General features: G+C 41.2%; 3 protein-coding genes across 3 annotated transcripts; all 3 read left to right on the forward strand.

The window, feature by feature from the left end:
- Positions 1-20,304: 20,304 nt before the first annotated feature.
- Positions 20,305-41,143, forward strand: nat16 (N-acetyltransferase 16). The gene is made up of 4 exons (XM_012822157.3): positions 20,305-20,458; positions 27,994-28,209; positions 37,034-37,258; positions 37,451-41,143. Exons 2-4 carry the CDS (start codon positions 27,994-27,996, stop codon positions 38,015-38,017), a joined length of 1,008 nt encoding a protein of 335 aa, XP_012677611.1. The 5' UTR covers positions 20,305-20,458; the 3' UTR covers positions 38,018-41,143.
- A 10,695-nt stretch (positions 41,144-51,838) lies between these two features.
- si:ch211-196f2.6 (immunoglobulin domain-containing protein) lies at positions 51,839-58,500 on the forward strand. The gene is made up of 4 exons (XM_031585454.1): positions 51,839-52,948; positions 57,133-57,473; positions 57,509-57,723; positions 58,446-58,500. Exons 1-4 carry the CDS (start codon positions 52,879-52,881, stop codon positions 58,498-58,500), a joined length of 681 nt encoding a protein of 226 aa, XP_031441314.1. The 5' UTR covers positions 51,839-52,878.
- Positions 58,501-63,135: 4,635 nt separating this feature from the next.
- On the forward strand, positions 63,136-66,977 carry nat16l (N-acetyltransferase 16, like). Its single transcript, XM_012822156.3, is given in 4 exon segments — positions 63,136-63,685; positions 64,289-64,513; positions 65,785-66,292; positions 66,295-66,977. Coding segments are annotated over 4 exon segments (978 nt in total). The 5' UTR covers positions 63,136-63,496; the 3' UTR covers positions 66,351-66,977.
- Positions 66,978-71,575: the final 4,598 nt, after the last annotated feature.

Genomic DNA, 71,575 nt, shown 5'->3' on the forward strand with positions numbered 1-71,575 from the left:
GCCGAATGAAGCTCTTAGTTATCACAAGCATCATATACAAGGCGTGATTCAGCACAGACATGGGTGTCGCATCGCCCTCACGTTTGTTTGGAGCGCTCTCCCGAGTTTTTCGTTCTCGATGTATTTTACCCATAGATATATATATATACATACATATGTATGTGATTTTACCAGCCTGAAATACGCCATGGATTAAGGCATGACTATATGATCGTCCTGTGTATCGATTGGACTGCGTGTCAACAAATGCCACTAGATGTCAGAAGTGCAACGTCACCAAGAGCAGCAGATGTGTTTTTGATATTTTGAATAGTGCATGTTGGTGCTTACACACAGTGAATGTGACACATGCAGCTAAAGCTGCCGTTCTGAAGAGCCATATTATGGTCTGAAACTTGCAGGCTAGGTAACTAGCTCACAGCCAGCAGCAGAAGTGCAAACCAGCAACAGCACAGTTGCCAGCTACGAATCGACGTATTTCACTAATATATTTGCCCAGTAAACTAATGGTATACTCATTAAAACTTCACAGTGGAAAGCCTGCTTGTGGTGTGTTTGTCTCCTTTATATGTTTTATAGCCCATTGCTAAAGTAATTAAATGCTTGGTGTTGCCATTCACTACTATGCTTCCTTTCCCAAATCCAGCTTGAATACATTTATATTCCTCACTGACTTTTGGTGTTTTTGCAGTCATGTGAGGCAGAACATAAAATCACCACAACTGACTTTGTTGCCTTGCGTTTAAGAATGGATACACTTTGATTTCCCATTTAACTCCTTCTAAAAGAGGCCTGGAAATGATCCAAAAGAACAACAATGCATACACGTAAAGATTTATATGTAAAGATACGCATAATATAGAATGATACAGTTGAACCCCCTAGAGCAAGCACTAAGGCGATTGTGGCAAAAAAAAAAATCCCTTTTACCAAGAAGAAACCTTGAGCAGAACCCAGTTCATAAGGGGGGACCCATGTGACAGAAAAGGGGGTGGGGGGTGCTGGAGAGAAAGGACTGGGTATATAAGAGAAACAAGCAGATACATTCATCAGTCAGGATAACAGCGTTCTTGCGGCATATACTCAAGGATATGTAAAGGTAGCCGGCGGGTACAGTGTTGTGCAGTGTAAACCTAACTCCCCAACACCTTAAGAGACATGCTAGTGACAGATGCTAACACCCATGGTGTTTTAGCCTCCTTGCTAGCACGACCTCCTCCCATGCTCGAGTTGCAAGTCAGTGTGGGACTGGACTGCTCACAATGCAGGTTCCAGATACATACACGATTGATACTGGAGGAAAATGAAAAGAATAGGCAGCATTCAGAATATTGGGTGTAGAACAGCTTGGTGGGTATACAGTGTGCATAAGGTCACTAGTATAAGGGTAAGCAGAGTTATGGTGCTGAAAACTAGGCCAATAATGGCATTAGTTTATATCACAGGTAAATAGACTGATACAAAATATGTATATAAGATGTATCATGGGTCACGAGCAGAGGCACAAGTATAAATTATGCATAACGGTGTGGTGTGAATGCAGGAATGGATTACCGAACGGGCCTACCGGGCCCAGGCCCAGGGGCCCATGAGCTCAGGGGGCCCCTAAGCCAGAGCCTCTGCGTGAAGTTGCTGTTATGTATCTCTTATTTGCTGTTGGCTTTAATTGAGTGTACCTGCGCTGTGTAAGAAAATGTGCATGTGCGCCAGACAATGGAGCCAGCGCGGAGGGTTCGTAGCTAAAGGAGGCCCTGCCTTATTGCTTTTCAGAGTGTAGCTAGTTTAGTGCGACTGTGATCAACGATGAATTTGTTCTGGTCTTTTTATGACACCTTTCCATCCTTTTTGGGGAAAAATCAGTGGCAATCTATAACACAATTATAAGCGTATCCTACATAAACTATAGAAACTATAAAAAAAACGATTCAATCTTTATTTATCAATATTTTCTTTTTGTTATTTTTGTCATATACAGATATGCAATGATGATTGCTGGGTAATATGTATATTGTTGTCCAATGTCAAGTCTCTATTTGATCATGTGACGAGACGATACGATATAGCTAGTTTAGGCGCAAAATCTGAACGTCAAGACCGACAAGCTGACTGAGCACAGCCAGAGGCACAGCACACCTGCAAGCCGAACTACGCCTTTCAAACATAAAAGAGGTGATGCATGATTTGCTTTTTCAATGGACAGGGTAGCCAGCCCATTCAGCCTCTCCTGCCCCATGCTGCCCCTCAGGTAGGTCTTAATGAGTTTCAATTTAGAAAAGGATCACTCGTCTGTTGCCCTGTAACATGTAATGTCAGAAACAATAGCAGGGCAGTGCACACCTCAACAAAGGTGGATGTTACGGAGTAGACTTTGACCTGTCTACTTTCCCAATATAATAGCCGAAGTATCTAATTCGACCGTAGAATCCAACACATTGTTGGTAAAATATATATATATACACCTAATGGTGTTTGTGTGTGCGTGTGCGTGCGTGTTTTGCGAGCGCACAATAATTGGGGGGGGGGGGGCTTTGACATGTCCAGGCCCAGGGGCCCATGGTTTCATAATCCGTCCATGTGTGAATGGGCCTCTGTAGGCTTCTGCAAATGGATTAGGTGGAAAAGCTGCAGCAGCATCCCACAATAGTGAAACTAGCTGGCAAATGTGCTGATGTTGGTTTGCACGTCTGTAGGCTGTTAACTAGTAGACATCCTAGGGTATTTTAGACAACTTAAAAGGCAGTTTTAACCATTTGAATACACTTTCTGCTGCTCCTAGTGATGTTGCACTTCTGACATCTAGAGGCATTCATTGACACAGAGTGCAATCGATACACAGGACGATCGTCTAGTCATGCCTTAATCCATGGCATATTACTATGAGAGTTATTGTAGCAGAATGATTTGCAAATGTGTGTAGAGAGTTGTGTAACTGTATCTCAATCCATATGTGCTCAGTTAGATTTGTAAATGTGTAAAATAATCTCTAAATGCATACTGATATTTCCAAGTGTATTTAGATTTGTACATATGTACACAAATATGTAAATACGTGCATAGATCTGTGAATGTGTAGACAAATTATTAAATGATACACAGATATTAATAGCGTAAAAGCTAGGTATTTTGCTTCAAGAGCTGGAAATACAAGTAATCAGTTACAACTCAGACGGGCCTAGCAAATTGGCTATCGTTTTAAACGTGATTTTTGCCACACATCCATGCCATATGCCAATTGTCTGATATTAATAGCGTAAAAGCTAGGTATTTTGCTCCAAGAGCTGGAAATACAAGTAATCAGTTACAACTCAGACGGGCCTAGCAAATTGGCTATCGTTTTAAACGTGATTGTTGCTACACATCCATGCCATATGCCAATGTCTGTGGAGATTTGTCTGTACTGACGTGGTTTTGTTTGCCCTGAGCTGAGCTATTGCAAGCCGAAGCGGCCCATTTTCGTCCCTTTTCTCACACACATTTTGTTTAAACAAAACAACGTAAAAGGCAGCGTTTAAACTGCTGCAAAACGATTCCAAAGTCTGTTCCCCCATCAGACACCAGCGGTCGCACCCATTCACATTGAGAAGTCTGTTCCCCCATCAGACACCAGCGGTCGCACCCATTCACATTGATAAGTCTGTTCCCCCATCAGACACCAGCGGTCGCACCCAGTCACATTGATAAGTCTGTTCCCCCATCAGACACCAGCGGTCGCACCCAGTCACATTGATAAGTCTGTTCCCCCATCAGACACCAGCGGTCGCACCCAGTCACATTGATAAGTCTGTTCCCCCATCAGACACCAGCGGTCGCACCCATTCACATTGATAAGTCTGTTCCCCCATCAGACACCAGCGGTCGCACCCATTCACATTGATCGGCTGGGTTCTTGTGGGTGCAGATGCGCCGATGCAAGGCAGGCTTGGATGGAATATCGATGGCTTGCTGTAAGTACATGTTTATGGTTTTGCAGACATTTTGATTTTAATGCTGTGTTACTTAGTTAGGACCTGAAAAAAGATAAAAATGTTACAGTAATTGTGGCATGTGCATTTGTTTGTGCACCCTACTGAGTCAGCTCTTAGTAACACTCCTTTGGCAGTTATCACAGCTTGCAAATGATGGACTGCAGGACATTCCAAAAGCTACTGTTTGCATTTCTTGAAGTAATTCATAGTGTATATTGAGGTATACTTTGGATCATTCTCCTGTTGTAGGCCAACATCTTGTAGGCCTCAGTTTCTTGACTGACGGCGTGACATTTAGAGGAATCCATTCTTCCCTTCACTCGTATGATGTTTCCTGTGCCACTGGCTGCTAGAAAACCCCCAGAGAGAATAGATCCGCCCACACGCTTAACAGTTGTCAAGGGGTTCTTTTCCTGAAATGCTGCTTCTTTTTTCCCCAAAGACACCTTTGGTGTGATAATAACCAATTAAATAAATTATAATTTCATCTGCTCATGGCACTTACAAAGTTGCCAACTTTCAAGGCTGACTTGGCATGAGAATCGGTGAGATTAACCAAAACAGGTGCATTTTTTGGCATGAGATGCATTGAGGTCAATAGAATGTTTTTTCATGCTGGTATGAGACAGGAAATAAAAGCATGTGCTTCACGACAAAAGAAGAGGCGTGAATTGTACAGGGTTGTCTATATGTCAATATGTCAGAATGGTAATGCAATTTATGTATCGCTGTCTACAAATGTTAGAAATGTAACAGTAATTGATAACATGAGCCTTCGGCTTGACTACGTTATAAAACATACAATACACTAATAATGTGCTGCTAATGTTAGATAAACATTGATGCAGAAACATTTGAATAAATACTCATTTATATATAATGTTCCTTTGCTGCAGGGGTTGTATTCACTTCTTTTCACTTCAAAAATCAACAGAATACGGATTTTGCTCAGCGGTGCCCAAACTTTTGCATACAACTGTAGCAGCCAAATGCATAGATACATTCAGACTTATACATACACACGTATACATACATATAGAGACATATACATACACACGTATACATACGTATAGAGACATACATTGCATAAGCATTACAGCACATCAAACACAACACCATAAAATATTCTGAACTGCTCATTAGCAGTACAAAGACATCCACATTATCTACATCACGTGCGGCATGTTTACGTCCGGAGGTCAATAAGTCCAAGCAGACAAGGGAACAAAAGGATCTCTGTGCCCGGTGGAGGGCACCTAGCCTGGTATTAACAGACCCAAATTCACTTGGTGAATAGATAGGGTCTGCCCACGCTGCATTAAGGATTGTTTCCAGTTGTTGCATTTTAATGGGCATAGTTTTAAGATTCATTTTGAAACCATTAAACCAGCCTTTAACCAATTGGCATTGACCACTATGAGATTGCTATACTTCCTGCTTTGCCAGTAACGATCCAAGCTGATGTATTAGCCTTTTCCCAACCCCCGTTGGCGGTAAATAAACAATGTCTATGCCCTCGATGAATACATTTACACATTATTCTTAGTCTGGCTCCAATTCTTTGACGTATGCTAGCATTGCTACACCTGTTTTTATCGCTTTGTTTAGCTCTAGCACTGCCGCCATTGTTGTAACTATATTTCAAACAAACACCCCTAACCACTAGCAAGAATTTTACATTATCCGGTGTGTTGCTGAAACTGAAAATTCATAATATGCACCAGTGTCTGTCTCAGTCATCCCGAACTCACAAAAGTGTCATTTTCCAAAGCATCACAGCACACATCAATATGTTCACTTGTACGCTCAGAGGACACAAACTCAAGGACACAACCAGTGTCAGCTCCTGACCACAAGCATCAGTGGGGCACCCCTCCAATCTGGCTTACATACCAGTTCTAGTCTGCATTTGAAATGAATGTCTAATATTTGAATAAGGGTAAATTAACACAAAATAAGTCAAAATGCTGTAATTGATATGTGGAGAGAATGTGGAAATGATGTCTTGATTCACAATAAGTATAGCCTAGTAACCGTGGTGTGATTATAGCCTTACAATGAAGTAAAAGTCAGTAGCAGAACATGTAGTCCTCTGTGCATTGTGGCCGAACAGCATGTAGTAAATGGCAGATGCATTTTGGACATGAACCTGAAGTCAAAGGCATGTGAGGCAAACCTGCTAACAAGGAGGTTTAAAATGATGGGCACTAGCATACCACTTTATGCATCAGGTAATAGCATTACTAATGCTTTTAGTCTGTCTTCTAGCATTTCGCGAAAAAGGTTTTAATTTGATTAAAGGTGTAGTCTGTGACTCTAATCCAATACAGTCAATACATTCAAATTCAGTCCGTTCAGTGTGTGCGCTCAAAAAAACTTCAGGGTTCGTACACAGTTTTGGCTCTATAAATGGGCAACAAACACAGTAGTAATAGTAAGTAATTCCAGCTTATCAACACGTTGCTTCAGGATCACAGAAGCGCATTTGTTGGGCTGTTGAGCTCAAATATCAACAACCTTTCGCCCGAATCGCAGACAGCCTCTTTACAGATGGACAAACGTCTCTCAGACTCATCAGTTGTCAGTAGTGTGTTGAGGAGAAATCAAAGTAATTCATTGAAACATAAAAACATGTTCATCAGTGATACTCGCCATGCCAGTGATCGAACATGGAATGTAATACGTCCTGATTGAATATGTGACATCCCAGTGATATCCTACTGTGCACATATGTTCTGTAGAAATACCAGCAGCTCAATGTTTCTTATAGGAGTCCCAGTGAACATTTTCACATATATGTCACAAACTACTGATTTGGACCACCCTTACAAGTGTTTTACTAATGGCTGTTGGTGAGGAGTTCTTAAGCATGCAGTTGGTTGAACGTTTCGATGACAGGACAGGGATACCTGTACCTGCCACTCATCTGTACCTGCCACTCATCTGTACCTGCCACTCATTTCCCACTACGAGCATGCTCACCTTGAGGACACAGAGCGCTTTGCAAATTATTGATTTGATCGGTTTATAATTCTGTCACTTTTTATAGACTTATATTAGCAAACTCTCCAAAATTCTTCAAAATACTAAAATGAAAAAGTCACTAACCTGCACTGCTGGGTCACAGCTTGGGGCAAGATGATAAAGACAAACCATTGTGCTGTGAGTCTAAATATGATAAAGCATTAACGTTTCCTTGTCACTTCGATGTGGCTCATGTTCGGAAAGTTACCAACCGTCTTCCACTGCTCACTGGAGCTCTATGGGTGATGAATCCAACTGTCCACAGCTATGGTGCAAACCCTTCTCATACCACTAGAGACTATTACTTACCCCCATTCATTTTCAATGGGAAAATAAGTGATTCAAAATGGAAACAAGCTGGGCTGCGGGCGGATAGTCTGTCCTATAGTCTTTTCCTAACCGCTTTTCCACCTTTATGGAAAACGTCATGAGGAAAGAAAAGATATTAAGTACAATTCATAAGGACTTATTTTTATTTATTTTGTTTCTGTCATTACTTTTTGGTCAACAATATCATATACTTCATCCATCCACATGAAACAAGCTGTTAAAAAGACAGAAGCCCCGCAAAGCAGCTGGACCAGATGCTGTCTCTCCCTCCACACTAAGGTACTGTGTGGACTAGCTGTCTCCAGTGTTCACGGACATCTTTAACACCTCACTGGCCGAATGCTTTAAAACATCCACCATCATCCCCATTCCCAAAAAGCAGAGGATCACAGGCCCTAATGACTATAGACCAGTCGCCCTGACCTCTGTGGTAATGAAGACCTTTGAGCGCCTCGTGCTGACCCACCTCAAGGCAGAGGCTGTCTTAACATAGAGGCATAGGTAGGCGGCTGCTTGGGGCCCCCTACCAGTGGTCGTAGTAGGGGGGCCCCCAACCAACCTCAAAAAGAAAAAGAAAAGAAAAAGCCCCTTATCATCATAAAAGCTTCAAAAGCATGGTAAATTGTATTAATATTCTTAAAAAAGACGTTGAAACGTTGAAGTAGTAGTTAAAATGTCCAGTTCATGGTTATCTGTTATCTGTATCTGTATCCTACTTTCACAATGAAATGGACAAGTCTGTAACGGTGCGTGGCGCGAAAGATAAACACACAGTGACAGGAGGACTGGAAATTACACAGAGACGATTCAGAAGCAAGACAAGAATAAAAGCAAAAATGAAACGAACTTATCCAAGCGGCTCAATTAAAAGAAAAAAAAGAAAAGACGCCGATAAATATTTAGAAACGCTGCCAAAGATGACACACTTTTTTACGGCTACTGGGGACGCAGACAGGAACGTCCAAAGCGTTGAACATGCCGCTAGCAGCAGCAACTAGCTGTGAAGTGGCGCTAGGTGAGGATAACGACGCTAACCAAGACAATGAAGAGGACATCATGTTGTTGTCGCCCACCGTCACCGACAGTGTTATTGACGACGTTGACAACGATGATGACGATGATGGGCTTTTGGTGGGCTTTGGTGAGTCAACTGCCTAGTTCTGCTAATAGCCCTAGCCCTAGCTGTGGTAATCCTGCTGCCACCGACCAAAGCACTGTTGGCTTGCTGACAGATGACCCGGCTCTCTGGCCTAAGAAGCTCACTGCCGAGGAGCGATGTGCGATCGTCCGAAAAGGTCCCATACAAATTAGTGTGCTAGAATTCCCCAAAAATCAAGAGGGGCGGAGATTTACCAGTAATAATTACTGCTTCGAAATGAAAAACGGGGAGAAGATTAATAGGACGTGGCTTATCTACAGTGAATCAGGGGACTGTGTTATGTGCTGTTGTTGCCGACTTTTTGGAGAGGGGAACACACATTTAAGTTCAGATGGTTTTAACAACTGGATATCTCTCTTTTCTCTCTCATAGACACACTCTCTCTCTCTCTCTCGCTCACACACTCACACTCACACACAATAAACAGTGCTGGTTTTCCTGGCATTTTGGCAAAGACAGGTGTTATCTGAAACTTAATTCTCTGTTCGGTTCCATCGTGACTATTAGTTTGTGTAGTGCTACACTTTGTGTGTTCTCTGCTTTCCATCTTCATTTTGGAGTAAAGAAGTGTATGCAGGGTTTAAAGGGGAAGGTTTTTTTTTCTCCTCTCCAACCTTTCCCTCGGGATTAATAAAGTATCCATCTATCTATCTATCAATCTTCTTTACTTCCCTGTAGATTAGCTTTACCTGCCTATCCACTATGGAGGACCACACCTGCCATATTTATAAATGAATGAATGAATAAATAAATGTCCACTTCCATGCATTTAGACAGAAATAAATGAATAAATGTATTAATTAACGCACAATTGTCAATCAATAGTTACTTATAATTTACATTTCTGTATGTATTTATTTCTGTATTCATTTATTTATTTATTCATTCTTTCATTCATTCATTTATTCATTCATTCATTCATTCGTGCATTTATTTATTTATTCATTCATTTATTCATTGTTCCCAATATGATAATGAGAGGAGGCCAGTAGGCGTGGAAACTGACGTTCACACATTTTGCAATCAATCCAGAGCCTTAGATTCAATCTAGCTAACTAGTGCAAGCACTTCCGCATTTTTCCGTAAGATCTGCATATACTATTTCAAGCTATCTAATAACCTATAAAGATTCTTTATTATTGTTATTTATTCAGTCTAGGGCGAGAGACTGTGGAGATGTATCTATCTAGCTAGCTAGGTTGATGACAATCTAGAGAACAGTACAGTAACGTAGCAGTGTGGAGCAAGATAGCTGCTAGTGACGTTATTGTTCAAGGGATGTGTGTGCATGTTGCTGAAAGTATTTCACAGTCACTATAGCGATAACTTGCTTGTAAAATGATGATCCTGATGTAATGCTATGGCTTTGTATCAGATCGCCAGGTTATTGCTCAGGTTGTGCCTTATGCATACCTTGGGATACTCAGGAGTAGGTTGCCCATTCACAAAATGCTACAAAGATTTAAATAAAAAAAGTTCATAATGGCCTTTTGGGACGTTTTGTTCAACATTGATACAGTATGTCAAGCTCCTTGCAACTAGCTGGCGTTTGCTATCGCTAGCTAGGATAGCTCAATGCGCAATTTTACAGACTGTAACATTAGCATTTTGTCGGTAACATTAACATTTTGATTTTAACATTAACACATTTGTTGGAGAGACTAGTTATGTACTTATGATGGTAATAATACTAGTTGCCATGAACCATAACTGTTTGGGGATGTTCTCTCAACTAGATAGTTAGTCATCATACCTAGCGATAGCGCAGTTCGCCAGATAGATAGCTAGCTAACTGCAAGCAGCTTAATTTATTTTGGAGCAGACATATGTGTATTTTGCGATATATTGAGTTGGGAGTGGGGTCTCCCACACTGTTTAATCCACAGCTGGCACCTTTCCTCCTGTGTTTTGGGCTTTGGAAATGCGAGACAAAAACGACGTGTCCCTCTAATCTTGCAGGGTACCTTGTGTCAGATCTACAAGTCCCGTAGGCACACTGTTTCACCATGCTGCTCAGACCTCAAAGTTGTCGGACCTTCTTCTCTCAGTACCGGTTGCTAAGGTATGATTGGATATACATTTTCATTTTCAACGAGATCGGCCAGTCTGGCCAAGCCTCTGGCAATTGCCCTTTTTCCATGACAGCAAGGTAAGGCTAACCTAATCGAATACAACGCGTTGAAAACGATTAGCCAATGGTGTGTCAAATACCGCCTACCTATTTTTGATTGACACATCTCATTAACATATTGAGATGAAGAAATACAGGAATGAATGAATAAATAAATGAATGAATGAATGAATAAATAAATAAATGAATACAGACATAAATGAATGAATGAATAAATAAATAAATACAGAAATAAATAAAGTAACTATTGATTGACAATTGTGCATTAATTAATACATGTATTCATTTATTTCTGTCTAAATGCATGGATGTGGACATTTATTTATTCATTCATTCATTTGTAAATATGGCAGGTTTGGTCCTCCATAATCCACCATTCAGTCGGTCAAATCTTTTTTGGTTCTCTTTTAAAGATCGGATGGGGGGGCCCCATACATACCTTCGCCTTGGGCCCACGATTTGCTAAATCCGCCACTTCATCCTCCAGCACCTTGATTCCCCCGGCACCTACGCCAGGATCCTGTTTGTGGATTTCAGCTCTGCATTCAACACTATCTCCCCAGCTCTCCTCTAAGACAAGCTAACACAGCTGAGCGTGCCTGAGCCCACCTGCAGGTGGATCACTGACTTCCTGTCAGACAGGAAGCAGCGCGTGGGCAAGCTTGTCTCGGAGCCCCGGACCATCAGCACTGGAGCCCCACAAGGCTGTGTGCTCTCTCCTTTACTCTTCTCCCTCTACACCAACAACTGCACCTCCAGCCACCCCTCTCTAGAACTCGTTAAATTTGCGGATGACACAACCCTCATTGGACTAATCTCCAATGGGGACGAGGCCGCCTACAGAAAAGAAGTTGACAGCCTGGCTTTCTGGTGCAGCCAGAACCACCTGGAGCTGAACGCCTGTAAAACAGTAGAGATGGTAGCAGACTTCAGGAGGAGCCCAGGCCCAACCATCCCCCTCATCATGTGTGACTCCCCAGTTAACACTGTGGAGTCTTTCAGATTCCTGGGAACAATTATGGCACAGGACCTAAGGTGGGCGGAGAACATCACCTCCACAATCAAGAAGGCCCAGCAGAGGATGTTCTTCCTTCGGCAGCTAAAGAAATTCAACATGACGCAGAAAGTGAAGGTCGAGTTCTACACAGCCATCATTGAGTCCATCCTCACCTCATCAATCACCATCTGGTTCGCTGCCTCTGCTGCCAAGGACAAAGGCAGACTGCAGCGGATCATTCGGTCAGCCGAGAAGGTCATCGGCCCCGACCTGCCGTCTCTCCTAGACCTGTTCCTCTCCAGGACCAGCAAGAGAGCATGCAAGATCATCGCTGATCCTTCCCATCCCGGTCACCATCTATTTCAGAGACTCCCATCCGGCAGAAGGTTCCGGGCTATAAAGACCGAAACCTCGCGCCAACTGAACAGTTTTTTCCCCACGGCAGTGGGGCTCACAAACAAGCCCCCTGCATCACAATGACTCTGGGTCCACCCCCCCGCCCACACACACACACATATATACACATTCACAAAAATGCACTACAGCGTAAATTATTCATATACTGCACTTTGCTAATTCCAATTCACTGCATCTTAGCTCTGCACGTGCCCAAATTATTTATTATCATTTAATATTCTATCTTGTAAAACATTTGTCTTTTTTTTTCTTGTATTTGCTTTTTTGTTGGGTATGTTATGTGTTTTATGTCCTATGCACCAGCCACACCAAGTTAATTTCCTCTATGTGTAAATATATCTGATTCTGAAACTTGGCATGATTGCAGCTCCACATGGCTGATAAGGAGTATAAGGTCTGTGTCCCTAGGTGGACATGTCCCTTCATGCTAGCGCCCCCTGAAGTGAGGTAGGCTCAAAGCCCTTTTTCAGCAATAGCCAAAAATCGACAACCGTTTTGTCAAAAATTACAATTTTTTTTTATCTAAGTTGGCCTCTTAGCTCATTATGACTCATTTGTAGGGTAAGGCCACCTGGTGAATAATGCTAAAATCTAGCGCTTCACTAGCCAATTTGGACAGATATTGCACATGAAATTTCGTAATGAAATATTTCATAGCACTAACATGTAGCTGCAGAGGCCCTGTGCAAAAGCAGATTTAAAATCTTAGACAATGTCAGACCCAAAGTTCCAAATATTTTTCTGGAATATGTGGCAAATGTTCAGATAGTTCTGAACTGATTTACATTTTCAAAGACACCACTGCATCAATCCTTCACAGTTATGCTAAGTAATTGTGCCACATTATTGAAGGTCACCGTCTATGCTGTCAGATGATTTGCGATGGCGGTTGCCTGATATCCAATATCGAAGTAAAATGGCCTGGCTCTGTCCTTGATTCAATCATTGTGTGAGCATCATCACTGTCACAGAGATTTGCACAAGGCAAGGCAACCGTGTTCCACGCAAGGTTTACTTAATCACTTTAACCTTAATCTCATGTATGTTTAACCTATACTTTTGTTCTGTAGGGGAGTTTAATGGAATTCTGCGTGGGGACGGAGGCTATCCCTGTATTGCCGTACTTGCTGACACCTTACCCAGAACTGGACAGACGCAGAGAGGTCCTTCAACCATGACCATGGGGGGCGACAGTGGTACAGTGGTAGAGAAGTCGTTTAGTAATCAGAAGGTTGCTAGTTCGATTCCCTGTCGAAGCGTCCTTGAGCAAGACACTGAACCCCTAATTGCTCCTGATGTAAAATGTAAAATGTGTATACATTGTAAGTCGCACATATGTAAGTCGCTTTGGATAAAAGCGTCTGCTAAATGACTAAATGTAAATGTAACACACAAAACCAGGGCATGAATTGAGATGGATTCAGTGCCTACAAAGCCTTAGACAGGGCCTGTGATATCACCATAGCCTGTGCAGTATTGCGCAACATTGCCCCCCCCTGCGCTGGGAGAAAATGCCCAGTATGTGGCTGGAGGAGCAATGGGAAGATCTGATTGGTTCAGACCTGCAGGAACCCATAGATGGCAGAACTCTGAGGGACCTTTACAAAAATACCTATTTCAGTTAATCTCCATTTTATTCATAGTCACCTTTGCTTAGAGTGAACCCTATTATTTAAAATACCCTATTATATAAAATAAATAAATAAATGACCATGACCTTCTGCTGTGCTAAAATGTATACTCCAGTTTCCTTATCTCTAGCTGTCACTTCTTAATCTTTAATTTGCGGAACTCTATGTCCAGTTTCTGACTTTTAATGCCAGTAAGCTGAGGCATTTCTGTGACTGTGAATTGCATCAAATGCACAGTTTTTTTACCAAATAAGGACTACTCACACATGGGTCACATAAGGACTACTCACACATAATTCACATAAGGACTACTCACACATAAGGACTACTCACACATGGGTCACATAAGGACTACTCACACATAAGGACTACTCACACATGGGTCACATAAGGACTACTCACACATGGGTCACATAAGGACTACTCACACATAAGGACTACTCACACATGGGTCACATAAGGACTACTCACACATGGGTCACATAAGGACTACTCACACATAAGGACTACTCACACATGGGTCACATAAGGACTACTCACACATGGGTCACATAAGGACTACTCACATATAAGGACTACTCACACATGGGTCACATAAGGACTACTCACACATGGGTCACATAAGGACTACTCACACATAAGGACTACTCACACATGGGTCACATAAGGACTACTCAGGTCAAGAAAGACTGTCTTTATTTTATTTTAGAAAAACAAGTATTTAGGTTAAGTGAATTCAAGAAAGACTGTCTTTATTTTATTTTTATAAAACATGTATGTTTTCAGGAAATAGTTTTTAAGTTCAACTTAAAATGTCAGGAGATACATTGTACATTGTTGTTGTGTACTTTACTGTTAAAAATGCACTTCTAAAAAAGGGAGTGTTGGCAAAACCGGTTGTTATTTTTATGTTGAGGCGGTGGGGGGCGTTGTCGACAGCTGCTGAATGTAACTAATAAAGTAACTTGTAATCTAACTTAGTTACTTTTAAAATCAAGTAATCTGTAAAGTAACTAAGTTACTTTTTAAAGGAGCATTCAGTAATCAGTAATCCGATTACTTTTTCAAAGTAACTCTGGCAACTATGCACATGGGTCACATAAGGACTACTCACACATGGGTCACATAAGGACTACTCACACATAGTTCACATAAGGACTACTCACACATCACACATAAGGACTACTCACACATAAGGACTACTCACACATCACACATAAGGACTACTCACACATAAGGACTACTCACACATGGGTAACATAAGGACTACTCACACATAAGGACTACTCACACATACGGACTACTCACACATGACTACTCACACATGGTTCAGGTAAGGACTACTCACACATCACACATGGGTCACATAAGGACTACTCACACATAAGGACTACTCACACATCAGGACTACTCACACATGGGTCACATAAGGACAACTCACACATGGGTCACATAAGGACTACTCACACATAAGGACTACTCACACATAGTTCACATAAGGACTACTCACACATAAGGACTACTCACACATGGGTCACATAAGGACTACTCACACATGGGTCAGGTAGGCCTCTGGCATCTTCAGTTGGGGGATCTAGCAGGCATAGAGTGTCTCCCCTCATTTTAAACATATACCTGATATTATCTAGCCTACTGATAATATAGCCAGTGTATTTAGTGATCCGAATGTTAAAACAAAAAGTAGTATAGAATATTGTACGCATTTAATGTCACGACTTCGGGCAACCGTTTGGCACATTGGCGGCCTCTGGTGGCCAAAGGACATCATGAACTAATTTGTGTCCACATGTGCCTTTGTTGTCTTTGTGTGCCCTCACCTGTTCCCCATTGTGATTTGTGTTCTCACCTGTCCCCCATTGTGTGCTCTCACCTGTCTTGCGTTTTTGTGATTGTCACTTCCCTCTATTAGCCAGGGTATAAGTACCTGGCTAATCTCTGTGGCCCTTATCGGGTCGTTAGATTGTTTTTGTTCCTAGACTGTTGTTGGTAGTGCTCTCACGCACTTTAGTCAGCAGTGCTCTCAAGCACTTAGTCTTTGTGCAAAGACACGAAGTGCCTAACCACACAGCTAGTGCTCTCACGCACTTTTTGGGCTTGGCCTTCTCCCAGGGAGACAAGTGTGTGGTTAAGGTACGTGTCGCATCTCGGTTCTCAAGCCGCCTCAGGTAGCTCTGTATTCAGGTCCGCCTGAAAGCTACATTTTGTACCTCTTTAGTTTTTGGCCTTTTGCCTGCACCTGATCTTTTGTGTTTTGGAATATCGCTGCTTGGAGTACATCTTTTGCGAATAATAAAGAAACCAGGTTTTGAACATCATCCTGCCATTGGGTCCTCTCATTAGCACACTAATGCACATTCAATCCCCGAGAAAAGCCTGACATTTAATCTGTCAGCAATTTCATGCCATGCCATCTCCCTCACCTTGTTAATAGAGGCAGTGTTGACACCTTTATATTCCTTGTATACTGTAAATCCATTAGCAGTGTTTGTTCCGCTGCTGAGAAGAAGACTGATCTCGATTTCTCTTCTTTTAGTCAATCTCCTGCTCTGGGTTACTTATGTACTCCGGGTGCAGGCACAATACAAAATTGTTCAAGCCTAGATTGGGTTGACGTTGACAAGACACGGCTAAATTGTGTTAATGGAATGGCTTGAGCCTCAGGTGAAAGTCAACGTTAATTCATTTTTCATTTAAACACAGATTTCATTAGCGGTGTTGACAGAATGCCCTGGTCTCATAGCAGTCACAACTATACACTGTGGATCTCAGCCATCTCCAATCCTGCGCTTTGTCCCATTTGCCAGTTCTGTTTGTACATGCCTGGTGTCCACATCTCTGCCCCTCTTGCACAACATAAAGCCCCTGCCATTAACCGGCAAAGATTGTCTCCATCAGTTAGCCTGAGGCTAACCCCCGAGTCTGTTCTCAGTCTGAGCCTGTTCCCTCTTGCAAAACATAAAGTCCCTGTCATTAACCGGCAAAGAGTGAACCTCAACTTTATTCTCAAACAAACGCGCAAATTATTTAAAAACCTAATTATGTGTCCATGTGGAGCCACCCTGGGTCAGGCTAGCTTTACATCCAGACAAAATATGTTTTAATGAGCCAACACTGAGGTTCTGCAGAGTTGGGAGGACATCATAAGTGGCTCCAACGATGAATTTAGCGTCCATAGCCCAAAGGTATGAGCTCACCCAAACATAGACAAGAGGCTCCCTCACTTACGCATGTAGGTCTTACACAAATGCAGACTAGAGGTTGGATACCCGACGGGACCCGACAGGCCGGGCCGGGTTCTGACAAATATTTAGAAATTAAATTATACTCGGGCTCGGACACATTAGCACGATAAGGCATTGAACATTCCATATTTAAAATATCTTAATAAGTAGTGAAGTCAACGTGTCTGCTTCACATGATGCAGAAGTTCGTTTTTCAGAATAAAATAAATCACATTTAGGATAACAGCCTTCTTCCTGTGGCGGGAATTTGTTCATGTCCTAGATGTGACAACGCGATTACAGGCGGCAAACTGGCATCATGGAGGAAGTTAAAAAGAAACTGTCATCTGGTTACTAAACTTACGATACTAAACGAAGGGAAATCTACTGTATGGAGATATTTCTGCTTAGTAGTCGATGCAGATTCTAATGAGGCTGTTGGATTTGTCCAATGTAAGAAGTGTGAAGTTTTAATGAAATATGATTGATGCCATCCTCTTTCTCCACAACAACATGGATTAAAACTTGATGGTTGGACTATGAAGATAGTTTTATAACGAACGTTGCCGTGCACTTAAAGTTTTCAAGAAAAACAAAGATCTTCAATGGTAAGACTTGTTTGTTGTGCCTCCTCTGGTGTAGCATATAACGTGAGTCTTATTTAGGCCAAGCGTGTGTAATGTGTAGGCTATTTCATTCCGTTCTTGCAATGCGAATAATTGCACAGGGTTTATATACTTAAGATTGATCTAATTTATCTAACTCTTTATATACCTCTGACGCCATAAATGTTTCTAACGTCAACAAGAATAGCCACACTCGACTAAAAGTCCCTTTGTGTCATCCCAACTGCGCTTTCTGAGATGCAAATATGTCAGTTTTACACAGGGTTGAACAAGCACAGTTCGACCCTTCTTATCACTTGTCATGTGAAGGCACTGACTGCTACGTGTGGTGAGAGAATGGAGCAAGGAGTGATTGTTATGTTAGGTGAAAATTCACTCAAGTTATCTCAGGATTCCGGGGCTGTAGATCAGTATATTTATTACAAACAACAATTGCAATCGGGCTCACTCACAGCACAAGGATGAAAGTGGAGCAATTTCACTAACATCGCACAGGGTTTATATACTTAAGATTTATCTAATTTATCTAACTCTTTATATACCTCTGACGCCATAAATGTTTCTAACGTCAAGAATAGCCACGCTCAATTAAAAGTCCCTTTGTGTCATCCCAACTGCGCTTTCTGAGATGCAAATATGTCAGTTTTACACAGGGCTGAACAAGCACAGTTCGACACTTCTTATCACCTCTGAGTTCACCCAAACATAGACAAGAGGTTCCCTCACTTACACATGTAGGTCTTACACATATGCAGACTAAGTGGCGTCAGCACCTAATAATCTAAGTTACACACACACAGAAACACAGAAAAACCATGTTCCTACTTACATAAGCACATGATTCATACAAGGTCATTATTAATACAAGGCACTTGATTAATATCTTCTAAAGTGTTTTGAAATTATCTCCATCAGTGATGCTGGGACATTGAGGAGGCATTGCAACCTTTGAAGACAAGGCCAACACAGAAGAGACACTACACTATAGACCATATCTCCTAACCATCCCTCCTTCTCTCTCTCCATCGTAGCATGTTGTGTGTGCTTCAGGTCTGATGCATAGAATATGCAGAATAAACTGACACCCTACCCATCAGACTGGCATTACAAGCACTTAGTAAGGAGTTTTGTCTAAAACTAGTGAGCAAACACCTTGCAGACACCACCAAGATCCCAATTGACACTTATAAATGCTTGCCAATATGCTAGCGGGGGTCTTTTATCAATATAATTGGTGATATCGTGCTGTGAGATCTTTTCTTCCATCTTTGCAGGGTGTTCCATCCAGGACCGCAGAACTACATAGTACATAGTCTGAATGACTAGTGGCACCAACAGGCATGTTTAGCTGTCCTTCACATTATCACATACCATGAAAATGAATTTAAAGATCAAGTTTAAGATTAGATTTAATGATACCAAATCTAGTTACCTGCAAAAACATACCTCAAAAAGCGGTATGTTATTGCAAAAGTATGCTTTTAGAAGCAAATCTATAGTAGAGTTAAGTAGACTACAGTAAAACAAATGATGTTATCTTAAATGTATTGTCATACTCTATACTTTAAAATAGTATACTTGATATGGCATTGCAAATAAGCAGCCTGTACATTAGCTACAACATATTACTGAAATGGTTCCCCTGAGGTCTGCTGCAGTACACCTGAAATCTAGCATGTTACTTAAAAACACTATTCTTGAAAAACAAAAACGCATTTGTATTTCACATGAAATAAGACATGTATCACACCACCACCACCATCATTATCAGGGGGGAATAGGTGTTCTTTGCTCAGAATACTGCCATTCCTGATTTCTGCTTTTAATCCACTTTGTAGTTTCCTCCTTTCATGCTCATATTACAGGAGTTTATAATTCCACGTAGACAAACTCTAATAACAACAATATCTGGCAGTATAACTGCAAATATATCTGATTTTAGCCAATATTAAGAATATGCTTTCTGTTTTTTTAACAATATATTTAAGAATCATGACAGAACTCAAAACTTATAAAAAAAATATATAAAAAAATAATCGTTTCCGGTGCTTTAAGAACACAGCAGTGATAGTTTGTCTCGTGAGCAACCCATATAACCAATTGCGTACATTTGAATGCGGCTATGTCAGTATCCTTCCGGGTAGATCGGGAAAAACATTAAGTAGCAAATGTAACAGTTTGGGCTACATTAATGTGTTCAAGGTTCTACAGTATGTGTGCGGATGTGGAATGTTTATGGCCCTGTAACATTTTTTGAATCCGACTTCAGCAGACCTCTCTGCAATGGTAGCGCTGAAATAGTGTTTGCTAAGAAATTAGTCGCATCAGTCGATTCAGTTTATTTTATGTGTGCATTTTCCTAAACAACCCGTTTATGAATTAGAATTAGCGTCAGACTATAATGTCGGAATCTCGTTACCGATGTAGGCCCATAACATGAATTACACTTACATCTATAAACCAGTTGATACAAATAATGAAGCGGCTATCATACTATATTATCCATAATGTTAATGGTGATTAATATATTGACAGCAAAATATGTCTCTGGCTGGTCGTTTCATTTTTGTCATGCTAATGAGAAATGTGGGAATATCTTTCAATAATGTCAGTACACGTAGGCCTAGGCATTAATTTATTTACTGCTTCACTGTGATCGTATGGAGGTCAATTCATCTTTTTTCAGGTCGTGAAAGGTTGCGTAATGATTCTGGGTGGGTATAACAAAGAGAGAGAGAAAGAGAGAGGGCGCTTATAGGCTACGGGCTTACATACTATTAAGGGGAGGTGTTTCAGGGAGGGGCCAAATTGTAGTCTTATATTGGGATGCGGAGTCGAAACCGGTATCTGCAATAGCCGACACTCATCGCAGACATTTGCGTTTTTGTGAGGCACCTGTCCAAAAATCCCCGCACAAGAGACATCTGGCCTGAAAGGTACGTGCTGGAGTTTTCTTACACAGTCACTTTGCTGACAGTATATATAGAATGCATTTTCATATTTGTGGATATTTAGGAAATCCAGCAATGCCTTATGGTGCCAAACAATAGGGTGAAGCGAGATGCTGAAAACGATGCACTTGACTTGCGCTAATATTTTAATGTGAAATGTCTATTATCGTGTGACATTATGCTACTCTAGACTATTGGAAAGAAGTGACGGAATGTTTTATTGTCAATACGTCAGTCAGGCTATCTAAACATTTATTTGATATTCTCAGCCCCCACCCCCACCCATCTTATACGGCCATTTTGTCAAGATTTGGTGCTTGTCTATATATTTGCAGGCTATTCACATCACATCTTACATTATGTTAAGTCAATAGCCTGCTTAAATTCAAGGGATCCATAGACGCATCTGTCTCTATCTTAAAATAGACGTGGTGTGTGATTGAAGTAGCCCACCACATTCAATTGGAATAGGGCACCACACCACGATTAACCAATTGTCAAACGTTCGCCTTGTCGCAAAGATAAATTAGCTGTTGCACTACACTTAAGGATTCTTACCTAAAATGACCGGGCTCTACTACACGAATCCGACTTTATGCTGACGTTCTGTGTTAAATGCCTTTTACTCAACTACCGGTCTGAGAATGGCGAGAACGTTATTTCTAGCACGAGCATAATGCGCAGTGGGGGTGGGGGGTTTGGGGGGGGGAGCGGAAGGTTCTCCAGTCTGAGATAGCAGCTGACCCTCTAATGGATCCGGTCCGGATCCGTTCCGGAATCAGTTGCTGTCATTTGGAGGTTCCCATAAGCTACTGACCACACCGACGTTGACAACAGATTTTTTTTGTGCTGTCTGTTTTATCACATAAGCGTTGGCTCTTAGAAAGTAAACTGTAGTATAATAGATCAGCATTAAAGCAAGTGCCTGCAGGACGAAGCCAGCGCGCATTGTTGAAATTGCTAATGCCAGCTGCACATCTTAAGACATGCGATACTTACTGCGCACGCTCCTGCCGCTTTTGCGGTATGGCCACACTGTGTGCGCTCAAACTGACGTACGATGCTCAATAAGTAGGGTATCCTTCAGAAGAAGGACATTCCGCATGATGACGCAAAAGATGTTCTGTTGCCCTCTATACGACTTTGACACAAGCTAAATTGCATTTATTTTGCATCGCTTTCAGTTATTCTCAATTTCGTGTCGAATTTTAGCTTGTGGCCGATGGATGGGAAATTCGTCTCTCTCGGTTAATGAACCAAAGGCTGCCACAAGATCTAAGGTCATAAGCTCACGCTGTCCATCTGAAAATGCCGTGTCACGTGACCTGGAATGAGACCGTAGACCATAAAAAACAATTGACCTAAGCTTTAGAGAACTAGGGGGCCATGTTTCGGAGAGGTCACGGGGAAAACGATGTGTTATCTAAACAGACCTGTGTACAGTGGCTCCTCTGACTGGATTGGTTGCGGCTCTATCTCGAGTCGTGTGAACTAGAAGAATAATGTTGGAACTGAAGTAGCTGGACCAGAACACTCACGTGCATTCAAACCAACACCGCACACACATCTGCGAATACTGAATGATGTGTGTGCGGTGTGCACGTGCGCATACAGAAGTGCGTGCGAGCGAATGAATACAAGTGTGTAGCCTCTGTCCCCTGTCGTTGAAATTCACCTCAGCATTCTTGTTACTAGAGAAAAGCAAAGCCTTCATTGATTTAAGTCAGAATATCTGTTAGTCATTCAGTTAAGAAGACCTTTGTGCTATGTTCTCTTTTCATTCCTTGTGTGGTGGAGAACTCTGCATCATTCACTTTTCAATTAAATTAAATTGTATTTATGTAGCATCAATAACAATTGAAATTGTTTCAAGGTGCTTTACAGAGCCCAAGGTCTAAACCCCTTAGAGCCAGCGTTAAGGTGACTGTGGCAAGGCAAAACTCCCTTTTAACAGGAAGAAATCTTGAGCAGAACCCAGCTTACAAGGGGAACACCTCAGGAGGACGAACCCGGGTTAGGGTAAGGGTAAGGGTAGGAATGAAATACTTGAAGTCAGTTCCTGACAGTATGGGATGAAACATTGTGTCTAATGGATCTAATTTCATTAAACTGAATTCACTAAACTGTGCCAACACCAGCATCTCATATCACATGCAGTGAAAGCACACACATCATTACTTGGGATGGAATTTTGGAGCTGGGGTATGGACTTTAAAACACACACAGTATACACTAAATGATTAGCTTGAATAGATATGTGATATTGTAAAATAAGAGGTATCACAACATAGCAAAAGGTAAACAGGACAGTGGCAGGTCACAGGTCAACAGGAAACACAGAACAGGATGGGGAGGTAAGGCATCATCAAGGTCAACATGGCCTGGAGTTGACGAGAGCTGCAGAGGACAAGGTTGTGTAGACCAATGAGAAGACTCGGAAGCAGGTAAAGGGGACGATGAGGCAATACATCAGCCAATCATGCTGGGGAGGTGATAAAAGTGATATGACATCCATACAGGTTGCACAGTAGCATTGCTTTGCTTCAGATGGCTGATTTTTAAAAAGGTAATATCTATTGAACCTGATGTTCAACCGGAACAGGTGTGGGGGATGCCTTCAATGTATGTTTGTAGGAGCTAAATAAAGACCTTATTTGGGGGACAGCATTAACATTGGAGGAACCTTTCAGCAGGTTATTGCTTTCAGGTGGACTGTCAGTAAGGGCCTTTAGCCAATCACATGTCCTTGATTGCCATCCTTGTTATAGTGCTCTTGTATATTAGCTCAAATCAACGTAAAAAAGTTGATGAAAACATGATCTACTAAGGTCTGTGTGTGGGAAAATACAGGACTGGAATTAAAAATGCTTTAAATTGATTGGTCAGAAATGAATCAGTCAAAACTGTATGAGACATTTTTGAAAACACTGTGTGCATAAATGCCTTCTCCCCCAGTGTATCTATGATTTATCTAAAAATGTTTATACAGACAAGAGTCTTCAATTTAGCCTTTATTTGGTAGTCATAGCTTAAACTAACTTTAATATTAAGAAATATTTTTTGATAAATCTGTTAAAACCTCAACTGAAAGCTTTACTGGTGGCTTTTTTTTTAAAGGAAACAATGTGGTGTTTTCTTCCTGCTGGATTCAGTCGTATTGACGTGGTAGGACTTCATTAGGCCTGGTATAACTACACCCAAATTCACTTTGTGTAAAGGGTCTGTCCTCGCTCCATTGGGGATTGTTTCCAGTGGTTGCATCCTAATGGCTGTAGACTTCGGGTTCATTTTGAAACCAATGGACCAACCTTTAACCAATCAGCACTGACCACTATGTGATTGACGATCAATTTCAAACATCAATCATTGACCTTTAACCAATCAGCACTGACCACTATGTGATTGCTATACTATACCTACTTTTCCATTAACGGTGCAAGCTGAAATATTAGGCTTTTCCACAAACCCTTTTGCCAGGAAGGCAACAATGTCTTTGGCCTCAATTAATTGTGCACATTCTTTCTCAATGTTTTCTTGCGTTGCTACTACTGTTTGTATGGCTTTGTGTAGCCCTAGCACCGCTGCCATTGTTGTAACCACATTTAAAACAAACGCTTCATTTCAATGTCATCACACTTATCCACCCCCACTGGTCGCTGGTTGGTGGGCCCCTCAGAATGACCCAGCATTTTATTTTGGAAACATCAGCTCAAGACTATAATCCCAGGCAGACATAACCAGTTCATGTCTGCATTGCCTGCCTAATTCTTACAAGCTAAGTTAACAGATGATCACAAACTCAAAAAGTCTGTTTCAAAGCCATTTTGATCTATGCTCTACGATTGGTCCCTTTGGGACATTTCCAAACCATAATGAAAACAGTGAACATTGGCTGAGTATTAATGCTGGGGCACCATCCCCAGTGGTTCTTTTTGAAATTCAAAAGAGAATTCTAAGCGTCAGTTGCCCCCATCAACACATACATGAAGTTATGATAATGTTCTTGTTACAGTTTGCACTGGGTCGTGTTTATACAGACACTCAGCATCCTGGCTCCTAACAATCTCTGGGTTTTAACAACAACAATAAACATGTAGTATTAGCAGTCTTATCATACTGCATTTTATCCTGTTAATGGTGTTTTTCTGAGGATTAAAAAAAACAGAGTGGTTTTAAGGATGTTTGTGATAAACAAAATGCATCAATTCAGTGATAGTAGCTAGGCTTTTTCCATTGCCATTATGCACATCGCATTTCTGACACAATTTTGGACTTCTAAACAGTCCTGCGAATATCCACTCCAAACATTACTCATCTGTCATAATGTCTCCTGAATTATATAAAACGGATCAAAGACTCCATAATCCCTGCTTTGACAGAGAGGGATATCCAGTTTTCAGAATTCAATTTGTTTGCACCCCATGGTGTTGATGTATCCTTCTTCTTTGTTTACCATCATGACTGCTGACCTGCATGGCTCTGATCAAGGTGGCTATTATAGTGAAACTGACTTCATGCGTTGAAGCAAATGACAGCAGGGCTCATTCCTGGGGTTGAAAGGTCTTTCATGTCATTGCGTCTTTGGATACGTTTGTGTATGCAGTCTAAGCAGCAGAAAATACAGATTTCATTCAAGCTTTTCTATAAAGTTGCATACACGCAATGCCAAACGTTCATATTATTATTAAGCAGGCTGGGGTAACTGTTTGACTCTGAAGCAGAATAAAGGTGTACACTGTTGTTGTTATGAACCTTAATGGATTAAAATCACAGTTATATTTCAAATGGACTATAATGCAGTATCAAAGATGACTGTGTATCACATTGTGGATAGTGAATTAATTTAATGTAGCTATTAATATTCCCCTCGATTTCGGCTCATAATATTCAGTTGATTCCACCTTGTGCACATGCAGATTACTGTGGGGCAGTTAAGCATGTTGATACATGTTTCTTGTGCATATGGGATTATAATGTTCATAATTCTCTAATAAAATACACTAAAGAGTAGCCTTGTGTGTCAATACTAACTGTTTATTAGGATTCAATAGAGATACGATCACTGTATTTTCTGTGTATTTCCTCAGCAGTCCATAAAATAGACTACAGTATATAGATGGATTTCTATGGACATGCATTTCAATGAAACAGATTTATATATATATACCAAAGTACTTCTGTGAAAGCCATTTTAAGTGAAAAATGATAACTATGTTTTTTTCCATAATTTATTTTGCACAATGCAAATACAGATACAAATAATGTTTTCTTTGCCATCATGGTAATCTTATATTAAAGTTTTATACCCAATAAAACAACCACTAAAAGGGCTACATTAAAGTTTTATACATTAAAGTTTTATACCCGATAAAACCACCACTAAAAGTATTATGTCCTGCATTACTGAGGACCTACTACCTATAGCATGTCTCAATATGTTTTTACTGAAAATAAAATATAACATAATTCTTAAACTGTAGGATATCTAACAGAATTATAACTGCAAGATGTAATAATTGTAGAATAGCATATATTTCACTCTCTCAGTGTTCCAAGTTTTTATGACTTTAACTTCACAACCTGCTTTTTTGAAAATATTCCTGACTCTGAATTACTTCACCTTTAAACTAAAGTTACTTTTCCATCACTTTCTTTTATTGTAAATTTGCCTTACTTTTTAACTTTAATTATTTCATATCTCTACTTAGGTACATATTCCAGGATATAATTCAGCTTTTTACCAGGTAGTAGTCTACTAATGTAGTTGGATTTAGTGCCCTGTTTTATCTTTCTGTCTTTTCAGTAATGGGTCTTAACACTTCAGAACTCAATGCCTTGTAGGCTATTCATCTTTCTAATCCAGAGGATTTTTTTTCTTTCTTTCTCTCTTGCATTGTCTTTCAATGTTTTTCTTTCACAAGGCCTCATTCCTCTCTAGTACAGTGAATCCAAAGTCCCTTACTGATGTTAACTAAACTTATTGATTAGAGCCTATGTGTTTTGAATATTCCTTTTATGTCATCCTACATTAATATTTGATTATGTAAAACTTTCTTACATAATATATATTTATTCCTTTCCTTTCAGTCGGTCTGACATGTTTAATGTCTTAATATCTTTGTTGATATCTTTCAAAATGTTCTGTTCTAAACCATTTGAACTATAAATCGTCATACTCGGTACCGTACTGTTGTAAATGCACAGTATTTTCAGGAAATGCATAACTAGTTGATGTTATGGACCTTATCGACTGGTGTTCAGGTTTAAAAGTGGTAGATGGTTACCATCGGTCACACGAGTCATGACCGCAGACACAAGTCACAGAGAGATGGAAAGACAACAGCATCAATTAGGATGGGAAACAGACAGCCATCGATCCCTTACAACGGAAAGATCGTGAGTCTGACTGAAAATCTGTCTCTAATGGAATCCCATCAGAGTAATGAAGAAACTGTCTATATCAGCATCAGCTTTAGTGCCCCAGTTTGAGTGAAAACTCAGCTATGGCCTTTAAATCTATTTTTGGAGTCAATATAGATCAAAAGGGGACGTGTGCTATTTTTGGGAGGGCTACAGTAACAGTCAGGCTGTGTGTCTTGCGACTTGCGCATGTGTTGTCCAGTTTTGGGGTTTTATCCTTCTAATATGCAAATGATAACTATTCACAGTATATGCCGTGGTTGTGTTGTTACATATGCATAAGAAAATGATTTGCATTATTATTTGCCATGGCTCTAGACGTATTTCACACGTGAAAAATGAGTGTCACACTGAAATAACTGAGGGGACCCAGGGATGGAAAAGTACCAGAGTCCGTGCTATATTTCATGCTGAGAGAGCAGACAGTGTTTTCTCTGGTAAGGCTGGTGGCGTTTCACATTGGACAGATTATGGCATATAACCCCACCTCCTCCTGTGCCCCGCAGCCACACACACTGCCCATGCATGCGTGCCTGCTCCCATCACTGATTCACCACCTTTCCAGATCCAGCCCAATACCCTCGGCCCATCTCACTCATTCTTTTCCCACCCAGAAGAATGTGTTTGTTTTCCAAAGGGAAGCCAGTGTGGAGCGGGCTGAGGTGGGCTTGAGGGGGGGTCATGTTCTATAGGGATTAGGGCCTGGCAGCAGAGGGGCAGTCCTGCCAGGCATGTCACTCAGTGTCAAACAGTGCCAATCCGGCAGAAGGCTGTAAATATTTGGCACATCGCAAAACGTATGTTCTCATGGTCGAGCTTGGTACCCTGCTGTGTAGCATACTCAGAGGAAAATTATACTCTAATGTTCTCATGGTTGAGCAGTGGTACCTTGCTGTGTAGCATACTCAAAGGAACATTAAAATCTTGTGTTCTCATGGTTGAGCTGTGGTACCTTGCTGTGTAGCATACTCAGAGGAAAATTATACTCTAATGTTCTCATGGTTGAGCTGTGGTACCTTGCTTTGTAGCATTCTCAGAGGAACATTTATCGTTTTTTAATACTTATTTGTCTGTGTTTTTCTGTCTGTTTCTGTGTAAAGATGAAGATTGAGAACAGCCTGCCATGCACCCAACTCCCTGAGGCACCACCTCAGACTGATCTCCAGTTCACCGTGGCAACAGAGGATGATTTTGATGACATCATGGCTATGAGCCAGGATATCTACGGCGGGCTGGACTACCTACCCACCCGCTACCAAACCTGGTTGCAGGAAACCAACCGCACCGTCATTCTGGCACGCAAGCAGGGCAAAGTGGTAAGACATCTTTTGTCATGGTGAATGGCTCAAATCCACACAAAAGATTTTTGGAGTCAGAAATGACTGTAATCAGTGAATTTGTAATGGCTGTAATCAGTAAAAGGGATAATGGACAACACCGCATTCAGGTAGCAGAAAAGAATGCACTTGGAGCTGTAACTGCACCTGGTTGGGGGGAGTTGGGGGGAGGGAAGTGAACCAAGAGACTCAAAAGACAAGAGGATAATTCATGCATAGAATCAAGCCGATCATTTGTACATACATCACATTGGCAGAGATGGAACAGAGGTAGGTAGGCAGGCAGGCAATACATATGTGTGATGCATTATAAGCAATGTGCGATGCATTATAAGCAATGTGCGATGCATTATAAGCAATGTGCGATGCATTATAAGCATGTGTAGTGGAGAAATGGATACTATAGTGGTGAAAGGGCAGCAGGAAGCAGAGGACATTTTGTAAATGGATGAGTCATGCATCGGCACCTCACGGTGGAGACTACAGTCTAAAGAGAGAGGGGAAGAAGAAACACTAGCATTGTCTCAATCTGCAGGCTTCCGCACTTACACTTGTTATTTGGAGTGCATAATGGCGTTCACACTGACAAAGGTGAGGTACAGTACTCCTAATGCTCAAAAGGTTGAGTGTGAAATGCTGGACACTTCACACCCTCAGTGGTAAGATGACAGCGGTAAGATGACATTGCATCATTGCATGACATTGCATGCCAGCGGTCAGATGACATTGCATCGTTTCGTTATTTCCTTAAAGTGCCCAATGTTTGTATTCGATTCGAGACAATGCTACCTTATCGAAATTCACGCACTACACAAATAAGTACATAGTGTACACGGTGACCTACATTGAAGTGTACTAACGGAAGTATCCAGAATGAGTCAGTGATGGTGAGAGAATGAAATGAAGTATTCCATTATATACAGTATATATAAATGATGATGTTATGAGTTTATTTTCACATAATAGTTGTGGAGCACTGTGTTGTTAGCTTTACTGTTTACTTTAGTTAGGCTAATCATTCTAGTTAAATGGTCATTACCTTAGTTAATTGTGGTGGGCGTTTTTTTTAATTTATTTAACCTGGGCTCAGTAATATGAATTGTGTATTACTGTATAATTTCACACAGCCTTACCTTTTTGTAGGAATTTTAGAAGGGGGCCCCTAAGCCAGAGCCTCTGCGCGAAGTCGCTGTTATGTATCTCTTATTTGTGGTTGAAAGAGGTATTTTGTTTTGTATTTTGTTAATTTGCTGTTGGCTTTAATTGAGTGTATCTGCGCTGTGTTAGAAAATGTGTACGTGCGCTGTAAATCCTGTTGAGGTACAGGTGAATTTAGTTATTGTGCTGTTGAAAAAAAATGTCATTACATTTAAGTAATGTTTTGCGAGCGCACAATTTTTGCCGGCGCGTGCAAGGGGGGGCTTTTACATGTCCAGGCCCAGGGGCCCATGGTTTCATAATCCGTCCATGATTGTGCTGAACACATTATTGTGCAGAAGCGAATGCGTCAGCTCTGGTGTGAAGCCCTTTTTGTGTGAAGCCCTCCTCATTTAAAGACATACTTGTGAATCTACCTGTGCAAGTCCATGGAGCAGGCCAGTTCCTCAGATAAGTCTCTTCCTTGTTCCTCACTGTGTATTGTGTATTTTCCAGTTGCGTGCTTTCAAGACATTTCAGTTGTACAAAGCCAAGTAAGAAGGTGGCCCCATGTCAAAAGGCAGCGTAATCACGATAACTGTCAATCAGTGCAGCATTCCAGAGCATCTTGTCCTGCTTTCTCTGGAGAGTTGTGGAACTGCCAGTCTGCAGTTAATAAGTCTGATTTTATGCCTCACAATTATCCTCAGTTACTTGGCCTTACTGAAATGTGGATAAGGCTGGTAAACACGGCCACACCTGCAGAGCTATCAATGAATCATGCCTTTCCCCACACCTCTCGTTTATCTTGTAGTGGAGGTGGAACCGGCTTTCTTGTCTCTGGATGACTGGAAATTCACACAACTGCTTCCTGTGCACAGCCATGCCTCATCTGAAAAATCATGCCATCAGGATCACTGATCCTTTCAAGTTATACCTGGTGGTTATTAATCGTCCACCAGGACAATCTGGCAGCTTTGTGTATGAGCTGGACATTCTGTTGTCTGCACTTCCAATGGATCATTGTCCATTACAAATCCTTGGTCATGTGAATATTCATATGGACGGTTCTCACTGAGCGAGCAGATGTCCTGTCCGTACTGAACTCATTTAATCTCATACGTGTTCACAGCCCTCCTACTCATAAGGGCTGGTAAGGATGTAGATCTCAATGTGTTGCACAGATGCACTAGAGAAAAGTGAAAGGTCCCTCCTTAACATCTATCTGACCATTACTTTATACGATTTTCTGTGCGCCTCCTGGATCATCCTACAGTTCCTCCTCCTGCGGCTTCACTTCATAGTAACCTCTGAATGCGCTCAAGCAATGACTTCTCCTCCTTGGTTGCATCTAGTCGACCTACTCCGAGTTCATTGTCATCACTAGAGGTTAATGATGCTACAGACAGTCTTTGCTCTACAGTGAGCTCTTGTCTGGATGATGTATGTTCTCTAGCAAGACCTGCTTGTTGAAACCCTGTCACTGGGAGAGTGGGGTATGATGAGCTGTTTTTTACTTAAATCAACCTATAGCCAAAGGAATATGAAACAGAAATACAAATAATGCATTCAACACAATGGATGTGTGGCACAAACTAAAAACCTTGGCAATGTGCCCAGCTCAAATAAACAGTCAAGTATGGGCACCCAAAAAAAGCGAGCTTGTGGCTCAACTTGCTCTATGTTAGGAGTAAGAAGATTCAGCTGATAGGGTACATTGAGCCTCCTAAGAAAAACGTTTGTATTAACCAGATTTTAAAGTTTAATTCTAAATACAACTACTATTAACTTAATCCCCCATTCTGCTGATTTATCGGTGTTCATGAAACAAATATTAAAACTACGTTGTCTACAGTTCTAAAACCTGAAAACGGTTTGCCAAATCTCTAGGATTATGAAATAGACCTGCAAGTCTTAAATTTAATGAAACTTTTATTCTTCAGATTATTTGTTCACAGATTATTTTTCACTTTCAGTGTAGACTCCTTAACGAAACACCAACATGTCACATAATGTTCTGAATATCGGTATAGTCGCAAACTTTGTAGCCAGTTACATAAACACTAAAATGTCAAATATGCACGGAAAAAGCTATTCCAAATGGCCAAGAAGAGTGATGCTTCTACGTCATCCACAAGGAAGTAAACAAAAACTAGGGCTACAAGCACATGATTATGGAGCCCCTATGCAGTTTTTCCTCTGTAACATGGCATAGCCACTGTTATGCTACATCTAAAATATGAAATACAATGTCAGTTAGTCATTGTTAGGATGCAACATTAATTGAAACACCAACATATTTGACGTAACTTCATGTAAACTGGTGGTTCATCTTACCCTCAAGGCTCTGATTAATTTGGCCCCACAGCCGCCATTTTGGGAATAGTGCTTAGTCTAACAACCCAGACCTACACTTTTGCTAATTCACTCTCTTGTTTCCACACACTGCCAGTTCAACAACATATCTGATCCAACTTTGAGATAAATAGATATCAAGAAAAGGTCAACAACGCCATAGAGAAAGAATTTCTACTTTCAAGAATCTCCTCAACCCTCCACCTTCACCATCAGTTACCTTCCTCTCTACTGATGACTTTGCAACGTTCTTTACTGAAAAGGTTGCAATAAGTTGCAATCAGGTTTGACCTTGTCTGGACATTGGGACATTGCTGAATCAATTCTCCCCTCTCAATGAGGAGGAAGTCTTTACTGTATTTTTCAGACTATTAACCGCACGTATATAAACCGCATCACAGTATTTTATTACCTTTTATAGAATAAATCGTGTATTGACCGCACCCATCTTTTAACCACAGTTTATTCAATGTTACGTCATGCCATGTAGTTATGGTGCAAGCCTACTAGACATTTAAAAGTTGAAGAAAGGATGGGCATTTCAAGCAAAATGACTACACCTACACCCCTGTTCACACTTTACCTGGCAGAGTTACTGTGCGCATTACTAACTACCGGGCCAAAGAAAATATACATTCTCAGAATCAGAATCAGAATCAGGTTTTATTGGCCAAGTAAGTTTGCACAAACAAGGAATTTGACTTGGTAAAGTGACTCTCAGTGTGCTTAAACAAAATATACAACACAATACAATACAATACAAACAAACAAACAGTGCAACAGTGCAATCTCGTGTATGGGGCGCACCCGAGTATTAACCGCAGGCCTGCATGAATTTTGCAAAATGAATGTATAAACCACAGTTAATAATCAGGAAATTGTGCTTCTTCCAACCACCCTATCTTGTAGGGTCTATCTTGCTTTCAGTTTGACCTGCTTTCATGCGTGTAGTCAATGCTCCGCTCAGTTTGGGAAACTTTCCTTTATCCTTCAAACAGGCTCAGGTTACTCCTTTGCCGAAGAAAGTTTCACTGAACCCATCTGATGAAGAATTATAGACCCGCCTCCCTTCTTCCCTTCTTGTCAAAGATTCTTGAAAGGGTTGTCTTCAAGCAAGTTTCTGATTTCCTGTCTCAGAATAATTTACTGGACCCTAAGCAGTCTGGTTTTAAGAGTGGTCATTCTTGGAAGACTGCTGAAGCAATGACAGTAGCAAAAGACTCTCTAAAGAGTTTATCGTTTTTTTTTTACTCCTTTGTCATCAGCCTGGGGTTTTATGATTGTTGTACAATCTCACACAATATGCCGCACAACGTCTTGTGCAGACCCTGCTTATTTTTTAGACTTGAATTGCAATTTTAACAGGCTCTCCTGCATGTGTAGTGAGGCCATTGCAGATTATTTAGAATGCGGTGGCGCGTTCTTTTTAAAAAGCATTTGTGTAATTAGTTCAAAAGTTTGAGGCACAAAGGTTATTCAATGTGCGTTACATAAATAAAATCAAAAGGAAAAATAAATCCAACATCCATAAGATCCAAAACAAGAACAGATAGAAATGTAAAAATATATATATATATATATATAATTAAAATTAAGTACAAAACACATAAAGTAGTAAGTAAAACAACAAAGATTGTAATTAATATAATGAATAATTAAAAGACAGGACACCTCATAATGAAAACATAAGTAATATAGTTACATTAATAATAAAGTGCACTAGAATTGAGGGCAATTTTTAGAGCTCAATCATAGGCCCATTAAAAGAGAAATGTTTTTAACCTGGATTTAGATAATAGATAATAGATCTAAGATATATTATTATTATAGTAATAATTGATGTTTTAACATAATAATACTTCATATTGTTTTATGAATTTAATTTCATTATGCTTATTACTTAATTTTCTCACTGTTGTTTTAACTGTTTTTTTATCTAATCCTTTGACACAGTGAACCATGACATCCTCCTCTCTACGCTGTCCAAGCTGGGAATTTCAGGGAAAGCACACACTTGGTTTGAATCGTACTTCAGTGGATGTTCATTCAGTGTGTTTTGGCAGGGACAAGTGTCAAAATCTCACCACCTCTCCACTGGTGTACCTCAGGGATCGGTACTTGGACCCCTTCTATTTTCTATTTACCTTAGGTGAGATCATCCATTCCCATGGGTTCTCCTATCACTGTTATGTGGATGATACTCAACTGTACTTGTCCTCCCCCTTGGATGACTCCACAATATTGGCTCAAATTTCTGCATAAGTCAGTGACCTTTCAGTTTGGATGACCGTCATCTTCTGCTCAATCTTTCTGAGCTCCTGGTATTCCCAGCCATTCCAGCTATCCCACAAAAATATTGGCATCCAACTTGGTTCATCTTCATTGACCTCAACTAAAACTGCACAAAACTTGGGTGACCACCATCATTTCTCTCAGCATGTAGCCTCAGTCTTGAGGTGTCTTTGGTTCACACGCTATAATACTCGGGAGATCAGACCCATCTCACACAATATGCTGCACAACGTCTTGTGCAGGCCCTGGTTATTTCGAGACTAGACTACTGCAAAATGCAGATTTAACGGGCCTGCCTACATGTGTCGTGAGGCCATTGCAGATGATTCAGAATGTGGTCGTTGATCAGCTAAAGAGGACACATATAACTCCTCCGCTAGTCACCCTTACCTGACTCCCTGTAGCTGCTTGAGTTCTATTTCAATCTCTCACTCTTGCCTATAGGACAGCCACTGGATCGGCACCAGCCTATCTAAATGCTATCATTCAGTTCCATTCCCCCTTTCGACCACTTCGCTCCTTCCATGAGCGTCTGTTGTCTTTGCCTTCTCTCAGCAGCAAGAGATTGCAGTCATGACTGTTTTTGTTTGTGGTACCTCGTTGGTGGAATGAACTACCTAGTGCTGTCCGTTCCAGCGACAGCCTTGGTACGTTCAAAAAGCATTTGTCTAATTAGTTCATTAGTTTGAGGCATAGAGGCTATTCAATGTGGCTTACATGAAAAAAAATCAAAGGAAAAATGAAGACAACGTCCTTAGGAGTGCAAAACAATAACAGATAAAAATTGAAAGAAAGTACAAAATACATAAAGTAGTAATAAAAAGAACAAATAATTACATTTAAAGTAAAGCTCAATCATGGACATGAAAAGATAAATTTTTTTATCCTGGATATAAAAATGTCTACATTTGAGGCACATCTCAGATAATAGATCTAAGCTATATTATTATGATAGTAATAATTGATGTTTTTACTTTAAAATAATATTTAATATTGCCTATTACTTACTGTTCGCATTGTTGTTTTTACTGTTTTTTATCTAATATTTTGTAAGTGGAACAGTGGTCATGGCTATCAGCGGTGATGAGGCAACTTAATAAATATATTACAGTAGCCCATATCAGAGCAATGGCAGACAAAAGAGGAAGGAGACGTTGTACGACATGACACATGAGAGGTCCTTGGCAGCCATTTAAGTTTAAGTCTAGTTCAAGTCTAGTTTAAGTCCAGTTTAAGTCTAGTTTAAGTGGAGAAGGTGTCCACTTCTTTGATAGAACTACTGATTCCCTTAGGTAGCTCAGAGCTAGGCCATTCAGGTCTTTGCATGTTAGAAGGAGTATTTTGAAATCGGTTCTACTTTTGACAGGGAGCTTGTTGAAGAGAGGCAAGGACAGGAAAAATGTGTTCATATTATTTAGTTCTAGTAAGTGTGCAAGCTGCTATGTTTTGTATCCGTTAAAAGTCTGTCAGGGACCGGGCGGTCACCCCACGTTATTTTGTGGGGGAGCCCAGACCCAAAGCATTGTGGTGGGGGAGTCCACCCCACACCAGGGCCAACTCCTCTTGAGAGTCACTGAGAAGGGGGGGAATGTCACCTTCTCACAAAGTCCAATCACAAAGGTTATTATCCATGGAATCACATCTGTGCGGAGAGTCTCACAAGACGCAGACATTTCTGCACTAAAGTTTGAACTAAAATTAGGAAGTTTAAGATTCTTATACTAAGTATAACAATATCAGTGGTGGCATGACAATGACAATTACATTCTTCGAAAGTTAAAGTACTTTTACTTCACAAAAACTCAAAGTAATAGTTATCGTACCTCTCCGTAACACTACTTAAGTAAGGGTAACAGAGTTGCATATGTAAAACACTCAGAGTACAGAGCATTGTTCTGTAGGAAATGGTTGTATCACTCATTTTGGCAAACACCAGTTCAACACTAACTGAAACTGAAGTCTAGTCTTATCTCCCTCATAGCTAAAGTTAACTAGGTCATTGATTAATAAGGGACAGACTGTTGACGTAATGTTAGATGGCTTCAGATGTTTTCTCTTTTCATAGAATCTGCCACTGTGGTAGGCTATTCTGCTAAAAGGTTTTCAGATCAATTTGAGATGAAAGAATGAACAGGTCCATTACCGTTGATGGAAGGGACGATGTGGACATTGCCATGGTTTTGGACTTTGTTGACCTCTGGCGGCCACTTGTTAGCTGCCTCACCCGTGTCTCATTTTCAGTGTCATGCGGGTGATTTGATCATTGTCTATGTGTATTTAAACCCTGTTTCAGTCATATTCTTTGCTTGGTCTTTGAAGTTCTCTATGTGTTTGACCCAAGCCAAGACTTAAGCTTCGTTCCATGTAGATCGTGTTTTTGGAATCTTTGTTATCTGTGACTGCTTTTCCCCCTAAATGACTCTTTTGGATTGCCTTTGTCGGGTTCGTTTTGAACTCCTTTGACTCCTGACCTTGTGGATCTGAACTGTTTTAGGTATTGTTCTATTGTCTTCCGTTTTTGAACTGCCTGCTTGTCTTCTGTTTGGATTTTTGTACCTTTTTGTTGGATTCTACTATCTTCTGAGCTTTGGGCGTTTTTGTGACTTTTGCCTGCTAGAAAACATCTTTCTGGAACTGTATTGGGCCATCTCTTCACTTGAGTCTGCATCCTTATCGTGTAACTCAGTTGGCAGGAAACCAGCTTGCCAATGCTGAGACCTTGGTTTGATCCCTGACCCTGAGAGGCATAAAAAAGTATACATTATGAAGAATTATGGCGAACTTGGAGGGTAGTAGAGTAAAAGTAGTGTTATTGCATGTAAAACATACTCAAAAAGGACATCCATTTTAAGCTACATAATGGACTACAATTCTCCCAAAAAGCAACTTAAGTACAGCAGTGAGAGTGTTTGTAGTTCGTTACTCTTTACCCCCGAAATATTTCCTCTTCTACAAAGCAAGGTGACCACAGCCTGACATGACTAACAAAGTGGTCTGCTGCCATCTCTCTATTTCCTAGATTGCTCTGGAGTCTGTGGTCATTATTGATGATGGGGAGACGATGCTGGTGGAGGGTCTCCGCGTGGCCCCTCAGGAGAGAGGGAAGGGCGTGGCCGGGGTCCTGCTTAGATTCTGCTCCCAGATGGTTAAGTCCAAGTACCCAGATGTTAAAGTTAGCCGTCTGACACGAGACGACCAGCTTGGCCCGAAAGAATTTCAGAAGTACCGTTTGATCACCAAACAGGTATGGATGGTGGCTGAATAAATGTTGATACCTCGTGTCTAACTACTGGGCCTGATTGTTAGTTTTTGTTTTTTTTATTCCACAGAGATTTCAATGATAACACTAATTGATGTTCACAGGATATATTTGTATTTGAATCATTGGTTCACTACTAATGTTATTGTGTTGTTCAAACTGTGCCCACTCCAAAAGGGAATCCTTCTGGTTCGCTTTCGAGCTGAAGACCTCAAGTTGCGTTTGGCTGAGATGGGCCCCACTGCGGGCCTCCCAGCAGATGGCCTCACCCCTCCCCATGCCCCGGTTCATCTGGATCCCTCTGAGGTATGCCAGCTCTTCCTGAGCTCGGGTCTGATGCGTAACGTCCTACCCAATGCCACCATTGTCCAGGACTGGCAGCCCTTCAAACCATTGCCAAGCAACATGGGCATCCTCCTGAAGAAAGACATCGATTGGATGGTGGACGATGCCAGCAGTCCCACCGTTGCCAGTCTGTGCACCTTCCCCTTCCGGGTGCCCATTGGTGATGATTGGTACTACCTTAACATTGATATGTTTGGCAAGGATCTGTCACTGGTCCTGCAGCAGTTCCTGAGTCACCTGAGGCGACACACAAGCACCCTGAAAGGCCACGTCATGTGCCAGGTGTTCCTGGATCCACCACTGTGGAAGCCGGTGGCTGATTTCTGCCGTGACGCACTCGGCGTGGAGCTGGTGAAGGAGTACACAGAGCAGTGTGTGGTGGAGTCTGATATTGTTTAAAGAGAGCAGTATCAGCAGCAAGTTAACAGATACCCCTGATCCCATGAACCCTCAAGAACCACAGCTAACATTGATGACTCCCTTAACTGAGGCCAAACTGAAGTGTAACCTTTTAAAACCACAACAGCAATACATAACAAGAACATGGCCATGAGATACTTGAGCAGTGTTTGGGAACTTAATAGTATTCTTATCAATTAAGCTTGTAATGTACCACAGCTCATGGGAAAGCTAATGTAGGGTACTTAATTTACCTAACCCTTTGTGTACATACCTATAAATATATTTAGTAATATGGTATATGTGTAAATGCATATACTGAGTTGCAAACAAATCTGCACAACTCTTACAGCACTTTATAAAAACCATCATGGAATCCTGTGCTCAGTACTAAAACATATGGGGTTGGTTAGCATGAGCAATCACTCTCAGAAATCGTGCACCGCAGCAGTTACCTTTAGAAGAGGGGGGATACGGCCAAGATATAGACCGCACTCAGGCTCTTGTTGAAAGAGAATGGACACCCAGCTGCCCTCTGTGGAACATTTAAACTAGATTTAAACTCTAATCCTCGTGGAAAAAGTTTGACCAATCTCCAGGAACCTGTGCTGCTTCTAACAAATTCCCCTTTCAATTAAGTTCTCGCCAGAGGCGACTATGCTGCGAGTGCTTACTATTCATTAACCAATTTATTAATGTTTAATATGCAAGAATTAAAGTGGGAAGCCTTTTTACGTTAAAATCACCTTTTGCATATATACATGAACACTCAGCAGTATCACAACTATGTTATTTGTAATTATTTGAGTTTTACTGCAAGAGATATAAATAAGAGATAATATATTTATTGTAGGTCCACTCATGATGCTGTTTGATGTTTAGCATTAGTGTCCACTCAAAGATTGCTTGCAAGCATACTGAATGAAATTCAAGTTTTGTTTAAAATATCATTTAGACCAACAGATATTTTAAGTTCTGCATTTTCAATTTATCTAGCTTAGACAAAATCCATTATTATCACACAATTCTTAAAAAATTCTTCAAATGAGGAATCCAAACAACAAAGAAAACATACACTGATCATATACAAATTGGTGACCTTCAACTTGATATATAAATAGATGACTCTAGTATGCAAGCTTTCCCTTTGAACTGGTCCGTTTATTCCCATTTTACAAATAGAGTCACTTTTTCAGTCATAGTGTAGAATTTTCAGTTGCAATGCCCAGAGCTCCACCCGTGTCTCATCAACACAATGGAAAACTGACTGCTCATTTTTTTACTCTGTTAAGAGTATATCATGAAGAAAGAAGGAACACTGAAGAATTCTCTTTTTCATTTGACCAAGGACACAGACTCACCATCACTCTACCTGAGGGACTTTACTTCCTTTTCAAAAACTGTCAATTCATTCCCAGCTATGTAAACTTGAACATGACCAAATTACGGGGGGAGTTTTCAAATATGTTTGAAATTGAAAACAAGCATAAACAGCAAATGAAAAAAAGATGCAATGACTGAACAAACGATAAAACTAAATTTGAATCCCTGGTTTAAATCAAGCCTAGAAGACACTAAAAAAGGAAATTCCAGACGAACATTAAATCTTCTTGAGAAGAATGCCCTCGCCCCGTGACGCTCTAATGGATGGAGTTATGTTAAATACTCCCCCAAAATGAAGATGCCACAGTGAGTGGCTAGAATTTAGTTTTACACGAGCAAATGGACTGCACCGGATGAAGAAAACAAGAAACCCACCGAGAAGAAGTCACCTCCAGACCGTCATCCATCCTTTTCTTCCTTAAATACCCTGTCTTACTCTTCTTCCCTCCTTTCCGGCAGACCCACAACCCCATTTGACCTTACGCACCCTTCACCCTCCCCAACCCTTGCGACTTGGTCTCACTCTTGGTTCTGAATTCCTAACTTTAAAAAAATGACCTCCTCCAAAACTAATGAATTACTAAAGTGGTCCAAAAGATCTGTAGATGATCATGAGTACCCATAAGGAGCCCTGTCCTTGGCATCCATTCAGGCCATTTTGGCTTGTCACAACTGTGGTAGCACGTCATTTCAAATTCAACTGTATGATGACATGTTTTGGACCTTGCACTGTCTGTACTGTAAGGTTTAAAACAGCCCCATTGATCTATTATAAAAAAGGTGTTTATTCTAGAGCAGTGGATACCGCTCTGCAAGATCCATGCATAGATGTCCATAATGGATTGCCGTCCTCAAATTGTACTCAAATTGTACAAATTGTGTCTAATGGAAGGTCCCATTTGATTTCAAATTTGAAATTTGTGCTCTCTCCGAGATGGTCTGAGTTTCTGTTCAAATCTATGAATGGATTATTGTGCTTCTCAAGGTTCCCATTCCCTTAGAACCATACTCCCAAAGCTACTGTGAGTGGCAGCAGGTTTGACCTCTGAACTCTCAACAACTCCAGCATGATGGTTTCAGAGCTCTTCGGAGCTCTACAGTGGGACTGATCTGTCTCTGATTTGTATCTGTTTATTTGATTTTTTTAATGGCATGTTGTCTTACTGTTAAGGTGAACAGCTGACACCCCTGCAGTCAGAGCCAAACACTGCTCAGGAGATATGGGAATGACAGTTGGAATCTTAGGAATTTGTATAATTTGTATTCTTTGTAGGTATGGAAAAGAGGCAAACCATTACAGTATTGCATACATTACATATGAAATTCCACTAGGACAATATTTTGTCTGCATATTTTCCCATCATGGATATATCTGGTCAGCCACAGCTGGAACCGATGAGTACAGATTCTGGTTAGCAACCAGAAACACAAATGGAAAAATTGTGTTTAATCTAAATCAGTTTTTGGTCAAAGTCATCTATAACGTTAGTTGATTGCTGTAAACCATGTCATAATAGCAGTAAGGGTCTATGATGTGTTGTAAACAGCTAACATAACAGCTTTAGCCTGGTATATTTGCAATATACCATGGTTCCCCTGGTATAACAGCTGCAGTAAGAAGAGTGGGTACAGACTATTTGCTTTACAAAAAAGGGAGGTATTGTAGTAAGTTTGTTGAAATAAATGTGTGCATGTCATGATGGCACTGATGCCCTTGTAACAAAATGAATGGTGTAAACATCTGCTTCGAGTGAATCCTTAGAATTGTAATCCTTAGAATCTTGTCTAGGTATTTTACCCATTTTGTTTTGTTTTGTTTTGTGCTATATTTCCCCGGTTATCCATTCACTTTTTCTTTTCTATGTTGTATAATGTTCACACTGTTCCATGCCCCCGGTCATCAGTTGTCTGGCTAAACAAATGGAGATAGCTCTGAATAGCCCTGGGGGTTATCCCACTGCGTAGTGGTGCGATCAGAAGACACGTACTACTGCTAGAGGTGACTGGTCTGGAGGATGTGCTGCAGATATTAATAGTTTTGCTGTTATGGCCTATGCTACACGCAGGAGTCATCTGACATTTATGTCATTTCTTTCTGTAGAGAGTTCCTAGAGTGAGTGACAGGTCTAGGCAGAAAGATGGAGGGAGAGAGAGCCACCGAGAGAGAGGTGTTGGTAACCAGAGAGAACACCCCTCTTATCATGTTACCACTTTGCTAATGAGAGCCCAGTCTGGAGTTACTGTAAATGATTGAGACCATACTAAATGAATTGGACAGTTCAGGCTCTTTTACCGGGAGAAGTGACTTTAACCAGACGCTTCAGGTGGCCCGAGAGTCAGCATTGACATAACATGAAGAGCCACGGTGGATCACTTTAATACACACACACACACACACACACACACACAGACACACACACACAGACACACACACACGCACACACACGCACACAGACAGACACACACACAGACACACACACACAACACACAGACAGACACACACACACACACACACACACACACACACACACACAGACACACACACACAGAGACACACACAGACACAGACACACACAACACACACACACACACACACAGAGACAGACACACAGACACACACACACACACACACACTGTTCACCTCACATGCCAAGGGTTAGTTTCAGTTTTGGGCGTTGCAGCTGAATTCGACAGGATCTATTTCCTTCAGGACCTATTGTCTCCCTCAGACTCAGGTTTCACAGACAGACAGACACACACACACACACACACACACACACACACACACACACACACACACACACACACACACAGACAGACACCTGTTGGAGTAGAATGCCCCCTCTGGCATTAAGATCTGATGCACACTTGACCATACAGAGGAAATGGAAATGAATCAAGTGGCGTGCAAGAGAAGAAAAAGGGACCATTTTCTGTCTTTATATTAGTGAGTTAATATGGTTGTATTGAACTGTCACACAAAACCGTAACTTAGGAAGGAATTGCGAATTTTTAGTTATCGCGTAGCATCCAATGCAATGTGACCCCATGTGTCGTTTCTATGAGATCATTAACATAAAGTAGGTCTTATGTTCTAATTCATTTCTTTGAAGTTTTGTTTGATTTGCTCAATGTGTGTTTTGACTAAAGCAGTGATATCTAAGACATATGCTGATAGCAGAATGCTGACAAAAAGCACTTCATTTGATAACTTTATTTGACATGAATCAAAAATCTGGATGATGATCCTGAACCTGAGTCAGGACGTGGTGTACTCCTATGCTTCTTCTTCAGCATGTCTCTGTTTCATGGCCAGAATGACCTTAAATGAGTTCACATTATCTTTGTCACTACTGATGCTTTTTAATTGTTGAAAAACTGTTCTTTTACATACTAGATTTCTGTGACATGGACCAAAACACAACTGGTAGACAGTAAGAAAATGATGACAAAACATTATGTATGGAGCAGACCCACCATCTTAAAAACAGGATATGGCCTTACTAGAATAAGAATACCTCATTTTTCCCTGATCCATTGTGGCGATTTCTCAGAGCTTTCCATTTGTGAGTGCGATTTTCAAAATACAGTTCTCCAGTTGTGTTACCCAAAGCACAGATGGTCACATGATACATGCATCATCCTCCAATGTTGCACAGGACAGTGGTTATATAGTGGTTCTTCAATATACCAGACAGTCAGAAGAAAACTCAGGTGATTGTAAGAGATACTCGGTTCACTGAGTACTCTTTCACTCTATTTCAACCCTCAAATTGAAATTATGAATAAAGAGTCAAAAAAGAGTGAAATTTGTTATCTAGATTGCATCAACTTTTAACACAGGTATGTTATGGGGTCAAGGTCCTCTCAAGTCATACCAAAGTCACAGATTGCTTTTCAAGCCTATTGTCATTTTTTTTTAGCAAAAGCTCTTTTTGAACCATTACAATGAAAATGGGCTTTTGTTAAAAACTGAATGGTTTGATTAAAACGTGCCTGAAACCGATTTTTTCTTTAAACTGACTGAAACAGGTGGTATTACTCCTGTAGAGAAGCCATTAAGCTTATTCATAGACATGGTCATTACTATAGATGTTAGGGTGGAAATCCATTCTCAAGGGTCCAACATAATGACCAAGTTCTGAATGAGCGTAATCTAGAACTGTCCCAGACATGGGTTTTGTGGAAGAAAATCACCTGGATCAGCACACAGTGAGCCTTCAGTGGCAGGGCTGGGGTGTTTGAGAAAGGTTATAGTTTTCCATAGTACCCATTCCCTTGATAGGGCCGCAGCTGTCAAGTTCTAATCCTTCTCCTCCTACCACTCAAATATGAACACAGAAGAAGAGACGTAGCTGGTTTTATGTCTCAGTTTTGCAGCTGAATGCTTTGAGGAGTGAAATTTTGTTAAAACAATATGTCTAAAATATGCTCAAAACATCACTCTGTTAAGGACTTTGAGTAGAACTGACAGCCAAATGCCATTCAAGGGGATGAATACAGTTACAATGCCATTCAAAGGCATTTGGGTTATGTCAAAACATTGTTTCATTTATTTTTAAATATTTTTATAACCCCATCTGGCCACTTATTCTCAAGTGGTGATTTGAAGACTAAGTAAAATGTTGTTTTTTATTTATTCATTTTCCAGAAATTGTTGTGAAAGATAAAGATACTATTTTAAATACACAAATTTTAAAAAAAAACTTTCAATCCATGAATGTTGTATGAGATGTGTTCTTTTCTTCACTTTGATGCAAAACGCTGTGTGGGTTCGAGGGATTTGAAGGGGTAGTAATCACACGTGGCTAGGTTTACATCAAGCAAAATGAACTACAATTATTTAGCTACTTAAATAGGCATTAACATGCGGGGCAGTTCCATCTGTTTGTGTGGGTCTGTGTGTGGGTCGGTGTGTGTGTGTGCGCACATTCAGTTTTAACCTCCTCAGCATATACTGAGGAAAGGTCGATTTTAGAGCGGGGGACGTTACTTCCAAATGAAAATAGAAGTATTTACTTACAATTAGACACTGAAATAATCTTCCATTCGACATGAGGCCTGATGTAGACCTAGCCACATTGCATTCATGAAAACACATTTTGTCTAAAAACCTGTAGGACCTTAGAATCATGGCTGTTTAAAAAGTAGCTTTAGTGTCATTTCTTTCTTCATTGTTTGTATTGCTTGCATGGTAGAAACATTGTTATAGTGGTGCAGTTGTAAAAATCTTAACTACCTCTGTCTTCATAGGCTGAATTAAAATTTCCATACATTTATATAGAAATGTGTGCAAAAGTGGACATTGTAAAAACACCAAACTATAAAGGCAGACTCAGATTTGTGTGTGTGAAAATTAGTTTAGTATGTGTAAAGATTAGTTTTAGTAGTGTTAATACAGATACACCAACTTCAATTCTGTTAATGTATGTGCACGAAGAAACCTTTTTGAACTATTACAAAGAGACTAACAAGACCGCATGAAAATATGCATAAGTTAATGTAGAGCTTCAGCAGAGAGTGGACTTTTGACACGTTTAGAATTCTTTTTTTTTGGTGTGAATTGTTTCTTTATTATTCTCTTTTCATTTCATTTTCTGCTATTTTCCAATGTCCTTATTTCCCGTTAGTTGATACAAAAAAGTGCGATGCTTGGGATGTTAAAGGATTCATTTAAAGCAGGAAGAAGCTTTCTGTGAGTGGAGGAGCACTTCATGCTCAGAAAGGGAACATTGATTTGGGGGTTGTGATGCTTTCTAAGAAAAACTCAAAAATGCAACAAAACATGAAGGCATTTTATGTTTTAGGAACTTTGAAAATGTCTTGAAACTTAGCACTTGTATGGTCAATGCATTTACTGTGAATGCAACTTCCACATATGTTCAATGTGTAAACAGAATATATAATACACAAGCGCTTTGTACCATTAAAACAGGCTTAGAGGTGATTATCCTTAGCTGCTCTCTGACAAACACACACACACACACACACCACACACACACCACACCACACACGCACACACACACCTACTCATAGAGCAAATAGGTAACTGCAAAACATTTTCTTGGCATTATTAAGAACAAATTGTTAGAGCTGACTGGGTTGTAGGGTGGATGATTACTGTAGTGCAAGGTAAGACAAATGCTGATTGTTTGATATCAGCCACCATTGAGGCTTGATATTAATAGCATTCCCCTCCATAGGAAAGACATACTGAAGTGGGCCATTACAAACTGGGAGTATACAAATAGGACATTTGGATCCAACAAACAATTGGAGTTTGATAGTTTTCGGGACGTTCACGTTCTCATTTCCTAAAAAAGATTTGGACAGAATTTAGGGAGAAAATATTTACCTCTAATTGATGTCTCATTTCACTAACATTTTACATTAGGGATTCAATCATGAAACATATCCACTGTATTTCACTTTTCAGTCAAAAATGTTACGTTCCAACTTTTAAAAATGGGTGTATGCTGTAGTCATTGGAGTAATCATCAGTGTTAGTAAATGAGACCCTACACTTCCAATACAGACATAGGATCTACAGCAGCAACAGAGAAGCAACTCTCTTTAGAATTGTAGCCACCATTGAAAATGACAGTTGGACAGATATTGTTATTGATGGAAGCCTCAAGATTGAACAAAATACTCAATGGAGAGTGAAACATTCGAACATCACACGCTTCGGGCTTTACATTGATCATGTTAGTTTCAGTGGTCAATTATACAAAATGTTACGCACAAATGATCCATATACTGTAGTTGAAAGTATCCAGCTATCACCTATATTTGACACTCTCTTGTGTACCGTCATTTATGTTGAAAGCAAGTACATATTTTAAGAATATCTGAATTGGATCTTGACAGTCTGTCACAGTTTAAAAAAAAATACTGTATAAACAATAGCTGTTAGCTGGATATTTTGATGTTAAGTAGTTGATGCATGTTGGCACTAAATGATGAGTTTTCCATAAAAACGCTAATTATAATACATCCACCTCTTACAACCCAGATCTGTAGTGAACAGGGAGGGAGGTTTGTAACTGCATATTTTCACTATTTATCTGCCTTCTCTGGTTGTACTCTGAGGCTTCAAAAACATGGTTTCTGTATTCATTTTGTATGTTGTGATAAAAGAATGGCTGGGAAGTGTTTGCTAAAACCCTTGTGTTTTCCTGGTAGTTTTAATGTGTATATCTAACTAGCTCCTTCCATGTATAAATAACTGAATAGAGGTTCTTAAAATGGTGGAAAAAAATCTTAACAAACTAACAAGCTAGTTTCGTAGTAATGCAAATACTTTGTGTGTGTAACCAAATTGTGTACTGTGCTGCGCCACCCAATAATAAATGAGATCACCCCACCCCATCCCCCAAAAAAGACAACAAACTGTCTCGAAGAACAAAGGAGGTTGTTTTTTTATGTTGGGGGTTATAATTCCTTTGGCCAGGCTAGTGGGTCTTCTGTTTTCATTCCTGGGTGTGCATATGAATCCTTTTTCTCTCACCTGCGGGGTCTGCCCATACCTCTTCATGGGTTTACATGCCTCACACCAAAATACCACACATAGGGAGGTCGTCACGGTGATACCATCTGCAGCTCATTCTAAAGCTAAGCATGCGCTCCCCAGGAAGGGTATAGTAGCAGAAGACCAGATCACGTGACCAGATGATGTCATGTGCTAGCATCGCTACATGATCAATGCATTTGAAATAGATTTCCTGACAAAAGAAGCATGTCTTTCCGTTTGGGTGCCAGTCTCACAGATGGGTTTTAAATGGAGGCCTCCTCCTCAGCTGGGCAGAGATCCTGGAGGCCTGTTGTCACGGCAGCACATGGTGTAAATGTGGACTGCACAGGACACCAAGGCTTCGATGGTTAGCATGAGGCCTCCACACTGCATTAGCAGAAACTGATATACTGGTAGGAATTTGATGCCGGAAAGACATATCAGACAGCTGCCAGTTAAAGGAAGGACTTAAAATTTGACGAACAGTACTGGGGAATACTTTGTTAGGTAGGAGGTTGGGGGACTGAGGTATGGGCAGGTGGGCGAGGGTTTATTTAGGGATTTATTCACAGTTGACAAGCAGATCAGGTGTCAGCGGAGTCACAAGGCACATGCATGGCACACTCCTGTCGCCTTCACTAAAACAGACTCAGTGTGAGCAGGCCTGGGGGGGGGGGGGGGGGGGGGGGGGGGGGGGGGGGGGGGGGGGGGCGTACAAAGGTCTATGATTACATAGCGTGTTGGAGAGGAGAGCTATTTTCCCGTACGCAAATGGCCAGTCAGCGATTTGGGGGTGGGGGCATTGGAGATCATCTTGTCCCCAGGCCCCAGTAGGACACCGCAGGCCGGGGGGGGGGGGGGGGGGGGGGGAGAGGAGAGGAGACTGGGAGAGACTCCACTATGAAATCAAATATGGAATAGATGGAGTTGGAGTTATTCTCAGTAAATAAGGATTTTCTATGTGTTTTTGACTGGGGTTGTGGGGCAGCAGTTAATAGGACCCTGGCAAGCAACCCCACTCATTTAGATTGAATCCACTAATTGGTCCTTAAAAGATACACACTATACAGACGAGACATTGTCCTCAGAAACAGACACTGGACACATTGAGAGACACACAAGCCAGCGAGCCAGCTGAGCTCTTATACAGGAATGAGTGACACGGTTACCTAGAATTCATCTAGAAGATGAGAGACTAAAAAAATACCACAATACTATACAATACCGCCTTTGTCAGTTTCTCTGCTTGATCTTTTGGGTGGATGGTTTTCTGTGCTCTCTTGGTAAGAGCAGAAAGGTGAGAGTGAGTTTACAGTTGAAAGAATAACAGATACATGATGCCAGTCAGTCGTGACCACATCATTCATACAGGGCTACTATTACAAGCTACTCCTGGAGTCCTTTTACAACTGAGAGTCAAGTTACAGCCTCTTATATTTCACTCTGGCTTTTCCATCAAATCCCTTCCGATGGAAGCAAACATGCTTGTGCCCACCCTCCGGGAGTATGGAGTATGGCCCGACTTCCTCTCAATCAAACACGAGTCTGTTCTCTTTCCCTACCTTGTGCATCTGCCATGCACATAATCAACTGATGCCATTCACTATTCAAGGTTGTGTAATGGCAATGGACTAGACAATGTCCTAGTGGAATTTCCCCAACCTCCTCCCCTCCTACTTGAGAGCGAGGGAGGGGAGGGAAGGGGGGGATGGGTGAACAAGTGATGGGTAGAGCAGTAATTGGAAGGTCAGTGTCGGAGGGGGAGGGGCGTGGGATGGATTTAGTGGAGAGGGTGCACAGCTAAAGCTGGCATAGAATCGCCAGCTGGCTCTGTATTAGCCCAAGGCTTTCATGCCAAGCACATGCCAATGGATTGGACAGAAAGAGTAGTGAAATGATGCTGAGGGAATGTTACATAACTCTCAACCTTTCTGCTCTTTCCCACTTCAGAGAGTGAACATGGGTCTTGCATGCACATGAACACGCAGCCCTGTGTGCTAGTCACCAAGACTGCATCACCAAAGATTATGATTCATGGTGTGTGAGACCGCATACATAGCCTCAGTGCTTCAACTTGGAAGAGGTAACAAGCATGGGTAATTTGCTGCGTCACCATGTTATATAAATGAGTTTGAATGTGCTGAGTTGTCCTGGTGCGCAAGGACCCCCGCTTTGGGTGTATGATCAGGGTGTGCTTCGGGGGGGTTCGATCTGCAGTGTTCGTGCAATTCTTCATGTCGCAATGCAGCCTTATCATTTATAGTGGCATGCAAAAGTTCGGGCGCTCCTGGTCAAAATTTCTTGTTACTGTAAATAGCCAAGTGAGTCAAAGATGACCTGATTTCCACAAGGCATAGTTAAAAGATGACACATTTTTTTTATATTTTAAGCAAGATTACTTAAATTTCCATCTACAGTTTGAAAATAACAAAGAAGGAAAACTGCCTGAAGCGAAGCGTTGGGCACCCTGCATGGTCAGTCCTTAGTTACACCCACATTGGCAAGGAGCACGGCTTGTAAATGCTTTTTCAAAGCCAGCGGAGAGTTTTTCAGGTCTTGTTTAGGGGATTTCTGCCCATTCTTCCTTGCAAAAGCCTCAGCTGGATGTAGATCATCTCCCTGTTGTAGAACCCATCCTCTTTCATCTTCAGCTTTTTTACAGACAGTGTGGTGCGTTTGCTTCCAGAATATTCTGGTATTTAATTGAATCCATTTTTCACCTCTACCAGTGAACTGTTCCACGTGCCACTGGCTGCAACACAAGCCGAAGCACGATCAATCCACAGATAGAGGGGTGTTCTTTTCATGAAATTCTGCACGCTTTTTTTCTCCAAACATACCTTTGCTCATTCAGGCCTAAATGTTCTATTTTAACATCCTCAGTTCATCAGGCTTGTTTAGATGTTCGTGTGCAAAAGTCTGATGCCAAATTTGGTGGTGAAGGATGCAGGAAAGGTTTTCTTCTGATGACTCTTCCATGAAGGTCATATTTTGCAGGTGTTGCTGCACGGTAGAACAGTCCACAACCACTCCAGAGTCTGTTCAATATTCCTGAATATTAAATATTCTCTAGCAGTCAAATGGGGGTTTTCATTGGCCTTTTTAGCAATCCAATGAGCAATTCTCTCGGCAGGTCTTCTTAGTTCTCCAGACCTCAACTTGACCTCCACCGTTCTTATTAACTGCCGTTTGTTAATAACGTTCCAAACGGAGGAAATAGCTCCTGAGAACGCTTTGCTATCTTCTCCTTGCCTTCTCCTGCTTTATGGGCACCAAATATTTAAATGTGTAGAGTGCTGAGCAGCTGCTTGGAGCATCCCACGGCTGCTGATTGTTGGGACAAGGTTTGAGGAGTCGGAGTATTTATAAAGCTTTGAGATCTGTATCACCTGCTCTTTTCGAAATATCTGGGAGCGCAAATCTCTTGGAATGCCCAAACTTTTGTATGGTGCTTCCTTTCCTATTTTCACTCTTAAAATTGTTACAAAACAAAAGTAATATACTAATCTTGCTTGAAATGTTTCATCTTTAACTTCATTCCTTTTGGAGGTCAGTTCGTCATCTACTCACTTAGCTATTCACAGTAAAATCACTTTTGACCAGGGGTGCCCCATGTTTGCATGCCACAGTTCATCCCCTGAATCCTTCGGCTGAGCAGATGGAAACAGAAAGAGGGTTTGTGAGGGGTAAGATAAAGAATTTGACAACAACAAAAGAGCAACAAACCAACAGTGTAGTCTTACAACAACTGCAAAATAATAAAAGGGAAATGTAAGATGCCTCAGAATAGACTAAATACATTCCCTCACATACAGTGTGTTTATATAGTAAACCCAGTGATGGGGATACATTGAAATCAGCGATCCACTGTGAGTCAGTATCTCTGTGTTCATTTTTAAGTAAAGCATGAACTGAAGGGGGAAGGATGAGTTTTATAGAGGGACATCAACAGAAAAGAGGCAGGAAGGACAAACTGGGGGGTTGAAGAGGGAGGAGGGGTTGGAAGGTTTACGACAAGACAGTAGCTGCGTTGCCATTCAACTCATGCGCATATTTAAAGCGCACTCACGAAAATTCGCCTAAAGAAAACGCATGTCGGTGCGCGTTTCCATCCGCTGTGTTAAGCGAATTAAAAACGAACACTCCTAATCACAGGAGGCATTGTGAACAGCTGCGGGGTCAAAACGTGAGGTTGCCAGAGCAACTTTCACAGAAACGCCTGGTAAAATTGCAACAAATGCGAATTTTAAACCCGTTTCCATCAACCTTAAATGCATTATACACTATGCTAATCCGGAGTTTATCCACCCACGAATTCCAATCGAATTTTTATTTGGTTTAGAAGATTTTATGCGATTTCATCCAGTCAGGATTTTGTATCCGAATGGTCAAAATGCGCATTAAAAAGGTGGATGTAAACTCATCTAGTGAGTATAAGCCTATGTCATTAGCCAAATCAAGAGTGCGAAGCTGTTTAAAATGTCCTTGATATTCTGTAAACGGTGGAACTTTTAGGCAGAGATGTATGGTATGCCGATTACAGGAAGCTAGATGGATAGCAGAGCTGCCAACTCTCACGGTTTCGCCGTGTGACACGCTTTTGCATGTTTCCACACGCACTCACGCCATACATCCAATTTCTCACTGCAAAAAAAATATCTGATTTTGGGCCAAGACGCGTTCGTTACTTTTCAAACTCCCCGAGGGTAGCTGGCGCTAAGGAGCGCATCTGTAACCCTATTCGCTGCATAGACATCTTTAGATCATCTTATATAGGGTTAATAGGGTTACAGAACGCGTCTCGGCCCAAAATCAGATATTTTTTTTTGCCGTGAGAAATTGGATGTGTGGCGTGAGTGCGTGTGAAAACATGCAAAAGCGTGTGTCTTATGGCGAAACCGTGAGAGTTAGCAGTTCTGGGATAGTATGCGCAGATGTTGAGTCTTCTTGTCTTCTCTTGGTTATTTTCCATTATCTATACTTATGACCACACGAGCAACCCTTGAGAATAATCAAATATTTAATGGGGGGGTATGATTGCCAACCTGAGAAATAGGCTGTGTAATATTGTGATCTCAAGGTAGGCTATTTTCCCTTAGGTCAGGCTATATTTTAAAACGATCTTACCACAGAATTAAGAATAACGATTTTCACTGGGCTGAGACCTAATCTTACCCTTTCCAAATGCAGTTGACATATTTACGTAACTGGATTGGAGTATGTAACAAACACAGGAGCCAAAGCGGCCTACACACAGGAGCAGACAAGGACAGGGTGACTCTTCACACATGTGCACGTGTTCTTTTTCAAACGACTTTGGGTAGACATTGGTCAGACATCTGCGGGGGCTGCCATGTCAGTTAGAGATCAAACACCGTGGGACAATCCTTACTACAGTGAGCTCCTATGAAGCAGTGATCATATCTATAAATATCCCGATGTTTATTCAACCTGCTCGGACCGTCACAAAATTGAAAATGTTTCACTGCTGCCCTCTGCTGAGAAAACGGTAAACTTAAATCTGTTTATGAAGCCATACGTTTTGTTTTTAATTCACCTTAATTCAGTTTCTTTACGTAAATGCTAAAAAATATCTTTGAGCTTGTTTGAAGATAGATTTGCGTGTACAACCTAGAGAGAGTGAGTGAGAGAGAGAGTACCTGTATATGTGTGTGTGTGTGTGTGTGTGTTGTAATGGGTAAAGAGAGTGACAGGATGTAGAATGGAAACTCCTACTTCACAATGAAAAAAATACTGAACACATCTGTCTGTATGGTTCACTTCCTCCTCTCAGGGACAGTGATCAGAGGAGAAGAGCGAGTAGAAGAAATTGAAAGAAAGGCAAAAGAAAGCAGTCTAAATGGACTAGGCCCGACCTGCTTCGATTCAACACGCGTGTGAAGTTAAGAGAGGTAGATAGAACAGAACAGAGGAAAAACAGTGGAGAGAAGACAAAGAAACAGAGATGGCTCAAAGATTGACACCAAGAAAATCGTTCTTCGGTGCTCTGATGTTTCTTGTCTTCCCACATACAGGTATGGTACGCTACTTCAATAGACATCAATACTCAGAGAGCACCACACAGCTCAAACCTCAGAATGCAGCCAGTAATGCTATTCTCATAGAGCATTATGGAAGAGAAGTGTTTGCCGTGTTCGCTAATGTTTTGCTTTTGCAATCATTTTGTTATTATAATACACATATAATATATAGATTCAGAATCAGAATCAGAATTGTATTTATTGCCAAGTAGGTTTACACCTACCTGGAATTTGCTCTGGTGTATAGGTGCATACAGTGGACATAAAACATACAAACACAATAAGTACTACACAAAACATAAAACATACAAACACAATAAGTACTACACAGAAAATAAAAACACACTAAGTACTACACATAAGAGAAGTACTTCAGATAAAACACAGTATATAGGATACAAATATATAACACATTTATATAAAAAAAGTAAAGTAGAAGGTAAAATGCAAAATGCAGCGCAGGAGTGCAAAAGTGAATGTGCAATGTGCAGTGTGCAACGTAGTGTGTGTTAAGGTAACACAGACTTGAGGTGTGGGGGCGGGATAAGATTGCAGCGGAATGGTCTGTTTGCATAAAGACCTCACATATTTATATCACTGCACTAAAAAAACTGACATAACCAGGGCACTTTGCACATGTTATCATTGTTACAAATCTTAGTCCCTGATGAACCATTCCGAATCAATAATTCAAAGGCGTGGGATCCTGATGACTGTAGATCATGTAGAGCACCAGTGCAATTCATAATTTCTGGATGTACTGAGGCACAAAATTGCAAACTACATCATTCTTGTCAATGTGCTGCCTTAGCGCTAACCCTTTAAACTAGGGCTGTCAATAGATTAAAACAAATGAACTAATTAATCTCACATTTTGAAATTCATTAATCTAGATTAATCGCGATTAAAAGTAGTTTTTTCTTCTAAAGACTAAATCTTATAAATTAACGACTAATCACTTTCAGAGAGCGTGTATTTTAGAAACTGTTGTTTAATTGTATTTTTTTTTTTTTTAAACACAAAACTACACACAGAGCTGTGTTTTCAAAGAGGCTCAGGCCTATAACTCATACCTATAAAGAGCCAAATAGGCACAGACTGTGTGCCGCGCAGGGTAGATGTTGAAATGGAAGTAGCCTAGCAGCTGCCAACATGTTATTGGCACTCTCAGTGCCTAAAGTGGTCAGTTTGCCACTTACCTCCCATCTGTTTGAGACGTCGAGGAATTCTTCTGCCACAGTTCTCCGCTGTATGTCGCGCCTGTTTTTTTTTACTTCCAATGCAAAAGATGTTAATTTCCATACATTGTCAATACAATGAGCTGTGACACCAAGGTAATAGTCATTGCTGACTGACGTCCAGTGGTCACCAGTCAGGGCGACGCTGGCAGCTTGCTCGAGTAGTTGAATTTTTCGTGCTCTCTCGCCGTCATACAAGGAATGTATGCGAGACACAATGGTCCCCCCTCGACGGTAAATCGTAAGAATTGTGCCCTGAAGCAATTCGAATCACCTCAGTCAGCCCACCGCCCTCAACTATGTTAATGGGCCGACAGTCACCGGCAACCCAAACTGCTAAGGCGTTGGTAACCTTTTCACGGACTGGTTGAGTTATTTTCCTAGAGAAGTCGTGGGATGTGGGTTGGCGACCATCTAACCTGGGACTGCTTTCTGTCGGGTGCTTTGCATTAAGGTGATAACTTAAAGACGAGCTGCTTCTGTGATAGCTAAATTCAGCTTGATAAATGCTACATACAACTTTTGTTTTGTCGATTGTTCCGTCATATTGCCTCTTAAACAGAAACTTTCCGCCCAACAATCCCTCAGCTCTCTCCTATCTAACTGACTGCTGGCACGCGGGCCGGTTTCGTGTCAGGGGTCAACGCACACCAGAAGTAAACTAAATTGCGTTAACTGCGTTAAAATATTTTGATCGCATTAATCTCGGCCACAATAATAGATTAACGCGTTAACTTTTGACAGCCCTACTTTAAACATAACCGTCAAGAACTATTAAAACTCTTTTGACCTTGATTTGTAAAGGCCAATGCTATTTAAATGCCCAGTTATGTTGTTTTTGACAGACTAGTATTTCCCTATTATAGTTGTGATTTAGACAGGCTGAATTAAGGCGGTGAGCAGTGGCACTTGTTTTGGCAATACTAACTGACCGATTCCTTGTTGTTGAAATGTTAACATAGCAGATTCTGGAGCCACAATTTGCATTGAAAACATTAAAGGTGGGCCCCTGGCTCTCCAGGTAATTGCACTGATGGAAGTAGATATAAAAGTTGTGCTGATGGACGTGCCGATAAAAATACGCAGTAACTGAATGCAGTGTTTAAAGATAGGCCAAACACCTAAGATGAGGTCATTTCAGAATTTACAGCAGGAATGACCTTAAAGGTGAAGTCTGCACTTCTAATCAAGTACACTTTTTGTCAAATTGAGCATATTGCTCCTCGTGGTGTTCTGGTTCTGTTCAGTGTGTGTAATCAAAGATCCTCCGATGTTCACAGTCCTGACTCTGGAGACGGGACGGACACATAGCAGCTCAGACCAGCCAAATCAACATGTTTAGATTCAACTTTATGTTGCTTCAGGATCACAGAACAGATGGGTTTTAATTAGAGTATCTGTTGAGTGCAAATATAAACAAGCTTTAAACAACCTATAAACAAACTTTCGTCAGAAAGAATACATGAATTTGGTCAATTGACTCCACTTTTAATATCTACTGTAAGAATGGCATTTTCTATTGGGTACCTTTATCAAATAGGCCATGGCTTCAAATAGCCATGGCAAATACAACATATGAAATGTGTGTTTAGCTGTGTGTGTGTGTGTGTGTGTGTGTGTGTGTGTGTGTGTGTGTGTGTGTGTGTGTGTGTGTGTGTGTGTGTGTGTGTGTGTGTGTGTGTGTGTGCTATTATGTGCCATTTTAGCTGTTCATATCAATTGTTTTTTTACCTAATCTGGCCTATAGGCCTATAAAATAGGGGGACATTCAAAGAGATGTTTGTAAGATACAGACTCATTGCCAATATTTTGTGACTGGCCACCTTCATCTATCCTCTGTCAAATACAGTTGCGTTAACAGACCTGGACAAAAACCGTTTAGGTATTCTATATTTTGATCCAACAGTGGAACAAACACAATGGTACTTCTGCCCCTCCTGCAAAAGGAAAGAAACACACAGGTCAAAATATACCATATGCTAATTTTCACTTAACTCTTTTTTTTTTTACAACATATATTTGTTCAAAGTTCTTATCCATGTCTCTGGCTCATTTGTTTGAAAATATGTTACTTTAGATAGAATACTGCTGGGCTATACCATACCATATACAGTATATATATATAAATATATAAATATATACTTCCCTTATTCCCTTATGTTTAAATCACGAATTGAACAGTACATTTAAACTCTAGAATGAATTGCGTGAATTGATACACAGGTGTAATAAAGTTTAAAAAAAATACCTAGAACTACTTAATAGGTGTGCAAATATAAAAATGTAATTTACATTATAAAGAACGTATCACAAGAATTCAACCCAGGTGTGGTATAAATTAAATCATATTATGTATATTAATATACATCAAATTTTTTGTTATCAAATGTTTTGTTATAAATATGTGTTTCTTACGCAAGTTAGCATAAGCTAAAAACAAATGTCAAAAAATAAGGGCCAATAAAACAGACAAGTAAGTGATGCTAGATACATTTACATGAATCAACTTACTATTAATGTCAATACACAAGAATATTTCTAAAAATATTCCATTATTTATCCTCCAGAATTGTTTATATACTTTATATATATTATAGTGTCCTACGGTTAGTGTTATTGTTTTCACTTTAAATCTAGCAAAATAATATGGTCCTTGTAGATGTGAGAACAAAACATGTTCTATGTTTTTAAAACCACATGTAAGCCCACCAAGACGTGTCAGGAAGTGGCATTTTAACATGCTTTATCTACGTCAGAACTATGCTTGTGGTCAGTAGAGCGAGAAAAATCTGGTTCTGTCAGACCACAGGATATGAACTATGCACTTAATTTTCAAAGAATCGAGTCTCGTAACCTCATAAGTGTTAAGGGGATTTCCATAAATGGTAGGTTTATGAAAACTTTTATGAACATGCATGTACTCTTTTCTGTAACCCACAGGGATATCAAACAAAGAGATATCCATTTCTCAAACAAACGAGGAAGCAGCCATCATCCTGACCTGTCACCTGTCTGGGAATATGACAGTCATTCAGACAAGCTGGGTGATGAGCCCTAATAGAACTAATGTAGGCACCTTCCACCCCGTGTACGGCACCCATGTCCTCCCACAGTACACGGAACACGTGGAGATCCTCAGTGATCCTCCCAACTCCCATAGGAGCTCCTTGAGGCTGAAGAACGGGGCGATGAATGGACCAATCTCTTCTGCTGTGTGTTCACCACCTTCCCCTCAGGCACGCTGGACTGCTGTACAGACATCAACCACAACACCACCCAAGGTAACACAACCTCTCTGTCCACAACACCCACCCAGGTACACCACCTCTCTGTCCTCCACAACACCACCCAAGGTACACCACCTCTCTGTCCTCCACAACCACCACCCAAGGTACACAACCTCTCTGTCCTCCACAACACCACCCAAGGTACACAACCTCTCTGTCCTCCACAACACAACCTCTCTGTCCACCACACCACCACCTCTCTGTCCACCACAGCACAACCTCTCTGTCCACAACACCACCCAAGGTACACAACCTCTCTTGTCCACCACAACACAACCTCTCTGTCCTCCACAACACAACCTCTCTGTCCACCACAACACAACCTCTCTGTCCTCCACAACACAACCTCTCTGTCCTCCACAACACAACCTCTCTGTCCTCCACAACACAACCTCTCTGTCCACCACAACACAACCTCTCTGTCCTCCACAACACCACCTCTCTGTCCACCACAACACCACCCAAGGTACACAACCTCTCTGTCCACCACAACACCACCCAAGGTACACAACCTCTCTGTCCACCACAACACAACCTCTCTGTCCACAACACCACCCAAGGTACACAACCTCTCTGTCCACCACAAACACAACCTCTCTGTCCTCCACAACACAACCTCTCTGTCCTCCACAACACAACCTCTCTGTCCCACTGTCCACCACAACACCACCCAAGGTACACCACCTCTCTGTCCACCACAACACCACCCAAGGTACACCACCTCTCTGTCCTCCACAACACAACCTCTCTGTCCACCACAACACAACCTCTCTGTCCACCACAACACCACCCAAGGTACACAACCTCTCTGTCCACCAACCTCATGTGGCAGTGTAGTGTGTGGGACAGTATCAAGCCATGATGGCACTGCCAACCCATATGTCCACATGTTTTCACTTTGAGAAATGAGTCTGGAGTGATTTATGGAATATCTTAAGTGAGCGCAACTTTTGAGTACTTTTGTAGAATAATGGAAATTGCACGTATAGGTGCGGTGTGTAGGATTAAGGATGCTCTATAAGCAGAAATAAAATATAGTATTTATAATTATGTTTTCATTTGTGTGCGGGTCCTCGTCCTCGAGGCTGCCATGTTGCGCTGCCATGTTCCTCCAGTAGCCCAGAAAGACGCCCATACACTGGCACTAGAGAGGGCCTTTCGTGCTTTTATGGCACCCGCCAGCCACCGTAGCTTCTCCTACATGCTGGAAAAGGGGAAGTATTCAGTTGGTTGCATTCTGCAGCCTCATCACTAGATGCCACTAAATCTTACATACTGTACCTTTAAGAAAAGATGTGTATGTAATTCTAGCAGACTTCATGGCATCACCTGACCAAAATGGTTTTAGAGCTGCAAAGCATGCACTGTTAACAGGAAAAACCAGTCTGATGGTGTGTAAGGCCTGTCTTAGGTCTAGTGTGTTGACTCTGTATGTACTTTGGGGATCTTCAGTCGCAGAGGGGGATGTTGGTCTCCATCTGATACAGATGTGGCACTGGAAAAAGCCCCAATTCGTGCAGACTCAGGATGGGTATGAAAGACTGCACACTCTGAAATATCACAACAGCAAATAACAGCATTATTATTGTTATTATCATTATTACTACTAATAATAATAGTAGCCATTTAAACATGCTCCCTGATGCCCTTTCAGACCCATGTAATATACATGAGAGCTACTTTGCTGTTGTGATATCTTAGAGTGTGCAAGCTTCAAGACTCATGCAGGGGCATAGAATGGGACTTTGCTCAACTGTTCTGGGTATGGTAGATATATTTATGTTCATCTGTTCTGAGTATGGTAGATAGTTTATGTTCATCTGTTCTGGTATAGTAGATACGTTTACGTTCATCTGTTCTGAGTATGGTAGATACGTTTATGTTTATCTGTTCTGAGTATGGTAGATACGTTTATGTTCATCTGTTCTGGTATGGTAGATACGTTTACGTTCATCTGTTCTGAGTATGGTAGATACGTTTATGTTTATCTGTTCTGAGTATGGTAGATACGTTTATGTTCATCTGTTCTGAGTATGGTAGATACGTTTATGTTCATCTGTTCTGAGTATGGTAGATAGGTTTACGTTCATCTGTTCTGAGTATGGTAGATACGTTTATGTTCATCTGTTCTGAGTATGGTAGATACGTTTATGTTTATCTGTTTTGAGTATGGTAGATACGTTTATGTTTATCTGTTTGAGTATGGTAGATATATTTATGTTCATCTGTTCTGAGTATGGTAGATACGTTTATGTTTATCTGTTCTGAGTATGGTAGATACGTTTATGTTCATCTGTTCTGAGTATGGTAGATAGGTTTATGTTTCTGTTCTGAGTATGGTAGATATATGTTCATCTGTTCTGAGTATGGTAGATACGTTTATGTTCATCTGTTCTGGTATGGTAGATACGTTTACGTTCATCTGTTCTGAGTATGGTAGATACGTTTATGTTCATCTGTTCTGAGTATGGTAGATACGTTTACGTTCATCTGTTCTGAGTATGGTAGATACGTTTATGTTCATCTGTTCTGAGTATGGTAGATACGTTTACGTTCATCTGTTCTGAGTATGGTAGATAGGTTTATGTTCATTTGAGTTAATTTCAGTGTTGGTTTCATGCTCCATTTGAGGTGACATTTGTGTGGCTCTAACTCTAAATCTCTGTATTGAACAAAAGTCACTTTTGTTATGTAAGTCATCCCAGATGATGTGCAGTAAGGCCCTGTTGACTTAAACAGTTAAACAGAAACCCTTAATATTTCAGGGATTTTTAGGGAACAATTTTAAAAAAATCTGTTTCAAATGAAAGGCATTTTGTCTCTCTCTCTCTCTCTCTGTCTGTGTCTCTGTCTGTCTCTCTGTCTGTCTGTCTCTCTCTCTCTGTCTGTCTCTCTGTCTCTCTCTGTCTCTCTGTCTGTCTCTCTGTCTGTCTCTCTGTCTCTCTCTGTCTATAGCACTGACGCAAGAGAAAACTACAGGGGATGACCACAGGTTTGTGAGCCGTTGGGCATTACTGACTGGAGGCAGCATCCTCTCTCTCATCATTTTGAGCATGTCCATATTTTTTTGCTGGAGGAACAACGTCAGAAGGTATTTCACACACATGCACAAGCGCATGCACACACACATACACACACCCACACATACACACACACAAACATTTAATAAGTGTGTATACAATCCTCAATTAAGACATAAAAACGAAAAGTGTTGCATTGTGTTATGTTGCTGTTGTGTAGCTAAAGAGGGTAAGAAAAGGAAATGCCTGTTATTATTTCTCCAGGCAAGTGTATTTGAAATCCAGAGTGCATATCTACCAGACCCCCAGCCTGAACCAGAACCAGAGGTAAGAGTCATCTGAGGCACCTCCAACAGGAAGAAAGCACTTTTGCATGGCGTCAAAACCATCTTTATCAACTGTTTAATTATATGGCGTCAAACTATCTTTATCAACTCTTTACATGGCGTCAAACTATCTTCATCAACTCTTTAATTTACATGGCGTCAAACTATCTTCATCAAAGTATCTTCATGGCCTGCTGTTTACCTCGACAGCTGGAAACCACACTGAGGCTCAAGCCTCTTGCTTCCTGTTGTTTCGTGTGTGACTGTATCTTGTGGTGAGGGCTGGCGACTCAGGCCCTTTCTGGTGGAGGTGTTAGGCTGACATTTCAAAAATCATTTTCCATGAAGCAAGACAGCAACTTTGAGTACGATAAAGATCTGAAGCTCGCAAGTGGAACATTAATTCTGCATTAAAAGCACTTTCACAACCACTCCAACCCCCGTGGTAGTCAGAGAGAAAGTGCATACTACCTGCTGTTATCATAATATAGACCTGCTTCACCTCAGCTGGGGCTGGGTTTGAACTATTATACTGTTTTACTGAACTGATCTCTTGCACATCATTCCTGCAGGCAGATCCTGAACCCTGTCCCCAGCCAACCCCCGCTCTAGGATTTGACCCATTCAAACTCTACGCAAAAATAAAAGAGGATCTGTACTATGGTCGGCTGTGGAGGTCCTACCAGGGGAGGCCTCAAACCTGAAGCCCAGGACCCCTTCCAACACCAGGGACGATTTACTCTCTTCTAGGGAGCATTGTCCTCCACAGCAAAATGAGGAGGAACTTACACAGAAGGATTGCAATATATTATTTTCTGATAGTGAGGAGAGTACAGAGGTTTCCATGATATAGTTACTTACACACACTTGGAAATGCACACGCAAAACACATAGCACACACACAAACACACACGCACAAATAAACAGTCAATGGAAAATGTAAATGTTCCATAGGTCTGTTAATTTTGCTCTCTATAATCATGCTCTTAGCGCCTGATGGACAACAATCATTGCTAATGCTGCTATATATCCTTAAAGTACCCAGCGTCTAAGATGTGTTAGGAGTGCAGATGAAATGACAGTTGGTATAAGGCATAACTCATTTAAACATGACAGAGAGTAACCCAGGTGGTTCGAAGTATTGGTGAATAATATACAGTTAACTTCATTCTTTAAGGATTTATTTCACAACAGAGATTATTTCAAATATAACTAATATGAATTACATCAAATATAAATAATTTAAGAACTATGTGCCTCTAACATGTTTTTTCAGTGTATTGTGATTTTCTGTGTATAATACATAAACAAGCACAATAATAAATGCATAAAACAGGCAGAAAATACATTTATATTCATACAAATGTATAATACATCATTTAGAAATAGTCATAATAATAAATAATATAATGAATCCTCATGTTAAGATAGCCCACAAGCTCACTTGTTGAGGAAGAGGGTAAAATAGAGCGCGGTCTGTCGCAGGAAATACATTTTTCAGTATACTCAGTTTGCATATTTGTACTTACTCTACACTTCTGAATTGCAATTTACCTTTGTAGGTATCAACTCCGGCCCATGTATTACAGTGTTTTACAGTGTACTGTCTCAAAGTATATTAGAGAAAAGTGTATTATTAATTATGTGTCATGTACACAGTATCATAAGGACACTGTTTACGTGTTCTCATTTCTGCTGGCTTTGTGTCTTGGTCTCGTGTCTGTGGAGAAATAAAGTAAAAATTCTCGTTCACTTTGTTTTCAATATCTTGTCCCAAAAGTAGGAAAATGAGCCCACTTGCTCACAACAATACGTTAAGAGCATTCTTAACAACCAACCACACGAGCGTTTCCGTATTTATACGCACGGTGGCGACAGAGCACTGTAGCCTATGAAAATGTGCTACATACATGAATCAGCGTTGGCCACACAGTTGCCTATAAATTAACTGCTTGGCAAGGTGACAAGCAAGCTATCGAGTGACGTCACTGAATAATATTCTCGGAGATTTATTAAATAGGCTAATTCCAAGACATCAAGCAGTGGAGAAGTGTTTGGCCTACAAACACTGCAGTTTTTTTTTTTTCGATATTCAGAGCAATAAAGGATAACGTTAACCTAGTTCAATCACATTCACATATGAAACAAAGTAGCCTACATTTCCGATACCCACCTAAATCTGAGGCTATGGAACTCTGCAACGTGATCCCCTTCCTGACGGAACTTTGTCAGCTTCAGCAGCTCAGTCATATGTTCTCCACCACGTCACGAGGTAGGAAGTGAACATACTGCTTACTTGACTTGCTAAAAGTTCGTGCCACTTTATTAATGCACACTGTGCCAGTTCTTGCTTGATTGGTAGGAACATTTGGGGAACAAACGATTTTTCACTCTTTCAAATCAAATGTTAGAATCTTACTAAGGAATGCGCTTAGCTTCACCCCACTATCTTTTTTCAGATTGTATGCTCTTCGTTTATTTTGTTGTAATAACTTTTTAATATATTTCCAATTACTTTAATTTCACTATTCTAGCGCCTAAAGTCTTTTTTCTGTAAATATTTACACTACATACTCTCCGATTTATTAACACTTTTCTTCACAGCAATATTATTATTTAAAAAGTGTGTTTTTGTCTCGTTGGCCGTTCACTATCCGACCACAGAAAAAACATGGAACCAGGTTGTCTGGGCGAAAATGACGGTCTGACGTTTTGGCTGGCCAAGCCTGAAGATTATGATGATATCATGTTCATATCAAAGGATATATACTGGGGTAATGACTACCTACCGCACCGATACCATGAGTGGATGGTCGAACCGGATCGAGTTGTCATACTGGCAAGAAGAACAGGCAAGCTGGTGAGAGAGTAGGTCTGTCTGAAAAGGCACTGCACAATTTCTCCTACATGTGTGAAATAACTACGTGTGTAGAGGTTGAGATATAATCAGTACATTATGGTATGGGAAGTTGTAGGGATGTTCTTTTTACAGTATTCCTCTCTTTAAGAGGTACTGCACTCTTGCTTACACTTTAAACTTATTTGGGCCTTCATTTTTCAGTTTTAAACCATCTTCTTCACAGTTGGGTAGAATGTGACTGAAATATATCACTTTGATGCCCTTCACCACAATGCCTGACAGGCAACAAGCATGATTAACTTGTAATGATTATCTGTAAAACAATTGCTACATTATTGGTCAGAAAACTTTTCACATATGCATACAGCTTTAAGACCAGGTAAGCTTCAGAATTCCACTGCAGATGGCCTGATGTAATTATAAATCTTTTTCATACCAATAGTAATAAGTAATCATGTACATTCATAACACACACACACAGACACACACAGACACACACACACACACACACACATACGTGTGTGTGTGTGTGTGTGTGTGTGTGTGTGTGTGTGTGTGTGTGTGTATATATATATATATATATATATATCTCCTTATAACCAGGTGGCATTAGAGTCTGGGATAGTGGTGGATGACGGTCATACAGTGGTGGTGGAGGGTTTACGGGTGTGTCCCAGCGAGAGAGGTCACGGAGTGGCAGGGGTCATCCAGAGATTTGCTGATGGCTACATGAAGAAGCTCTACCCCAGCGTCAAGATGAAGCGGCTGACCCGAGGAGATGATCCGGGGCCAGAGAAGCTGTCCAAGTTTCAACTGCTGGCCAGGAGGGTGAGTGTCACCATGTGTGTGTGTGTAATCTGAGCCAAAAGAGGCTGATGCTATGTGAAGGTGTGTGGCGATGGATGGGAGTAGTCCCCCTCCCCGCCACCTCGTTTGAAAGAGAGTTGAAGAATCGAAGACGAGCGTGACGTACCGGACATCCATCAATGTTTACAATATTGTATTTAGTGTGAACATGTATTATTCCCTTTCTCCCGCTTTGACATTGCACTTATTTCCACCCCTGTCAGAGGTGTGTCCCCAGTGTGAAGGACAAAGGGCCGTAGTGTACGCCTGAGCTGTGGGTCAGCTGTCTGCTGGTTTCCACCTATTCAGAACTATCAATAGTTCATTTTAAACAGAGGTCCCGGGGGAGCGCCATTAAGAAACGCCATGAAGGATGGCTGTGCTTGTGTCCACTGAACCAAAGCTGCCACAATGCCGGTGTTGGTGGTGCAGTGGTTAGCATCGCTGCCTTCCAAACAGTTGACGCGGGCTCAATTCTCGGTCAATGCCAGAATGTCTTTGTGAGTCGCTTTGGACAAAAGGATGCTAATACATGTTATTGATATCTGTTAAAAGGTATCCGTGACTGGGGTCTTTTTAAAACAAGGAGGCACTCAGATAGTGATGGTGGAGAGTACAATTTGTATTGTCTCCAGGCAAAGTCCAGAGAACCACATGTGTAGAATACTTACAGTGCCAGGTTCAAAGGTATATGCAGAGAGGGGATCTGCTCAAGCTTGACGCCGAACAATAGTGTCTGCTCACCACCCCGGCCTCAGCAGAATCCATACAGTGAATTAACTGAAATTAAATGTATGAGAGGCAATATCCAGCTAATTTACTATAAGCTTCATTCACTGAGTATAAAGTTTGCATAAATACAGGCCCCTTGCAGCTGGAAAGCCTCTTTATGTGAGTAACTGCATGTCTGGGAAGGCAGAAGGCCAAGAAAGCCGGTTTTATACCACCAGTCACACTGTGTCAAACACTACAAAGACCTGCTCATTATGTTGTCAACCTCCCCCTCTCCCCTCTCTTCTCTCCTCCTTTATACACCTACTGTGTGCACTTCTTCACACTTTTTCTCTCACACTTGACTCTTTTCTGTCCTCCTTCTGAGTCATTTACTCTCCTACGTTCTCCATCTCTCCATCTTGCCTTTTCTCCTTTCCCTTCTCACATGATCACCTTGTTCTTTGTACTTGAGTGATGTTCTGTCATTCCACCCGCCCCCTCTCCTTCATTTCTTATTTCCTCTTGGTATTCCTCCCCAGGCTATTCTGTCCTTATCCGGAGAGGCAGAGAGTTTTGATGGGTTTATCTCAGCCCTGAAGGCGAAGCTGACGTCAACTGAAGGAGCGGGTGGGTCAGGCGGCAGACACCTGGAGACGGAGCAGCAGCTCAGGGCCGTCTTACTGGACCCAGACATCGGCTCCAGGCTCCAGCTGCCCGGTGGCGCGATCATTCAGGACTGGCAACCCCTGCGGCCAATAGACAGCAACCTGGCAGTGCTGAGGAGGCGGAACCTCACGTGGTTCGTGGGCGGCTCCCATGACACACCCACATTTGTGAGTTTCCACACACCGCCGTACCCGGTGCCATTCAAAGTGGGAGCCGTGCGTCTCAACATCGACCTGTTTGGAACGGACCCGGCCATGGGGCGCAGGGCACTGGTGGCCCACCTGGAGGAGGTCAGGGCAGAGCTCAGGGGCATGGTGATGATGCATGTGTACATGCACAGCTCTCTGTGGGAGGGCCTCAGGCTGTTCTGCCAGGGGGGTCAGGGGTGCAGCAGTGCAAGGCACACTGGGAGCAGCTCTTCCTGGAGAAAGAGCTGTGATGGAGAGGAGAGAGCTGGAACACGAGATGAAGGGGAATGTGTGTGTATGTTTGGATTTGCATGGGCCTGTTTGTGTGATAAAGGGGGAGATTAAGAAAGTGTGGCTGACTATTGATAAAAGAACGGTAAAATACAATTTAATTTCCTAAATTAATTTGCAAACAGGATGGTTTTTATGTGATAGTCTGGAATGAAGACATTAAGGAACATTTCATTTCAGTGCAGGATAATACCGTAATGGGTATTGATAATTAAGGTTATTGTATGTCTGATTCCGAATATTGTAAAATTAAATCATGTGTATTATTCTGTATCAACCAAAGATTTTTTATAATAATTTTATGTTTGCATGAGGTGTCTGTCATACAAACAGGCTTTTCTTTTACGATCCATAGGTGGAAGTTCACATACACTCTGAATATAATATATATTAATTTCACAATTTATGGAAATATCAATATTATATAATCATATAATATTAATAATAATGATATAGTGAGGACTTATGTAGTAGCATAAGTGACATGAAAATGTAGTTGGTACCTCATGTATAGCAAGGACTTGAGAGCAGCACTGCTGTCTTTTCAAAATGATGAAAATCTAAATAAAGATTTCACAGGTATGAAAGGCTGTCTTTGTCTGTGCTGTGATCGCTCAGATTAGAGCAGAGATGGGCTAGGGTAGAGAAGCTTCATGTGATGAAAGGGTCCTGCCTGCTTTCCACAGTGGTATCCAGTATACAACAGGAGTGAGGACGTCCCTGTGCAAAATCACTTCAATGTGAAATGATTCCAAATGATATCCTCGGCATGGACGATACCCCCATGGGATTGTGCTTGATTCTCTCAACTCAAATAAAGGTGGACACACAAAGTCTTGGAAAAATAAAAGATTTGAATCTCAGTTATGAAAGGTGTAATGACTTTTGTTGCACTGAGTTCCTGCTGCGGGCCCTGTATTTTTAATATAATAAAGCTAAGGTTGTTAGTTTTTAATTTGACATAAGATACCCTACTGTTCAAATTAGAAGTAATGCCTTTATATACATTGAAGTTGTATCACACAGGGGTGGATTCACTTTTGTATTCTGTACTATAATTGGCTGCCTGAAGAGAAACCCCACAGAGGGGCTACTGACTAAATGGAAAATGGACGATCAGTCACTTCTTCATCTGTCCATCATCACAAACACAAATGGTCTGCATATTACACATTCCTCTCGCTCTCGCTCACCATGCCACTCAAAGCTTCTCTCAAATGAATCTGCTGTTTCATTTTTTTCACAACCATCTTGCCATCTGTTTATTTCAACATCCATCTTAGCCTTCGTGCCTGCCCTCCTCTCACACACACACACACACACACACACACACACACACACACACACACACACACAAACACTTCATTAGTTTCACATCATTCTACGTTGCTCAGTCTCTCTGCTCATCATTCCTCCCACTTAGGGAGATGTAGTCTGCGAATGTCAGATGTCTGCTCCATTCTGATGTTCTTAACACAAACAGAACCCTGAAAGGGCTCACAGTACACATATACACACACACACACACACACACACACACACACACACACACACACACACACATACACACATATACACACATATACACCATACCTCCATGGACACTACATATAGACCACACCATACAGTTACAGCAGGACAGGACAAAGCAATAAAACAGCTAGTAATGCCCAGTCTGCATTTCAAAATATGAAAATACATTCCCACTGCTTAAGCAAGATATTCATCGTCTGTGCTGTCTGCCCGAGTCTTTGGGTGATTACGGTGGAGAATCCTGCTGAAATGGAATGAAGTCAGTAAAGCCTAATTTGATGTTCATAGGCTTCACAATGGTCACGTGGGTATATATGATGTTCATAGGCTTCACAATGGTCATGTGGGTATTATTAGTAACATTTAGGTCACATCCTGTCTTTGAGGGCACCATGGCATATAGTTTCAGGCAGCCATGAACTTTAGTCAGGAAGCTCGGTTCCTCCAGAGAGACCGCTTCCTGTCCCGAGAGCCTGGCCGTGATCTCTTAGGGCCGTGGGTTAAGAGGATCCACTGATGTCTATGTTAGAGACGCCATTGTTCTATGGGTCTTAAGCCTAAAATGTCTCAAGCCTGTGAGGAGGGTTTGGGGCAGAGGGGTGTAACTGTACAAATGTGCTAGTGGTTGCACTGTGTCAGTGTCAGTGGCACTTCACTATTGGCTTGGCTTGGTTTAGACTGATCTCAGAGCTGCTTCACTATTGGCTTGATTTAGACTGACCCCAGAGCTGCTTCCCTATTGGCTTGGTTAAGAATGACCCCAGAGCTGCTTCCCTATTGGCTTGGTTTACTTTAGACTGACCCCAGAGCTGCTTCCCTATTGGCTTGGTTTAGACTGACCCCAGAGCTGCTTCCCTATTGGCTTGGTTTAGACTGACCCCAGAGCTGCTTCACTATTGGCTTGGTTTAGACTGACCCCAGAGCTGCTTCTCACCTAAAGGATGTTGTGCTGTGTGCTGAGCACTCCCTCTCCATAAGAAAGGAGCCCTGTGATTGCAGACGCCTGCTGATGACCTATGGTCTTGGCACTGTGTTTATAGTAGCAGTAGAGTAGTAGAGTTCAACGCATTGACCTTGCCCAACCTTAAATTCAGTCGTGTAGTGTGTCAGCCTTCCAGAATGTGTTGGTAGTAATGCTCTCATGTTCTTTAACTGACGCTAGGCCGGTGTTCTGGCCCAGGTGTCCAATATGAGCCTGTAACAATTCATTCAGTATATCAGTTTTGACTGTTTAGGACTGGCTATTGAAACCTCAAGACAAAGCTGGATTTGACCCTTTTAGTTTTGTACTTACCTAATGTAAATTCAGAAAATAAACGACGTGAGAATGCACCCTACATGCAATCCCAGAGGAATAGAAAAGCCTGCCTCAGAGTGAAAAGGTGAGACATGAAATCCACTGACAGTTTATCTCACCCTAAATGGGCGGCTAATGAGTGAGCAAATCACCCTCGGCCTCGGCTCTTTGTCATGAATGAATCTTTTGTCAGATTGATTGATGGCTTAATTATCGATTAGACCCTTCCTTGCGTGGTCGTGCCTAGTGCTGTGAAGAAGTGAAATTCCCATCCATCGCCCTTGTAGCGCCCCCCTCGGTGATGACCGAGTACTGCTACGAAAGCATCCATTCCACAGATACACCATGTCGAACATTCTCCTTTGACCTTTATACATTTACTCACCCTGTTCTGGTCATTCACAACAGAAAGCCTCCAGGCCTCTTTATCAATAATTTACACATGTTGACTGAAGGCTGGATACCTACAGGCTTTGACCTTAGTGCAGAGGCTATAAAACACCTCGGGTTGTGTTAATGTATAATTTATCTGTCCAGTAATTGTACATGTTGGCCTGTGTCGGAACAGAGACAGAATGTTAACTAGACGGCCCCCTGGTGTCTGAATCCCCCGGACCCTGGGCACGAGACGAGACAGTGTAGTACTCTCAGCTCACTGTCTTAGAGACACGACGAGACTCATAGTGTTGTACTCTCAGCTCACTGGCTCAGAGACACGACGAGACAACACAAACCCCCTCAGAGCCGGAGCCACAGGAAGGACACACAAAGGCCAGTGAGACAAAGTCATGACGGTGGGCTTACTCTAGACCCGTGAGAACCCCTTCATTTAGACCTTGATTTTAAAGCGTTTAAGTGAATTACTTTTCTGTTGAAAGGGATTTTAGTCAATACAGAAATAAAGTCAAATTAAGATTTATATTTAGTGGTTTGGCTGCTGAGTTTAAGGGCTATATACTCCTATCACAAATCATATATATAATTTTTTTCAACAACAACAATAATAATAATACAAATAATAATAACGTTGAGAGCAGTATTTAATATCACTTTGAATTGCAAAAGAAAAAGTCTCTCCAATTATTTTCTCTTTGCCTATTTCATTAATCCTATTGTGTTGGTAACGGCTTCAGCCTAAATTAATTATCATGCTGCACCCGTTCTACAGCGGCTCTGAGCTTCTCAAACCTGCAGAGGAGAGAGCGCACAAGATTGGGCTGATTATGGAACATCAAAGGGAAAAAACAAGTGATCAGCCTGCTTCATGAAATACATTTACTCATGTTTTAATCATCTTAATTCAGCATATGCTTGCATTCCCATTTATACTACTAATTCAATTCTTACATTTTAAACATAAACATAAAAAAATGCAGCATTTTGAAAGTGTATGATAAGAAGCATAACAGCAATAGAAAATACCAACAGAAAATACCATATTTGTGCACTGAATACAAAGATATTTCAAATCCACAATCTATCCGTCGAATAAGGAAAATCCACACTCTTGCCCGAAACCATTTATGCTGTGGTGGAATGTCTCATTTTGTGAATGAATCCTCATAATGTGGGAGTGTGTGTGTGTGTGTGTGTGTGTGTGTGTGTGTGTGTGTGTGTGTGTGTGTGTGTGTGTGTGTGTGTGTGTGTGAGCTGGGAGAACAATGAACGAGCCTTTCTTCAAGCCGCCACTAGTTGGCAGTATAGAGCCACTTCCATGGGTCAAGACCGTAATGAAATGCAGTGCTATGAGTCATAGACAGACATAATAGCTTCTAAGAGGTATATACACAGCGGGGGAAAGGGGGCGCAGAAAAAATATGCCAAGTAATAGGGGAGAGGTGGTGTCATTGAAAACCTGCCGGAGGCAGCAGGCAGCACAGAGGGATTGCAGGCTGCTGTTTTCTCTCCGAAGGGATCAATTCCTGGAGCTCTGTGGGGTTTTGTCACTTCCGGGCGCAGATTTAATGTTGTTCTGTTGGGTTGGAGAGCTGAAAGAAGGCCAGTGTGATTCAACATGTTTTTCCCCCTGTTATCCTGCTCCAGATTCACACACTTCCTAGCCTGCCCGTGGCTTCGACCCAGCCACACGACGCACCCTCTGCTTCTGCCTCTCTGATGATTATACTTATGATGGTGATGATGACAATAGTGATAACTCAGTCACTGTGCAAATGTGTGGTGCTCTGTTGCATTCATATCGACGGAAGTCTGCACCATTGTGCATGTGTCTGAGATGAGCAATGGGGCCGACTCATGACTCTCTCTCGCCATCTTGTCTTCCTGTCTGCAACATCTCCATCACAATCATGAATGACAAGTGCTTTGATACACTGTTATTTAATCAGTCACTGTGCT

The sequence above is a fragment of the Clupea harengus genome, chromosome 18 (genome assembly GCF_900700415.2).
Source record: "Clupea harengus chromosome 18, Ch_v2.0.2, whole genome shotgun sequence".
Taxonomy (NCBI): Eukaryota; Metazoa; Chordata; class Actinopteri; order Clupeiformes; family Clupeidae; genus Clupea; species Clupea harengus.

Bases quoted from the DNA above. Each gene is read 5' to 3' on its own strand.
- nat16 (XM_012822157.3), top strand. From the start codon at position 27,994: ATGAAGATTGAGAACAGCCTGCCATGCACCCAACTCCCTGAGGCACCA. The intron at 28,210-37,033 runs GTAAGACATCTT...TCTATTTCCTAG, and splicing joins CACGCAAGCAGGGCAAAGTG to ATTGCTCTGGAGTCTGTGGT. The intron at 37,259-37,450 runs GTATGGATGGTG...CCACTCCAAAAG, and splicing joins ACCGTTTGATCACCAAACAG to GGAATCCTTCTGGTTCGCTT.
- si:ch211-196f2.6 (XM_031585454.1), top strand. From the start codon at position 52,879: ATGGCTCAAAGATTGACACCAAGAAAATCGTTCTTCGGTGCTCTGATG. The intron at 57,474-57,508 runs GTAACACAACCT...ACACCCACCCAG, and splicing joins CAACCACAACACCACCCAAG to GTACACCACCTCTCTGTCCT. The intron at 57,724-58,445 runs GTACACAACCTC...GTACTTTTGTAG, and splicing joins TGTCCACAACACCACCCAAG to AATAATGGAAATTGCACGTA.